Source organism: Conger conger, chromosome 1, assembly GCF_963514075.1.
Source record: "Conger conger chromosome 1, fConCon1.1, whole genome shotgun sequence".
Classification (NCBI taxonomy): Eukaryota; Metazoa; Chordata; class Actinopteri; order Anguilliformes; family Congridae; genus Conger; species Conger conger.
In genome coordinates, this window is record NC_083760.1 from 82,740,821 (window position 1) to 82,810,944 (window position 70,124).

Genomic DNA, 70,124 nt, shown 5'->3' on the forward strand with positions numbered 1-70,124 from the left:
GACAACAAGTACAAGTAAATGTACCCTGTTCATTTTATAATTTGGTCAACTGCACAAACCTATCACTTCTATCAAACTGTTAACTTTGTATGTTGCTCGTGTCAGACTGTAAACTGCAGGCTTCGCTGAGACCATAGTCATTATGAATATTATGAATTCACTGAATCTAAGTCAGCTCCAGAATATGGACTGCCTTTTTGCCTTCAGGATATTGTCATTGTGTGAATTTGTCTGATAAAAAAAAGAAATAAAAAGGTACTGTATATTCTTAATCAAGGCTTCACCAATTCTATTGAATAAATATGACAACAGAGACCACATACGTGTAAAATAATTCAACAAGCGGTGTTTTTGGTCACTGCTTTTTTAATTCAGGGAGTGTTTCTTTAGTTGAGTTCTCTGGGATTTTCTTTTTTAACTTGTGTGTGTTTGCTTTGTATTAGGAGTTTTTTCAGGAGCTCTGTGTCCTTGAAATTGAACACAGACCTGACTGATTTTCCATGCTGGAAAAAGGCTGGTGGATCACTTTTCAATCAGGCTGTAATTGACTGCAAAGGATTTGCAACCAAGTATTAAAAAGTGAAAGTTTGATTTATTTGTCCCATTACTTTTGGTCCCTTAAAAAGTGGGAGGCACATATATAAACTGTTTTAATTCCTACACCGTTCACCTGATTTGGATGTAAATACCCTCAAATTAAAGCTAAAAATCTGCAGTTAAAGCACATCTTGTTTGTTACATTTCAAATCCATTGTGGTGGTGTATAGAGCAAAAAAGATGAGAATTGTGTCGATGTCCCAATATTTATGGACCTGACTGTATATACAACTTGCATGCAACTTCTTTTCTCAATAGTAGGCAGGTAAGCTGTTTTGGGTACCTGTAGATATCTTACTTGCATGCCCAGAGATTCGAAAGGTCAAAAGTCAGATTGTGATCGGATCCAAAATGTACTGTAAACTTTGATGCTTTTTTTTTTTTTTTGTATTGTTGTATTCAGGGTATTCTAGCTGCCAACTGTGGTATGCTAGTTTGAAAGTTGATTGTACTCTTCAAGGGTTCTGATTATCTGTGTTTACACTAGGACTCGGAACTGTACTGTCCTCTCAGGTCCTCTTAGCAGTCATATTTGTGTTTGATTTGCACTTCATAGTACGTCGCTCTGGATAAGAGCGTCTGCTAAATACCATGTAATGTAATGTAATGCAATATCTATCACCCATCTATCAGATCAACCTGTAACTTAATGATCACTGCATCTGACAATGGTTATGTATTACATTTACTTTGAACCAAGCTGTAGTTCTAATGTTGGCATTGCATAATAGCATCCTTAATATTCCATATCCCTAATCCTTAATATTCCATATCCATGGGTTTTTGTTGAACTGTAGTTACATTCATTTAGGCCTTGAAATTAGTTTTAGCAGAATTAAGTGTATATAATATTTCAAGGGGTATAATGTATAATGACACCAATAATTAAGTAGTTAACAGACCACAATGCCAAAATGAAAACAGAATGCATTATTATAATGCATTCAATAGGATTTACAGTAAAGGGGAAATGTTCCGTATTGGTATGTGTAGTGTGATTCTGATGAAAGAAGAAGCAAACACAAATTTAGAACTGTTCCGGAAACTGTTCTCCATTTTCTCCTTTGTCCTCAGTGCACCGCCTCCTCCACCTCAGTCCTCCTTCGCTGCTAATGACATTGCAAATTTTTTCAATGAGAAGGTCACAGACATCTGTAGATCCTTTACAACCACCGCCGCCCTCTCTGTGCCCTTCCCCCCCTCTAGGCCCATCCCTTCCTTTTCTACTTTCTCCCCCCTTACAGACTCTGATGTTTCTCAACTCCTGCTCTCCCACCACCCTACAACCTGTACCCTTGACCCTATCGTCTCTTCTCTTCTCCAGACTATCACACCTGACATTCTCCTATTTGTCACCTCCCTTGTTAACTCCTCCCTGTCTCTGGCCCTCTCCTCTGTCCTCATTCTTCTAGATCTCTCTGCTGCCTTTGACGCTGTGGCTCTCTCCTCCTGTCCACCCTGTCAGCAACGGGTATATGTGGCACAGCCACAGGAGTTCCCCAGGGCTCAGTCCTAGGCCCGCTTCTTTTTTCTCTTTACACTCGTTCCCTTGGCACTGTGATCACTGCACTTGGGCTATCCTACCACTGCTATGCGGATGATACCCAACTCTTCATCTCGTTCCCACCATCTGATACACAGGTTTCTGCCCGTACCTCTGCTTGCCTGAGTGACATCCAGAGCTGGATGGACAACCAACCACTATCTAAAGCTCAACCCAGGCAAGACTGAAATGATATTCATCCCTGCTAATACCTCTCCCCACCTGGATCTCTCCATTTCCCTTGGGAATACCACACTCATGCCATCACCCAGTGCAAGGAAGCTCGGTGTGGTGATGGACAGCAGACTGTCCCTTTCCGAGAACATTGCGGCGGTGACCCGGTCATGCAGGTTCTTCCTATACAACATACGGAGAATCCGCCCCTTTCTCACCCCCTACTCGACCCAGCTCCTGGTCCAAGCGATGGTTCTGTCCCGCCTGGACTACTGCAATCCCCTCTTGGCTGGCCTCCCAGCGTCCGCCATCAGACCCCTCCGACTTATCCAGAATGCAGCAGCTCGTCTGGTCTTCAACCTTCCCAAATACTCACACGTCACCCCCCTGCTTACTTCCCTCCATTGGCTGCCTATCATGCCTCGCATCAAATTCAAAACATTGGTGCTAGCCTTCCAAGCAGTTAAGGGGTCTTCCCCAGCTTACCTACAAAAAAATCATCAGACCCTACACCCCTGCCAGACCTCTTCGTTCAGCCTCCACAGGCCGCTTGGCACCTCCCCCTCTCCGAACCTCCACCTCACGCAAACTGAAGACGCACCTCTTCAAGCAGCACCTCTCCCCATCCCTCCCTACCTCCCTGTGAACCTTAATTGTTGTCTTTGTGATTTACGTAGTGTTTTGGTATTTTTAGTTAGCTAGGTAAGCAGTATTTGGATAGTTAAGTTTGGTCACTTCTGCTTTGTTTGTTTATTTGTTGATTTAAAAAAAAAAAAAGAAAAAAAGAAAAAAGATTGGCCCTGGTCCTTATCTTTGTTGTACGGGTAGCAATTGAAGTTGTACTTCCCTCTAGGGTCTTTCAGCGCACTTACCCCTGGTTATGGGTATGCACTTTGTTGTATGTCGCTCTGGATAAGAGTGTCTGCCAAATGCCATTAATGTAAAAGAAGCAAATAACAATTTTGTGAGCTGAGAAACACTGCCACCTTGAGGCTAAAACCGACTATTATTTTAAACCAAATTATGTTTATCCATAAATGGCAGTTCTATTGAGTTACTACTAAGTTCTCTACTACTAAGTTAAACAACTCCCTTAATAGCAGAGAACCTTTGACCTGAAATGTTAGCAAACAAAGCCAGGCTTTCTGCAGGTTGATAGCAGATCCTTATCAGCTGGATGAACTTCGGTAGTGAACATGAAAGAGTGAGCAAGCTAAAGGAGCGATACGAGATGAAAGAAGTGAGTGAAAGTTGAGCTGTATCAGATTTAACATACAGCCTAGTTACAGCCTCTCATCATGAATTTACCTTACAGGATGTTCACTGACAGGCTTATTTTATGTTTGTTGCTAAAGGTCATTACAGACGTTCCGCGGAAACCTTACAGTAACGCCTTGACCCCTATGAGACATGGCAACCCCACCAATGCTAAGGAATGGGCAACTCCACTGCACGGCATGGCAACCCTACTGAGATTGCTCATTTTCCTCAGCTCCGTCATCTGGTCACTATACAGCATGTTAACATAATATAGCATCAGGTAATGAACTGGCCATTCAGCCCAGCAATGCTTGCCTTTTCCTACCCCGAAGTGTACCTAGTGCCTAGTTTGCCTAAAAGCTAAATAGAATGTAATGATATATTGAGCCAGGTCTAATGGTTAAATGTTAACTGGTTAAAGGTACAATAGGTAATCTCAGACTTCTAAAGGTCAAGAAGGGAAATGCAGCAACAAACAGGCTCAAACCTCAACACTATTTATCCCTCCCCTTCTCTGTGAACGCACTGACGTTGAAACGGCATTGGCTGTGGCAATTAGAACCAATTTTCAACCAATGAGCTTGAATGATTGTACAGCAATTCGATGTTTTGGCACAGGCTGCTGGCCCATCAACTGTATATTTTGAAATCCGAGTGTAAGGACTATAAACACAGGCAGGGAGTGACTCAACGTGTCAGTGAGCCTTTTTCAATGATAGGAAGGGATTCACAATGGTCTTGTAACAATGTTATTGTACCTTTAAATATGGAATGTGAGGGATGGACATGTGAGAATCAGGAACCTGGGTAATGTGTGTGTAGGGAGGAAGGAAGCTGGGACAATCTGTGTATGAGTGTGCAGAGTTTGGAATCTCCCCAATGGGTCTGAGTCGAAAATAAGTACAAGGCACATTTGGACAGCCCAGCTCTCACTGCTATTCTTAAATGTGTTTAAAAGCAGCTCTTCACAGCTCTGAGACAGCTTCACCACAGACACAGCTCTTCAGACATTCACACTTCTCGGCAGAGCTACGCTCAGTATAGCAGCAGTTCCATGTAACACCTGTATCATGATCTTCTCGCACTTCCATCTGGCACCTGATCTTTACACAAGCCTTCTATCGCATCCCTTATAATCATTTCTCACTTCTGTCTTAAGACTTAATTTAAGCTTAAGCAATAACTTTACAGATGTAGCCTCAAAATGTAGCCATAGTTTTACTGTGTGAACTAGACTTGCTGTTCGTGGCCATGGATGTGTTTGTATTTGTTAAAATATCCTTTATCCTTCCACTTATTGTACTATATGCTAGCTTCTGCTAAATTGTGTAATGCAGTGCTACGATACTGGTAATGTCCACTGTGATTGCTTCCTGGGTAGTGTATGCAGCAAAACAATTGTTTTATTCATGTAATAAGACTTTAAAAAAAAATGTTTCTCTCAAGTGGAAAATACTAGTTTGTTTTCAATTAATTTTTGCTTGTCAAGTTAAATTTTCTTACCCCATTGGGAAATCCTGAAATTAGTAAAACTATCTCACCTCATTGGCAATATTTTTCTTATTTAGCAAAAACCTGAAGTAAAATTTTAAGTGTAAATAAACATTGAACAAAAAGTTCGGAAATTTGTGTTTGGTAGATTTTTCTCTGTTGTAACAATGCTTCTTGGCAATACATTTTATACCGTAGAAAAGCCTGTTTATTTCCCTTTTAAATGGTGCCCCATTTGTAAGGAACATGCATTTGTGGGATGAGCAGCACAGCTGAGTAGGTGGGTAGCGCTCATGTAAAATTTGCCAAATCTTCTCTGCCAATGCCAAACAGCTTATTCTGCTGTTGCCATTGACTCTTGTTAGGCGTTGTTTGGGAGATTGGATGATTGAAGTCTATCAGTAACAAAGAAGAAACAAGTCATATTTGGCAATTTTACAATTTATTCATTGAACAAACAGTCAGGAGCCTCAGTAGTGTGTGGAAGAACTATACACAGCTGGTCACCAGCCTGGTCACACACTGCTGTGGGATGGTATTCCACTCCTCAACCAGGATTTGTCACAAGTCAGCCAACGTGGTTGTGTTGGTCACTAGCACAAACAGCACGCCCCAGCTGATCCCATGAGTGTTCAATCGGGTTGAGGTCAGGACTGTTCAGGTTCCAGTACAGGTGTTGCCGACACCAGCACAAACGGGCCTGACGCTGAAAGGCAGTCCTCCTGGCAGCCCTATGAGCCCAGAGATTGGCTGCATGCAGTCTGTTCCGGATTGCCGTGTGCCATATTGTCCTGCAAACCTTGACTGCAAATCTGCAAATCTCACTCCAAATGATGCCGTAACTTGCTTTTGTGGAACACCAGCTTGAAGTTGCCCTATCGCACAGCCCTATCGAGATCAGACAAACGTGGCATGCCAATTCTTGGAGCAGACACCAATTTACCAATTGACCACAGCCCATGCCCACAGGTGCTGCCAATCAGGCACCTGATTGTCAGCACCTGGGGGTACCGGAAGCTCAAAACAAGAGTCAATAGCAACAGCAGAATAAGCTGTTTGGCATTGGAAGAGACATTTTTCATGAGCGCAACCCACATACTCAGCTGTGCTGCTCATCCCACAAATGCATGTTCCTTACAAATGGGGCACCATTTAAAAGGGAAATAAACAGGCTTTCCAATAGTATAAAATGAATTGCCAAGAAGCATTGTTACAACAGAGAAATAACTACCAAACACAAATGTCTGAACTTTTTGTTTGATGTGTATAAGACTAAAATACCTGTTAAAGGCCCACTCAGTAATTCTGGTTGCTAAAAAAATGCTCATGGGTTACTACAAGCAAAAAGACGAAGATATGGTAGGATAGTTTAGAAATGTTGTACTGATAAAAATAACAGTAAAGATCCTCATAAAAAGCACATCAAAAGGAAAAATAATTCGTTCTGTGGAAATTACTGAGTGGGCCATTAAATACTTTTTTGTTTTTACAGTGTATGGTATAGGAATAACAAAGATTGTCAAACAAAGGTTGCAAGTTGCCATATAAATGTTATGGCCAGGAGAACAGAGGAACCAAAAGCAGACAGGGGTGCAGAAAAATGGCAGGTTTAATTGGCTGATGAAGGCACAGACAGAGCGTCCACAGGGGGTCAGTCCACATAGGCAAAAGTACAAAGGTTGATCCAAAAGCAGAGTCCAAAAAACAAAAACCAACCGGACAGAAGGGCAAGGGCTCGGGAAACAAGGGGACTAGAACCGGGGGAAGGAATTGGGGAATTAAGGGCTTGGGACTAAGGAACAGGACAAAATGAACTAGCAAGGTGCAAGTGAAAAGGACAGGTATAAATACACCGGCGAATGAGACAAACTAGGCGTGGCATGGGAGTGAGGGCGGTCTAACAAATAAACATCAGGTGAGACAGGTGTTAATACAATAACGAGGGGGAAACAAAAATGCGGCCTGGATTCACAAAGACACATCTAATACAAACGGACTTGCACAGAATCAGGAGATGCAGAGATACGGAGAGACAGATGCGAATACTTTGCTGAAACTAAGGGAGTAAGTGCGTTAGTAAGATGCGTTAGTAAGTTAGTTAAGTGATTTAAATTACAAATACCCAAAACTAGTGAATGTTAGTTTGTTAGTTTGACAAACATATTTGTGTGTCAGTATAATTAGTACTGTACAAATTATATGTTCGTTGGGATTAGTATATTAGTGCTATGTACAAACATGAAATGGAGAGAAAGCAGGAAGTAAGGAATGCAAAATTGGAAGGAAGGTTGAACTACCGTAAACACCCGAATAGTGGGGCATTCAGACAGGGGAGTGACTGGGTTTGTAACCATTCAGACTCAGACATCACAGGGGAAGACGAGTCATGAATATAAAAAATAATAAATTATAAGAATAATGATAATAAACAATGATAAACTAACAGACAGTACACAGGAACATAACAATAAATGGATATTGTATATATTTCTAAAAATCCAGCTATGTTCCGTACCTTGCATATAAGGCTGTTTGCAAAGCATATCGATGTAACATTCTATTACAAAAGAGGAAACAAGCTACTTACTCTGGGAAAGGTTAGATTCTTTTTACGATACCTATGTTAATTATATTTTACAATATTATTTCTCCTTTAATTTGTCTTGTTCAGTAAAAATAAAACCCCTTTCCATTAAAGCAATCTAACGAAGACAAAGGCTGAATATTCTTGTTCTCAACTTGACTATTTTTGTGTTCTTCTTGAGCGTTTGTCCTCTTATCAACGATAGGGACGGAGTGTTATGATCCTGATTTCTTCCTTTCTCCATTTCATGTTTGTAGATAGCACTAATATACTAATCCCAACTAACATAGAATTTGTACAGTACTAATTCTATTAAAACACTAATAGGTTTGTATAACTAACAAACAAACTAGTTTTGGGCATTTGTAATTTAATCACGTAACTAACTTACTAACGTATCTCCAGTTTCAATTCTGTTCTGTAACGCCTTCCTATTCTATCACTGATTACTTGCTTAGTTTCATGAAGTGTTCGCACCTGTCTCTCCCTTATCACTACGTTCCTTAATTCTGTGCAATTGTCTTCTCCCTAGTCCGGAGCCGTTTGTTTACATGTGTGTATCCAGTCCGCATTTTCGTTTCCCCCTCATTATTGTATTATTGCCCGTTCATGTGTCTCATCTGATGTTTATTTGTTAGACCGCCCTCACTCCCATGCCCTGCCTCGTTTGTCTCATTCCCCTGTGTATTTATACCTGTCCTTTTCGTTGCCCCTTGCCAGATCGTCTTGTCCTGTTTTTGTGTACCAAGCCCTTGAATTCCTTCTCCCTCGTTCTAGCCTCCTTGTTCCCAAGCCTTTGCCCTTGTAGCATTCTGTCCTGGTTTTTCTTGTTGGTTTTTGTTTTGTTTCTGGATTTCCTGTTTATGACCCCTGCCTGCTCTTTCGACTCTTCTTGTTGGATCACACTTTTGGACCTCTGCCTTATTTGGACTGACCTCCCAGTTTTAGAAGTTAGCCTCTTTTTGGTTTCAACATCCCAGTGTCTGCGCATGGTTTCTCCGCTCCACCGATCGGAGTTTGTGAATCAATCCTTTTTTAATTTAATTACGTTTCCTTCCTTCTAATAATGAGTGACTAATGTTATAAAGTGTCAATGCTTAGGTAAGGGATTACTCTACAAATGATTCCAGCAATTCATGGCAAAAGGACACATGCTATCGATGACATTCCTCGTCCGTTGATGACTGAGAGAATGGCTGAAGTTCCCTGAAGTCACACAGGCTGATGTGGTTGGAAAATATAATGTATGGAAAGACTTAAAGGAATGTTTCTTTTTAAACATCCTGTATCCGAAAATGGTGTCGCCTACTCTTTCCTAAAGAAAATGTATTTTAAAAATGCCTTTTTATAAATGTATTCAAAAGGGGGCTATCGCCATTTCAAAATGTTTAAATGGGATTTGCCTTCAACACACTGTAGGAACATAGCGTTGAACAAGTACCTTCATTCTTGGGTTCTTCCACTGTATAACCTGTGGGGGGATTTAACCACAGGTAAATCAACGGACATACTTGGTATGTATGTTCCGTCATACCAGTGAAAACGGTGTGGGTACGATTGTAACAAGAACAGAATCCCCTGAGAAGAAACTTATCAAATCACAACAAAACTGCTTCAATAATGTATATTTATGACATTATTATTTTATCTTAAAAATGTTAGATTATTAGATTGAATAATATTTGATTAAAACACATATTGTATTTTTTAACTTGGGGGAAAACAACGGAGATCTTTATATTTCTGGAAGAATATTAATAATCTTCTGGAAAAATGTATAGTGAAATAGAACCATTGACCTGATTTCTGGTAGACTTAAATGTGTGCATATGAAGCTGCGGTCTGGGTTGGTTTCTGTTTTTATTTATAATTCCGGCCACTGGTATATAGGACAAACTACCAGATAAATGGAACACCACAGTTAGTCAAAACTGGGGTGAGATTTCAAATGAATCATTATAGTCATCACTGGTACTTTATTGAAATTAGTTTGTAAAATATTTCATGGGGCAGTATTCTTTTTCAAATGTGTGCCCCTATGGTGTCCATGCATCCACTGTCCATGCATCTATAATATCTGTTAGTCTGTATTAGTATTAGGTCACTAATATCTGTTAGTCTGTATTTGTATTCGGTCACTAATATCTGTTAGTCTGTATTAGTATTAGGTCACTAATATCTGTTAGTCTGTATTAGTATTAGGTCACTAATATCTGTTAGTCTGTATTTGTATTCGGTCACTAATATCTGTTAGTCTGTATTAGTATTAGGTCACTAATATCTGTTAGCCTGTATTAGTATTAGGTCACTAATACCTGTTAGTCTGTATTAGTATTAGGTCACTAATATCTGTTAGCCTGTATTAGTATTAGGTCACTAATATCTGTTAGTCTGTATTAGTATTAGGTCACTAATATCTGTTAGTGAAACTGTAGGTGTGTTAAAGAATATATATATATATCATATATTATTATTTTCTTTATTTTTTTATTTTTAAGTGTAATTTGTACACAGCTCTGACTTGTGAAAAACAAACTGCTGAGCACCCATTTTAGTGTACAATGTTGAGAGAGAGAGAGAGAGAGAGAGAGAAAGAGAGAGAGAGAGAGAGAGAGAGAGAGAGAGAAAGAAAGAGAGAGAGAGAGAAAGAGAGAGAGATAGGGGGGGGCAGTGTGAAATTGAAACTCACATGCACACTTCCTCTGCAGTCTACCCTCTACCCTGGCAGGCATCAGAGCACAGCTGACCAGCGACCCTGACAGGAGCAGCTCTCTCTGCACTCCTCAGGAAGGTGTGGAAACCAACCCCCAGCCTGTCTCATCTCCTACAGAGGGAAGAAGAGCCTTCCACCTCCCTCTCTGCTCCCTCTCTCGCTTGTGTCGGCTGAAGGATGGGCAGGTCTCTGTGCATCACGACTCCATTTGCTGGGTTGTTTGGTGAGTACACAGCTCAGCTACATGGGACACTACAAGACGGTGTGTGTGTGTGTGTATGTGCATTGTGTATGGGCAGTTCTCTGGTTGTGCAAACATTTCTTAAACACATTCCATCCATGGCATTTTAACTGAAATACCACATTGTGCGTGTTCGGTTGTACTGTAAGATGAATATTGCTAAAAAGCTGTCAGTGTGGTGATGTCTGTTTTGAATTAAGCCTCTACCTGCATTTACATGGGCGCAGCTATGTTTTGCTATGATCCAATTGTCAAAACGTATTGTCAAGTCTACACGATGTTGGTCTACACTATAAGTTTTTGATGCTTTGAACCATGTTGACCTTTACCAATGCGCTCAGCCCACACCACTGCCACACTGCTCACCCATCCGTATACAGTATGTAGAAAATGCACTGCACTGGAATACCTGACATAAACATTCAGCAGTGAATGGGCCTGGAGTTCCCAAAAACAGCCTGTCATACATTAACACTACTGATTTGTGATGGCTCACATTCATTGTGTTCAAAAGGAGACACAGATATGCAAACTGCTACATTTCTCAAAGGAAAACATATTATCATGTGACTGCCATACACATTGCATGCATCTTCCATACATTTTCCAAAACCATTTGTATCATTAATATAAAAATTAAAGAACATTTTTAGTTTTAGTTTTAGTCATGTAGTTCTTATATTTTGAGCATACTCCACAAATTCTAAATCAGCAATGCATTTTACTTGTAGTTCCTTTTTTGCATGAAAGTTCCATGAGTGGCCAAGCCATTAGCACAAGTAGAGAAGTGATTCCTCTCCTTAGGGTGTGTGTGTGGCTGGAGTGGAGAAAGGAAATAACTAAAGGAGAAGTGAGTGATTTAGATGCTCGTGTGCATGACTTCTCCCTGGAACATCCAGTCATAAACACATTTGTACCACCACTCTACGTACATTTTCTAGGGCTAATAATCCTGGCAAAGCGGCTTCTCTGTAATCCGCCAACAGGCAAAACTGAGGACTGATGTCAAAACTCCAAAAAGGGTTGATGCGGATGCAGGTTTTTGTTTAAGCCCAGCAGTATGACACCTGATACAACTAAATAAGTCATCTTGGTCTTCATTGAAGACCTTGTTGAGCAGAATTGGGTGTCTTAGTGCTGGGCTAAAACAAAAACATGAGAAACCTGTGAGAGAGACAAACATCAGCTTTGTGCTCATATATTGTCGAAACAGAGAAAGTATTATTTCACCACATGGCCCACCCTGGTATTCCTTTTGTAAGTGGGGTAGAGCACTTGCCCGGGGTGAGATTTAAGATTTGCCAGTCAGCCCCTAGCTACGTGCAACGTCTTTATTTTGAAGCCGAATGTCGTCAAAGTAACCAGCTGCAAGGCTTTATGTGTAATAACAACTTTATTCTGTTTGGACGATTACATTTGCCTGATTTTGAAAGCCATCTTCATACTGCCTCTTTTCATCTTAAAATTTTACATAAAATATTTGTGTGTTCTGGGACCTGTTAATCACTCTGTGTGAACCTGAAGGAATGTGGTGTGCAACTACCTTGTGCTTGGTGCCAATTCCTCTTTCATTACAAAAATAAAGAGTGTAATTCGTGAAGGTTAATAACGTCTCTGCACCACATTACACAATACATTTAGGAACGAACACTGGATACGCTGTCTACATTTCATGAAGCAATACTAATCTATGCAACACTCGAAAATACATTATTTTTTCCAGGACAGACAACAAAAATCTGGGACAGTCCCGGAGAATCCAGGACGGGTGGCAACCCTACCGCCAGTAGATGGAGAGGAAGTTAAGTATGAGGTAGATTCGGAGGAACCAGAGAACCAGGGGAGATATGAAAATAAATGTCCTGTTAGTGTTTTATTTTGAGCATTTAATAACAACCTGTCGTAATCTGCAAGCTTGGCTCAACTCTTCTGAAGAGCAAATTCATCTTTGACATGTTCAGCACCCGCAGTCTTAGTACAGCAGTGTTATGGCGGCATTGGCAGGAAATGCACCGGACAAGCGTTTACAAGTAAAGCCGTCTCTGGTCCAAAGCATGCATTTCCTCAGGAACTAGTCCACAGCAGAGGCTGCTCTGCGGTCTGCCAGTTCATCCGGTCCCCATCTGGCCGTACTCGACAGTGACTTCCATCACGCTCAACGAGGCTGCTGTTGAGTTTCATTTTCCTTTCTCCACAGCAGGACCACCTTCTCTTCCACCAGGTTCCACGCTGAAATTCGTATTGTAATGTTTGTGAGAGAGTTTGCTCGTGGTGTTCTGGTTACAGTCAAATGAATGTTTGCTTTGTATTTATTTCCAATCTAAATGTTTCTTTTTCAGGTCCTGTGGTGGGGCAACAGGGTATGTATGCATTTTTCTTAAAATGATTATACAAATTGTACACTGTGGAAAATGCCTAAGGAAAGCAGCAGTGCTTTCAGACGCCTGTGCGTCTTCGCTCTCAAGCGGGGAATTCACGTAGCGACCCGGGTACTAAAGGCAGCCTGTCGTAGGTCTACTTCTTGCCATTTCATCTTTGAGAAGAAAATAAAATGTATTCAGATTCATAAAAGTCATCAGAGTCTGCTTCAGCACAGTGTAAAGGTACCTCCCACTAGCCAGCTTAATATATCATTATTTTGATTATTTAATTATTTCATTACAATTGATTATTTAACCCTTTGAAGCCTATTATTTTTTATTATTATTATTTTTTTAAAGATCATGCCATGACTGTCCTACTCCTATTGTAAGCCAAAATTGTTGTTACTTGCTACCAATTAATTTCAGAAAAAAAATAAATGAAATGATTGGATAGGAAAGATGGCCTGCTACCGAATGTGCGGGCAGTACTTAAAGTGAGTCAGAAAAGAAAATGAAATGGCAAATTACCTGTTGCTCATGGTGCCTTCAAACAAAGCAAAAAGAGGATGTTAGTGCATTAGTGCACACATAACATGACAGTGGAGTTGTAGTATTTTATTTATGGCTGGTTTTGTTCCCTTTCTTTCCGCATTGTTTCTGCAGACTGCCGGTCTTGCATACACCTGGAGATAGGCACTGTGGTGGGCATCATCGTGGCTGACATTGTCCTGACCCTCCTTATCGCCCTCTCTGTCTTTTTCTTTGTGTCCCGCCTGAAGAAGAGGACTCGGCTAGAAGCCCTGGAAAGTGGGTAACACCAAGTCCCCCCCCACACCCAATCACACAGGCACACACACACACACACACACCCACCCACACAGGCAAGCACATACACACACACCCACCCACACAGGCATGCACACACACACACACCCACACACACAGGCATGCACACACACCCAATCACAAGGCATGCACACACACACACACACACACACACACCCACTCCCACAGGCATGCACACACACCCACTCACACAACATGCACACACACACACACTCACACAACATGCACACACACAGACACTGGCACACATACAGCACACAGAATGACACACACGCACACGTACACACCCCCTAGAGCATAGGTCAACGAAAGTTTTCCATCTAACACTGTGTGTGTGTGTGTGTGTATGTGTGCATGTGTCTGGGCTCAGTCATTTGAAAATTTTTGTAAAAAAGAAATTGGAATGATTTATGGGAGATTTCTCCTGCATGTAGTAACGAGAAGACAAAAAGCATGTATTTGCAATGTGATTTGCTTTTCAATGTGATTTTGCATGAGCCTGTCCTTTGTGAAGATGAACCGGTTTTTATTGTGTATGACATGCAACTCCTGAACCAGAGAATATTTCCATGACCTCTCTTCTCTTCCCTCTACCAGTTAAAGAGAAAACACAGTCTAAAACACAGGCCAAAACACAGGCTATGTCTACGAGAAAGAAGCCAGAAGCAGAGTCTCCCTACCAGGTATATTCACCTCCCAGAAGACCTCACATCACAGATTGTATCATTAACTTCCAGCGTGTGTCTGCTTGGGGTGGATAAATCATGCACTTTGGCCACAAGCTCTCGGAATTAAAGTCCTACCTTTGTGACATGTGCGTGTGTGCATGTATATGTGTGTGTGCGCGTGTGTTTTATGTGTGTAAGCTTGTGTGCTGATATGCGCATGTGATTGGGCCCTCATAGGAGCTTCAGGGGGTGCAGGACGATGTGTACAGTGATCTCAGACAGTTCCAGAAACAAGGCCACTCCAGACCAAGCGTCAAAGGATCCTGAAGCTCTATTGGCCGCTCCTTCAGCTGGCGTGGCTGCTTTCAAAGCACACACACTCCAGCTGTGTGACACTGTCTGTCTGTCTCTCTGTCTGCAGCCTTTGCAAAGTATGAAAATACAAATGCCATGGTGAACCTGTGAGTATAAAGGCCATGTGGGGGGGGGGGGGATGTTCTCAGGCCAGATGTTTCATAAGCTCTTGTGAGGTCTGGTTTTAACCCTTTTGAGGTTTTTTTGGAATGATGTTTTCGTCAACATTCTAAATCAGTGTTCTAGAACGTGCTTCCTTTAATTCGTTTACTTTTATTTAAGCTCGGAGACGCACTGAGAGCAGGTGCCCTCTTTTGCAAGTATGCTGAATGTATGTATAAATACAATGACAATTTGAAAAAGAAATAGCAAGATTAACCGTCGTGATTGCTACACCAGAATTATTCACATATTCGGTCACCTTTCACCAACTGAAACTGTGATTACTGTTAACCACATCATACCATCATTTGTATCATGTCAAACCAAATACATTTTAATTGAACCCTTTGAGGTCATTTCCTAAGAGGAGAAGGCGCATCTGCACTCTCCTAAGAAAAACGTAATTTACATTTTCTTGTCTTGGATGACAAAAACATGAATGAAAAGGGTTAATTATGAAATCTCATTTTAATTGAATGTCCCATATATTAAGATAAGTACTGCATAGGGTTCAGGGAAGCCAAAATGTAATGCCCTTGTATGAGGACACAAGGCCTCAGGAGGTGAAATATCAGAGGAACATTTTATATATTTGATCATTATCATGAAAAGTACTCATTACAATCTTTATACTTTACATGTTCATATATGCTATTTGTTGAATTATGAAAAGTAACAATACCTTTTGAAAATTAAGTTTAATGGCTGTATAGTTTTTATATAAATGTTGTTTATTTATTGACTCTTCATCTGATTGTGCTGAATCAACTTGATGATCTAAAATAATAAAATATGTTTAAGAATCCATTTTTCATTGATGTGTTGATGCATTTGTCATTTTTAAGTCAGAGATGGTGAGATTTTGTGCTATTTCTTTCTGAGAAATAGGGCCTGATTTTCATGAATCGACTTATGAAGGGCCAGTCCAGGCTTGAGACATGCACAGGTGTGAACCCAACTATTCTGTCACAAAAACTTGTTGCTTAGTTACAAAAGTCCTCCATACCCTCTAAGGCAGGGGTGTCAAACTGAATCCCCAGGGGGCCTCAGTGTCTGCGGGTTTTTGTGGTTTCCTTTCAATCAGCTGCCAATTAAGGCCAATTAAGGCCTTGAGATACTTTAACCAATCAATGACTTGAATGAACCCAGAACACCCCAAAAACCAGCAGACACTACAGCCCTCCAGGACTTGAGTTTGACACCTGTGCACTAAGGTGTAGGATATACAGAACTAATCAGTGGAATTCAAATGCACTCACTCATGTGGCAGCAACTAAATGCATAAAAGCATGCAGACGTGGTCAAGAGGTTCAGCTGTTTCTCAGACCAAATGTCAGAATGGGGAAGAAATGTGACCAAAGTGACTTTGACCTTGGAATGATTGTTGGTGCCAGACAGGGTGGTTTGAGTATTGCAGAGACTGCTGATCTCCTGGAATTTTCACACACAACGGTAACAGAAATAACCACACATTACAACAGTGGTAGACAGAAGAGCGTCTCTGAACTCAATGTATCAAAAATCTAAGTAGATAGGCTACAGCAGCAGAAGACTTAATAATAAAGTAATGAATACCTAATAAAGTGTTCTCTGAGTTAATTTTTTTTATCATTTATCATTAAATTCAACACCATTGCAGTAGTACAGGACTTGAATGGGCTGGGTGGAAGAGATGATGAATGGTGGACTCATTAGCCATTGGAAGCACTTTCCACTGACCAGCACTCAGGTCCTGGGATTTGTCACCAAATTGGTAAGTGACACGAGTGGGCTTAGAAGCAAAGATATACACAAAGTCATCCCGGACCTGATATTATAAGGTGGAACAATGTAGGATATACCCCATTGCTCGACAGGCAATTATTTGGCAATTCAAATCATTACTATTGCATAACATTACTTGTTTGGTAAGTAGCATAGTTACGCCATAGAGCTTACCTCGTCTGGATGCCTGGCACCTCCCCCTCACCGCACCTGCACTTCTCGGTCATGACTGCTGTCTGTTCTGGCCCGACAGTGGTGGAATGACCTTCCTGTGGATGTGACAACAGTAGAGTCTTTGGCCATTTTCAAGCACAGACTGAAAACTCACCTGTTCAGGCCGCACTTTTCCCTCCCTATCTCACTGCTATAATTAGCCATGTAAGCCATGTGTATGTTATAGGTTATAAATTGCACTTATGTATAATTATTTTAGTATTTGGGGTATTCTAGCTGCCAACCATGGTATGCTACTTGGAAAGTTGATTTATTCTTCAAGGGTTCAAGTTTTATCTATCTGATCTCTCAGAACTGGAACTGTACTTCCCTCTCGCTGTCTTCAATGCACTTGTCCCTGTGTTCAATTTGCAGTTTATTGTACGTGGCTCTGGATAAGAGTGTCAGCTAAATAGTTGAAATGTAATGTAAAGAACGAGCCAGCTGAAAATAAAGAACAGAGAAGGCAGCAAGGACCAGCCCTGAGCAGCAGCCTTTGGACAGTTCTTAATTTTGCTTTAGTCATATACTGTACAGAACGTGCATGATTGCTGATTTTAAGTCTGTAATTTTGGCTTCTCACTGCGATTCAGATGCTGTGCCAGAGAATTTGCAATACTAGCAGTTGCGGGGGCAATAAAGCTAGTTCTCAAATGATGACAAACCTGTCATATTTCCATCTCAAAGTCAGGGGAAGCATCACTGGAAGGAATTTGGCAGCAGTTTGTTGATTGGAGCTTAGGTTGATGTATGGTTTGTGCACATAAAAAAGTTTTATCATATATAATCTGAAATGAAAAATTTAAAAACTCTATTTATTTTTTTATTTTCATTTGTGTTCATCGTTTGCGTTTTGTAGTTATTTTTAATGAATGTTATTCTTCTGATTCTACACCTTTTTCGGTTCGCCGAACTTTTTCGTTTTCTGTGTTTCCAATCTACTGTTTTTGCCCTTTTTTCTGATCATGGAATGATTCCAATGACAATAGAATGATTAGTCCTATTAAGGTGTGCTTTCTGTCCATACAGCTCATTCGCAATCACACAGAGTTGGTGATTATGAAAATGTGGGATACATTTGTTTGAACAAAGCAATATCATTTGCCTCCTCTGATCTAAAATGGAAATGTTTGCTGTAGGGAAACTGAGCGCTGTCTCTGAACATGTTTAAAAAGTATCATGCGACTTGAAAATCTATTTTATTAGCTTGTTGTTTATTTAAAGTCATCAGTTGAAATTCAAGTGTAAAAAACAAACTGATAATATACAGTATGTATCAGGTCCGTAGAACAAGTGACCCAGATGCGAGACCGAAGTGTAGATTTGAAAACAAAGTCTTTATTATAAAATAGGCAGGTCAGACAGGTGACGATCAAGAGCCAGCAAACAGATTCAGTGGGGATAAGGCAGTTTGTAGTACAGAGTCCAGACAATGGGCCAAAACTCCAGAAAACAGGTATAACATGGATAATCCAAATCATAGTCTTGGTCACAGGCAAAGGGTCGATAACAGACGGGCTAAGCAGACAAAGACAGAATCTGAAAAAACAAAAGTCGATATCTTGTTCTTCATTGTTTGGAAAGTAGCATAGTTACGCCATGGAGCTTACCTCGTCTGGATGCCTGGCACCTCCCCCTCACCGCACCTGCACTTCTCGGTTATGACTGCTGTCTGTTCTGGCCCGACAGTGGTGGAATGACCTTCCTGTGGACGTGACAATAGTAGAGTCTTTGGCCATTTTCTAGCGCAGACTGAAAACTCACCTGTTCAGGCTGCACTTTTCCCTCCCTACCTCACTGCTATAATTAGCCATGTAAGCCATGTGTATGTTATAGGTTATAAGTTGCACTTATGTATAATTATTTTATTATTTGGGGTATTCTAGCTGCCAACCATGGTATGCTACTTGGAAAGTTGATTTATTCTTCAAGGGTTCAAGTTTTATCTATCTGATCTCTCAGAACTGGAACTGTACTTTGCTCTCGCTGTCTTCAATGCACTTGTCCCTGTGTTCAATTTGCAGTTTATTGTACGTGGCTCTGGATAAGAGTGTCAGCTAAATAGTTGAAATGTAATGTAAAGAACGAGCCAGCTGAAAATAAAGAACAGAGAAGGCAGCAAGGACCAGCCCTGAGCAGCAGCCTTTGGACAGTTCTTAATTTTGCTTTAGTCAAATACTGTACAGAACGTGCATGATTGCTGATTTTAAGTCTGTAATTTTGGCTTCTCACTGTGATTCAGATGCTATGCCAGATAATTTGCAATACTGGCAGTTTGTGGGAGCAATAAAGCTAGTTCTCAAATGATGACAAACCTGTCATATTTCCATCTCAAAGTCAGGGGAAGCATCACTGGAAGGAATTTGGCAGCAGTTTGTTGATTGGAGCTTAGGTTGATGTATGGTTTGTGCACATAAAAAAGTTTTATCATATATAATCTGAAATGAAAAATGTAAAAACTCTATTTATTTTTTTATTTTCATTTGTGTTCATCGTTTGCGTTTTGTAGTTATTTTTAATGAATGTTATTCTGCTGATTCTACACCTTTTTCGGTTTGCTGAACTTTTTAGTTTTCTGTGTTTCCAATCTACTGTTTTTGCCCTTTTTTCTGATCATGGAATGATTCCAATGACGATAGAATAATTAGTCCTATTAAGGTGTACTTTCTGTCCATACAGCTCATTCGCAATCACACAGAGTTGGTGATTATGAAAATGTGGGATACATTTGTTTGAACAAAGCAATATCATTTGCCTCCTCTGATCTAAAATGGAAATGTTTGCTGTAGGGAAACTGAGCGCTGTCTCTGAACATGTTTAAAAAGTATCATGCGACTTGAAAATCTATTTTATTAGCTTGTTGTTTATTTAAAGTCATCAGTTGAAATTCAAGTGTAAAAAAACAAAAACTGATAATATACAGTGTGTATCAGGTCCGTAGAACAAGTGACCCAGATGCAACACCGAAGTGTAGATTTGAAAACAAAGTCTTTATTATAAAATAGGCAGGTCAGACAGGTGACGATCAAGAGCCAGCAAACAGATTCAGTGGGGATAAGGCAGTTTGTTCTACAGAGTCCAGACAATGGGCCAAAACTCCAGAAAACAGGTATAACATGGATAATCCAAATCATAGTCTTGGTCACAGGCAAAGGGTCGATAACAGACGGGCGAAGCAGACAAAGACAGAATCTGATAAAACAAAAGTCGATATCCAAAAACAGGTCAATAAACTACGGTTCAAAATCGAACAGATGGGAAAACCAAAACGTGGAAGTCGGGGACGAACCCGGTCCTAACAGAGATCAATCAGAAAACACTGGAGAGTATGATAAAGACACATAATAATCTGGCGCATAGAAGACATACAAACTGAGGGGTTTATATAAGACAGGGGGGGTCTTAGAGGGGTCCAGGAGTTTTCCTCGGGCCTGTACCCCTCCCACTCCACGAGGAATTGTCATCCCCAGCCTCGGGGGTGAACTCTCAGGATGCGGTGGACGGTGTAGGCAGGGCCACCTTCAGTGAGATGGAGGGTGGAGGGGGTTTGGCAGGAGGGCTGCCATGAAACATGGAACACTGGATGGATGCGGCGTAGGGGAGGTTGCAAAGTCTGACTGCAGAGGGAGTGAGAACACAGGTGATGGTGAATGGGCCAATGAACCTAGGGGTAAGCTTGGGGCAGGTGGAGCGGAGGGGAATGTCTCTGGATGATAACCAGAACTTCTGGCCGACAGTGTAGCGTGGGGCAGGGCGCTGGCGGCAGTTGGCGAACCTCCTCATTTCTGAGACGAGCTGAGACGCCGGCACCTCCACCTTCTTCTCCTCCTCAGATAACACAGGTGGTTGGTAGCCCAGGCAACAGGCAAATGGAGACAATCCAGTGGAGGAGACGGGCAACAAGTTGTAGGCATACTCGATCCAAAATAGGCTTTCCACCCAGGAGGCTGGAGATTTCTCCACCATGCTTACGAATGTCTTCTCCAGTTCCTGATTGAGATGCTCCATCTGCCTGTTGGTTTGGTGGAAGCTGGATGACAGTTGAGCCTTGGCGCTGATGAGCATGCAGAAGGCCTTCCAGGACTGACTGGAGAACTGAGGGCCTCGGTCCGAGGCTACCTCCAGGGGAAGGCCGTGCAAACGAAACACGTGGAGGACTAAGAGTTTGGCCGTCTCCTTAGATGATGGGAGCTTGGGTAAGGTGACGAAGTGGCCACATTTAGAAAACCGGTCTACCACAGTCAGGACAACGGATATTCCTGGGTAAATTTGACCGTATCAGGTTTGGCGGTTGGCCACCAGAAGTGGTGGCTCAGGAGAGCCAGCTTATGACTAACGGGGCAAGTCGGGACATGGTAAATGGTAAATGGCAGGCATTTATATAGCGCATTTATCCAAAGTGCTGTACAATTGATGCTTCTCCATTCACCCATTCATACACGCACTCACACACCTATGGCGATTGGCTGCCATGCAAGGCCCCGACCTGCTCGCCAGGAGCATTTGGGGGTTAGGTGTCTTGCTCAGGGACACGTCGACACCGCCCGGGCGGGGGATCGAACCGGCAACCCTCCGACTGCCAGACGACTGCTCTTACTGCCTGAGCCATGTCGCCCCTAAAATAAACATTGTTTGTGAGTTTGTTGTAGGCCTGTTCACACTAAGCATGCTCAGAAGGCCACATGGTGAGGGGAGGCAGGGCTGACCTGACTGAGCATGGCCTACATATGGGCCTACATATGGGCCTACATATGGGCCCACTCCAGGTATGGGGTCCATTGGGACAGGACAGCTCTGACTCCGGTGTCGGAGGCATCCACCTATAGGGTGAATTGCTTCTCCGGGTCAGGCATGGTTAGGACAGGAGCAGAGAAGTGCATCTTCAGTTCACTGAAGGTGGAGTCGGCAGCGGGTGTCCAGCAGAAGGTGACCTTGCTGGAGGTCAAGGCAGACAGGGGAATGGTGACGGGGCTGTAAAATTGGCGAACCCCAGGAAGCATTGGAATTCCTTGCGGTTGGTAGGAGGGGGCCAATTAGCTACACCAGAGGTCTTGTCGATATTCATTTCGAGCTTCCCCCTGGAGACGACAAAGCCGAGGAACTGGATTGAGGGTTGGTGGAATTCGCACTTCTCGGCTTTGAAGAAAAGACGGTTCTCCCGGAGGCGACGGAGCAATTGACAGACATGATTGATGTATTCCTCCAGGGTAGCAGAGAAGATGAGGATATTGTCCAGGGAAACAAATAAAAAGCGGTTGATCATGTCCCGGAGGACATTATTGATGAGGTTCTGGAAGATGGCTGGAGCATTGATGAGCCCAAACAGCATCACGAGGTACATCTCATAGTGGCCACTCATGGTATTGAAAGCCATCTTCCAGTCGTCACCCTTGCGGATGCGGACCAGGTGGTAAGCCTTGCGGAGATCCAATTTGGTGAAGAACTGGCACTTCTATCGTGACGAAATGGCAGAGGAGATGAGTGGGATGGGGTAGCGGTTCTTGATGGTTATGTCGTTGAGTCCACAGTAGTCAATGCAAGGTCGTAGGGACTTGTCTTTTTTCTCCACAAAAAGGAATCTGGCTCCGAGGATGAGAGATGGATCAGGCCAACAGCCAGGGAATCCCCAATGTACTTCTCCATGGACAGAGTCTCTGAGATGGAGAGGGAGAAGAGATAACCTTGTGGAGGAGTGGTGCCCGGGTGCAGTTCAATGGCACAATTGTAGGACCAGAGAGGAAGCAGGGAGCAGGCTTGGAACTTACCGAAGACCTGTCCAACGTCGCGGGAAGGAGGACCTGTGTGGAGCTCTTGGTGTGGAGAACCTGGGAGAGAGTGGATGTCAGAACTAGAGTGGGGCAGATCAGGTTGGCATCGGCTCCGGAGTCAATCAGAACTTGCACTTGGTGGCAAGCCCCCTCCCAGGAGATGTAAGCCATGATGGTGGACCTTGAGGTTGAGAGGGATGGATTCAGGGTAGCGCCCGTCAGGACCCACTCCTTCACTGACGGGCATTGTCTTTTAACATGCAGGACCGGATGCAGTGAACAGGTCCACCGCAGTGCAGGCAGAGGTGCTCCTTTAACTGTCTTCCTCTCCATTGTAGAGATGTGAGAGTTTCCCACCTGTATGGGTTTGGGTTCGGGTAATGGCCGCCTGGTACGGGAAACAGGTTGATCAGGTTTCTGGGCCCACCTAGCCATGCAACAATCCCTCAGTCGAGTGTCCACTCTGATAGCCAGGTCAATGAGGGTGTTGACGGAGTCCGGCAGGTCACAGGTGGTTAGCTGGTCCTGGATCTACTCCGACAGCCCATTCTTGAAAGCCCCCCATAACGTGGTGTGTCCACATCCCACTGAGGCTGCCAGAGTCCAGAATTCTATGGAATAATCTGAGACGGTATGACAGTATGAGCGGTTAGAATGCACTGGGGATGTGAACCAGAGGACTCAATTCCAGCTGGATCAGGCATTATAGAACAGAGGTGGAATATCCCAATCCTGGAAGTTTTTGTTACCCTGCCTAAAAGAGCCATTTGGCTGTATACACCAACACTGGTTCATTCATAAGATCACAGTAAAATGTTTCATATAGGGACACAAGAACAGTCTTCAGCTGTCATTCAAGCACTTACCAAGAAATTGAGCAAAAATTTCAGATGGCATAAATCTTAGGGCTAATTAAGTAATTCGGCCTTATATTTAATTAGGGCAGAGTAACACACATTTATGTTGTATTGTTATTTGTGTGAAATATTGTGAATAACACAATATTTGCAATACACTCATGCATTCAAGGGCCTGCCTAAACTGAGCATAGATTGTCATCATGCGAGCACATGCTTTATGCTAACTATCACTCAGCGCTTTCTACCTAAAGCAAACATTTAAATATGATGGTATACCTTGTAAGGGTAATTTACTTAATTGATTCTTAATTGACAATGTTTGTTAACATAAAGACAATCACGTGATTACAAATAACCTTTTAGTGATGATCCTTATTACTATTCGACCACTTTCTGAATTAAATGCTTACTATGAGTCTTTCTCTGTCTCTCTCCAGCCTTTGACCTTAATGTCTCTGCTTTTCAGCTAGCACATTCTGGTCTTACAGCAAGGTGAAGAAGGGGTATTCAGAAGACAAAATACTGATAAATGTTTGTGGCCAGCTTCATGTGTTTTTGTTTGGTAAAGCCCCCCCTTCAGGAAAAGTGTGTAAAAGAGTCTTACTGTGTCTGATTCAAATCAGAAAGCTGGTAAGCTTTCTCACTTTCTGTAATTTCTTTGCAAATTATACGAAAGTTAAACTGTAGAATAGCTATTGTTGTTTTTTACTGGATCTGTTTCATCAGACGATGCTCACCTGTGAAATGTTAAAAAGGAAATTTTCCCCTAACAACCTTTAAATGCAAATCGGTTCAGAGGGTGGAGATCCAAGCCCAAGGACAAAAACCTAAATGGCTCAGTTGAGTTTGATCAGATCTGCGCGTGAATACAATAGGACTAGCAGTCATAGAGACAGACATCTAAGATAGGTGGTGTTTTTCTGGAAGAGAAGGAAGGAACTAGGAGGGCAGGTAGGAGAGGTCTATACTTAGTTTGGGTATGGTTTGGTTTGGCCATAAGTATGTGCTCATCAAGATGCCTGATATCAAGCAATCATAGTCATTCTGGCCAGATACATTTGACATCTTCTCTTCTGACATCATACCCAATGACAAGAATTCACTCTTCTTCTTCTCATTTATTCATAGAAGATGGCAAACAGTACATGGATTTTTGTTCTTTTGGCAGTATTAGCCGGTAAGTAACAATATCCTATTTCACAATGCACATTTAGCTGTCAAAAAGATTGCTTGTAATGCACTGCTGTGATATCAAGATGTTCAGGGTTAAATAAATGTATTTGAATAGTAGTAGACATAAATTATTTATTATTAATTATATGCACAAGGAAATTAGCATCATATCCTATGTAATGTAAAATGCCCAGGAGAAGGATTCATAGTCAGTATAAAATGCTTTTCACAGAATGTGCATGGGTAAAAAAAAGATAAGCTAGTATTGGCCAGTCACTCAATTCTTACACATTTGTATGTACTTCAAACTTATTAAACTGTATTTGTTTTAAAATAACTTATGTTGTTTTCCAGGGACGTATGAATGTTCTCCCAAAGGTATGTTATCACACAAATTTAAGTCCTTATTGGTCAATCTGCAATCCATTCCTGAATTTAGAGAAATACAATTTAGGACTATTGTATTTGTCTTTATATGTCTGAATGCATGTGTAATTTATATATTGGAACAGCATTGGCATGCCAAATGCTTTTGCAACTGAAGACTTGTACTGCAATCTTCACCAATAGGATTACTTGCACATTGATGAGCCTACGAAGATACCTTACTGGGAATTGACAGAAGGATGTTGTTGTAGGTTATTCTTGAGGGTAGGGCACATCTGCACAAATTTCTAGGCCTGGATGTTAAATATAGTAAATTCCATATTGCAAAGTAGTGAAGACACTCTGTTATACTTTCACCTTCACTTTTTATTTTGTGCACAAATGTCATACACTCGACAGTTGGAAGACAGAATTCCTCTGGGAATTGAGACCCCGCCAAAATCTTACACTTAACACTTGTCTAGGCCAAGTGTTAGAGTTTGAGTTTATTGCCCCCTTTTCTGCACGCTTGCTCTCATTTTCTGTTCGTCCGCATGGTTTTCCCTGTCCTCCTCTGGGGTGTATCCCTTGTCTCTAGGGAATATTAGTGGTTATTCCACATCTGGTGGGTAACTTGTAGAACCCCTCTTGGTCGTGTTTGGTCCTCCGACTCCCTTACTGAGAAATTAGGAAAAGAAACAGTCAGAGACATAGGCCATTGTCTATTTCTTCTCAATTATGTTCCAAATAGTTTATTTTGGTAAGTATATTGTTTGTTGAATGTCTCCGACTGAATTTTATGCATTTCTCAGCCTCATGATTGCTTTGTTGACTGTCAATGGCACAACCTATTAGGTTGCCTCCTGTTGACAAAAGGCAAAAACACCAAAGGCAATAATCAAAAGCCTAGAATCGAAACTCAGTACTGACATCTTAGACCTTATACTGGCATATTTTTTATACATGCTCTACGGAAGAGATTGACTACACCTGTCTAATCAGAAACAGCTGAGAAGCCAACTCTCCAAATACTTTTGGTCCTCTAAAATAGAGGGACAATGTATAAAAGGGCTGTAATTCCTACACCAATCACCCGATATGGATAAAAATATCCTCAAATTCAGAGTGACAGTTTACATTTTTACCTCATTTTCATTTTTGCAAATTACTGAGCTTCTGTCACGCCCATGCAAAATGAGCCTAGAGGTAATAAGCAGCCAGCATAGAAGCGCACTGCTAGCGCATTTCATTTCTTCCAAAATAGAAATACTGGAAAAACTTAATGCAGTGTGTGCTATATGATCAACATACTATATAGGATCATGCCATTTGGATTTGTACCGTGGGCGGCCTGTAGCGTAGTGGTTAAGGTACATGCCTGGCACACGCAAGGTCCGCGGTTCAATCCCCAGTGTAGCCACAATAAGATCCACACGGCCGTTGGGCCCTTGAGCAAGGCCCTGCATTGCTCCAGGGGAGGATTGTCTCCTGCTTAGTCAAATCAACTGTATGTCGCTCCGGATAAGAGCGTCTGCCAAATGGCAGAAATATTCTAATAATGAACTATATTTCTGCTCATAGTGAACAGGACACAAGTGTAAGAAAGGCTTAAACAAAAAACACCTCTGAACACTCTTCCATAATTATTAAGTTATGATTCTTGACTTTTAATCTTGTTGTCTTCAAATATGTAATCTTCAAATATGGTAAATATTTCCAATCTAATCATTTGTCAGATGATAGCTACATCAGAGGATTCATTTCACCACTACATTTAGGTTTCTTCTATTACTTCTTCCCACTGGAGATTTTTCTTTTTTTTCACCTTATTACCTACCTTCAGGCTCCTCTTTCCCAAAATTTCAATATACAAAAATAGAGAATAATTATCTCTTAAAAAGGCCTTTTACGAATGAAACTGGACAGATTTGAACTGTCTTGATACAGAAATATAATTAATCAAAATAATGGCACCGATTGTTTTCAGTTCAGTTCAACAGATTCTTATTGTCCCTGAGAGACAAAGATACTGTAAAGATACAGGTGGTTTTGTTGGTACAGTTAATTGGATAGTTTCTTATGAAGTGCAAGAAAAACTGTAATTTCTAACTTTTTTATTTCAGAAAAATATCATTACACATACATAACAGTCTACATGTTCAATGGCAATGCAAAGGAGACGGCCAAGAACCAGCTCTACATCACATCCTATCTATCAGATACAAATGTACTTGTCACTGTCAACAACTCTCCATTCAAGAAAGAGCTGACTATGCAGGGTGGAGAGTCTGAAACAGTGGAAGTACCTTCTGACACGGAATTGAAAGGCACAGGCAAATATTCCAAAACGGTCATGATACAATCCAACAAGTTCATCACAATTGTGTCCTCCAATCAAAAGAAGAATTCAGTTGACACCTCACTGGTGTACCCAGTCAATAAACTAGGTCAGGAGTATTATGTCTTCACACCATCAGCTACAGGTTACCCGAAAGAGTTGGCTGTATTTGCCTTACAAGGCTCTACTTCAGTGACAGTAGAGTTGAAGTGTGCTGTCACTTTTGAAGGTAAAACGTATAACCCAAATGAAAAGCTTACTGCTGGCATTGTTGCATCTGAGGTCCTCTACCTGGAGTCCGATAACGACTGCACTGGGTCAAGAGTGGTGTCAAACAGGCCTGTAGGTGTCATCTCAGGACATGCTTGTGCTTGGAAGAACTCCAATTGCCAGCATGCCTTTGAACAGTTGTTACCTGTAGAGCAATGGGGTACATCCTACATTGTTCCACCTCTAGAATATCAGGTCCTGGATGACTTTGTGTATATCTTTGCTTCTAAGCCCACTCGTGTCACTTACCAATTTGGTGACAAATCTCAGGACACTGATCTGAGTGCTGGTCAGTGGAAAGAGATTCCAATGACTAGGAGTCCACCATTAGTCATCTCTTCCACCCAGCCCATTCAAGTCCTCTACTACTGCACTGGTGGCAAATTTAGTGATGGCTCTGTATTTGACCCCTTTATTATGAACATTGTACCCACTGATAAGTTCTGTGAATCCCACACGTTAGAGGGCATGGAGGACTTTACTAACTATGCCCTCATCGTTGCCAAGACCAAGGACATTAAAGAAGTACAATTTGATGACAAGCATCCATCTTTCAATTGGCAGCAAGTTCTTCTGACAGAATACTCGTGGGCTCATTACACCTATGATAAAGGAATAAGTCACCACACAGTGAAGAGTCCTTCTGCTCCCATTGGAGTTTATAGTGTTGGCACAGTGGACCAGAACAGCTACGGAGCTCCTGCAGCTTGTGGTCGTGAGTAGAAATAATTGTGTTGTCAAAAGATAGTGTATGACATTTACTTTCAACTTTGGTAGACAACTGGAGAAAGAAAGTTTGATATTTTAGTTGTCCTTGTTCCTTTTCAGTCCTGTCCTGTATCCACAATGGTCAGTATCATCCTCCTGGAAAGCCATTCTGGGATGATTCTGCTTGTACACAGCTCTGCGAGTGCAACCCTTCCACAGGTTTTGTCATCTGCCAGACATCTCAGTGCAAAGCTGAAGAACAGTGTAAAGTTGTGGACGGTGTGAGCAAATGTGTGGCAAAAACCGTTCCAGAACCACTATGTCCATCAAAAGGTAACTTAAAAACACCACAATAAAAAATGCTCTAACATTTTAAATGGCACAAATATTCTAATAATCAACTATGTTTGTGTTCATAGTGAACAGGACACAAATGTAACAAAGGCTGAAACAAAAAGCACCTCTGAGCCCTTTTTTCCATAAATATTAAGTTATGATTCAAGACTTTTAATCTTGTTGTACTTCATACAGGGTAAACGTTTCCAATCTAATCATTTGTCAGATAAAAGCAACATACAGAGGATTCACTTGACCGCTATATTTAGGTTTCTTCTATTATTTCTTTCCACTGGAGATTTTTTTTTTTCACCTACCTTCAGGCTCCTCTTACAGAGATACAAAGATATAATTCTTCAATATAATGACACCGATTGTTTTCAGTTCAGTTCATCAGATTCTTATTGTCCCTGAAAGACAAAGATACTGTAAAGATACAGGTGGTTTTGTTGATACAGTTAATTGGATAGTTTCTTATGAAGTGCAAGAAAAACTGTAATTTCTAACTTTTTTATTTCAGAAAAATATCATTACACATACATAACAGTCTACATGTTCAATGGCAATGCAAAGGAGACGGCCAAGAACCAGCTCTACATCACATCCTATCTATCAGATACAAATATACTTGTCACTGTCAACAAGTCTCCATTCAGGAAAGAGCTGACTATGCAGGGTGGAGAGTCTGAAACAGTGGACGTACCTTCTGACACGGAATTGAAAGGCACAGGCAAATATTCCAAAACGGTCATGATACAATCCAACAAGTTCATCACAATTGTGTCCTCCAATCAAAAGAAGAATTCAGTTGACACCTCACTGGTGTACCCAGTCAATAAACTGGGTCAAGAGTATTATGTCTTCACGCCATCAGCTACTGGTTACCCTAAAGAGTTGGCTGTTTTTGCCTTACAAGGCTCTACTTCAGTGACAGTAGAGTTGAAGTGTGCTGTCACTTTTGAAGGTAAAACGTATAACCCAAATGAAAAGCTTACTGCTGGCATTGTTGCATCTGAGGTCCTCTACCTGGAGTCCGATAACGACTGCACTGGGTCAAGAGTGGTGTCAAACAAGCCTGTAGGTGTCATCTCAGGACATGCTTGTGCTTGGAAGAACTCCAATTGCCAGCATGCCTTTGAACAGTTGTTACCTGTAGAGCAATGGGGTACATCCTACATTGTTCCACCTCTAGAATATCAGGTCCTGGATGACTCAGTGTATATCTTTGCTTCTAAGCCCACTCGTGTCACTTACCAATTTGGTGACAAATCTCAGGACACTGATCTGAGTGCTGGTCAGTGGAAAGAGATTCCAATGACTAGGAGTCCACCATTAGTCATCTCTTCCACCCAGCCCATTCAAGTCCTCTACTACTGCACTGGTGGCAAATTTAGTGATGGCTCTGTATTTGACCCCTTTATTATGAACATTGTACCCACTGATAAGTTCTGTGAATCCCACACGTTAGAGGGCATGGAGGACTTTACTAACTATGCCCTCATCGTTGCCAAGACCAAGGACATTAAAGAAATACAATTTGATGACAAGCATCCATCTTTCAATTGGCAGCAAGTTCTTCTGACAGAATACTCGTGGGCTCATTACACCTATGATAAAGGAATAAGTCACCACACAGTGAAGAGTCCTTCTGCTCCCATTGGAGTTTATAGTGTTGGCACAGTGGACCAGAACAGCTACGGAGCTCCTGCAGCTTGTGGTCGTGAGTAGAAATAATTGTGTTGTCAAAAGATAGTGTATGACATTTACTTTCAACTTTGGTAGACAACTGGAGAAAGAAAGTTTGATATTTTGGTTGTCCTTGTTCCTTTTCAGTCCTGTACTGTACCCACAATGGTCAGTATCATCCTCCTGGAAAGCCACTCTGGCATGATTCTGCTTGTACACAGCTCTGCGAGTGCAACCCTTGCACAGGTTTTGTCATCTGCCAGACATCTCAGTGCAAAGCTGAAGAACAGTGTAAAGTTGTGGACGGTGTGAGCAAATGTGTGGCAAAAACCGTTCCAGAACCACTATGTCCATCAAAAGGTAACTTATAAACACCACAATAAAAAGTCCTCTAACATTTTAAATGGCACAAATATTCTAATTATCAACTATGTTTGTGTTCCTAGTGAACAGGACACAAATGTAACAAAGGCTGAAACAAAAAGCACCTCTGAGCCCTTTTTTCCATAAATATTAAGTTATGATTCTAGACTTTTAATCTTGTTGTACTTCATACAGGGTAAACGTTTCCAATGTAATCATTTGTCAGATAAAAGCAACATACAGAGGATTCACTTCACCGCTATATTTAGGTTTCTTCTATTATTTCTTCCCACTGGAGATTTTTTATTTTTTTCACCTACCTTCAGGCTCCTCTTACAGAGATACAAAGATATGATTATTCAATATAATGACACCGATTGTTTTCAGTTCAGTTCAACAGATTCTTATTGTCCCTGAGAGACAAAGATACTGTAAAGATACAGGTAGTTTTGTTGATACAGTTAATTGGATAGTTTCTTATGAAGTGCAAGAAAAACTGTAATTTCTAACTTTTTTATTTCAGAAAAATATCATTACACATACATAACAGTCTACATGTTCAATGGCAATGCAAAGGAGACGGCCAAGAACCAGCTCTACATCACATCCTATCTATCAGATACAAATGTACTTGTCACTGTCAACAAGTCTCCATTCAAGAAAGAGCTGACTATGCAGGGTGGAGAGTCTGAAACAGTGGAAGTACCTTCTGACACGGAATTGAAAGGCACAGGCAAATATTCCAAAACGGTCATGATACAATCCAACAAGTTCATCACAATTGTGTCCTCCAATCAAAAGAAGAATTCAGTTGACACCTCACTGGTGTATCCAGTCAATAAACTGGGTCAAGAGTATTATGTCTTCACGCCATCAGCTACTGGTTACCCAAAAGAGTTGGCTGTTTTTGCCTTACAAGGCTCTACTTCAGTGACAGTAGAGTTGAAGTGTGCTGTCACTTTTGAAGGTAAAACGTATAACCCAAATGAAAAGCTTACTGCTGGCATTGTTGCATCTGAGGTCCTCTACCTGGAGTCCGATAACGACTGCACTGGGTCAAGAGTGGTGTCAAACAAGCCTGTAGGTGTCATCTCAGGACATGCTTGTGCTTGGAAGAACTCCAATTGCCAGCATGCCTTTGAACAGTTGTTACCTGTAGAGCAATGGGGTACATCCTACATTGTTCCACCTCTAGAATATCAGGTCCTGGATGACTCAGTGTATATCTTTGCTTCTAAGCCCACTCGTGTCACTTACCAATTTGGTGACAAATCTCAGGACACTGATCTGAGTGCTGGTCAGTGGAAAGAGATTCCAATGACTAGGAGTCCACCATTAGTCATCTCTTCCACCCAGCCCATTCAAGTCCTCTACTACTGCACTGGTGGCAAATTTAGTGATGGCTCTGTATTTGACCCCTTTATTATGAACATTGTACCCACTGATAAGTTCTGTGAATCCCACACGTTAGAGGGCATGGAGGACTTTACTAACTATGCCCTCATCGTTGCCAAGACCAAGGACATTAAAGAAATACAATTTGATGACAAGCATCCATCTTTCAATTGGCAGCAAGTTCTTCTGACAGAATACTCGTGGGCTCATTACACCTATGATAAAGGAATAAGTCACCACACAGTGAAGAGTCCTTCTGCTCCCATTGGAGTTTATAGTGTTGGCACAGTGGACCAGAACAGCTACGGAGCTCCTGCAGCTTGTGGTCGTGAGTAGAAATAATTGTGTTGTCAAAAGATAGTGTATGACATTTACTTTCAACTTTGGTAGACAACTGGAGAAAGAAAGTTTGATCTTTTGGTTGTCCTTGTTCCTTTTCAGTCCTGTACTGTACCCACAATGGTCAGTATCATCCTCCTGGAAAGCCACTCTGGCATGATTCTGCTTGTACACAGCTCTGCGAGTGCAACCCTTGCACAGGTTTTGTCATCTGCCAGACATCTCAGTGCAAAGCTGAAGAACAGTGTAAAGTTGTGGACGGTGTGAGCAAATGTGTGGCAAAAACCGTTCCAGAACCACTATGTCCATCAAAAGGTAACTTATAAACACCACAATAAAAAGTCCTCTAACATTTTAAATGGCACAAATATTCTAATTATCAACTATGTTTGTGTTCCTAGTGAACAGGACACAAATGTAACAAAGGCTGAAACAAAAAGCACCTCTGAGCCCTTTTTTCCATAAATATTAAGTTATGATTCTAGACTTTTAATCTTGTTGTACTTCATACAGGGTAAACGTTTCCAATGTAATCATTTGTCAGATAAAAGCAACATACAGAGGATTCACTTCACCGCTATATTTAGGTTTCTTCTATTATTTCTTCCCACTGGAGATTTTTTATTTTTTTCACCTACCTTCAGGCTCCTCTTACAGAGATACAAAGATATGATTATTCAATATAATGACACCGATTGTTTTCAGTTCAGTTCAACAGATTCTTATTGTCCCTGAGAGACAAAGATACTGTAAAGATACAGGTAGTTTTGTTGATACAGTTAATTGGATAGTTTCTTATGAAGTGCAAGAAAAACTGTAATTTCTAACTTTTTTATTTCAGAAAAATATCATTACACATACATAACAGTCTACATGTTCAATGGCAATGCAAAGGAGACGGCCAAGAACCAGCTCTACATCACATCCTATCTATCAGATACAAATGTACTTGTCACTGTCAACAAGTCTCCATTCAAGAAAGAGCTGACTATGCAGGGTGGAGAGTCTGAAACAGTGGAAGTACCTTCTGACACGGAATTGAAAGGCACAGGCAAATATTCCAAAACGGTCATGATACAATCCAACAAGTTCATCACAATTGTGTCCTCCAATCAAAAGAAGAATTCAGTTGACACCTCACTGGTGTATCCAGTCAATAAACTGGGTCAAGAGTATTATGTCTTCACGCCATCAGCTACTGGTTACCCAAAAGAGTTGGCTGTTTTTGCCTTACAAGGCTCTACTTCAGTGACAGTAGAGTTGAAGTGTGCTGTCACTTTTGAAGGTAAAACGTATAACCCAAATGAAAAGCTTACTGCTGGCATTGTTGCATCTGAGGTCCTCTACCTGGAGTCCGATAACGACTGCACTGGGTCAAGAGTGGTGTCAAACAAGCCTGTAGGTGTCATCTCAGGACATGCTTGTGCTTGGAAGAACTCCAATTGCCAGCATGCCTTTGAACAGTTGTTACCTGTAGAGCAATGGGGTACATCCTACATTGTTCCACCTCTAGAATATCAGGTCCTGGATGACTCAGTGTATATCTTTGCTTCTAAGCCCACTCGTGTCACTTACCAATTTGGTGACAAATCTCAGGACACTGATCTGAGTGCTGGTCAGTGGAAAGAGATTCCAATGACTAGGAGTCCACCATTAGTCATCTCTTCCACCCAGCCCATTCAAGTCCTCTACTACTGCACTGGTGGCAAATTTAGTGATGGCTCTGTATTTGACCCCTTTATTATGAACATTGTACCCACTGATAAGTTCTGTGAATCCCACACGTTAGAGGGCATGGAGGACTTTACTAACTATGCCCTCATCGTTGCCAAGACCAAGGACATTAAAGAAATACAATTTGATGACAAGCATCCATCTTTCAATTGGCAGCAAGTTCTTCTGACAGAATACTCGTGGGCTCATTACACCTATGATAAAGGAATAAGTCACCACACAGTGAAGAGTCCTTCTGCTCCCATTGGAGTTTATAGTGTTGGCACAGTGGACCAGAACAGCTACGGAGCTCCTGCAGCTTGTGGTCGTGAGTAGAAATAATTGTGTTGTCAAAAGATAGTGTATGACATTTACTTTCAACTTTGGTAGACAACTGGAGAAAGAAAGTTTGATCTTTTGGTGTTCCTTTTCAGTCCTGTACTGTACCCACAATGGTCAGTATCATCCTCCTGGAAAGCCACTCTGGCATGATTCTGCTTGTACACAGCTCTGCGAGTGCAACCCTTGCACAGGTTTTGTCATCTGCCGGACATCCCAGTGCAACCCTGAAGAAGATTGTAAAGTCATAGAGGGCATGAGCAAATGTGTGGCAAAAACCATCCCTGCACCTGTGAATCCACCCAAAGGTAAATCATAATCATCGTAATAAGGATTCTTCTGATGGAAACTCTATCGAGAAATCTTGAAATATCAGAAATGTTCACATTATCATTTTTTAATTCAGAGTATACATGATAAAAGTCCAATACAGACCCATGCCCATGTCATGGTTTCTCTAACAGCAGATCCTGGGTTTGTTTCTGTGCATGTTGCTGTCTTTCTTTTTCAACATTGACCTGTACCCACAAGGGTCAGTCCCATCCTCCTGGGAAACCCTTCTGGGATGATTCTGCCTGTACACAGCTTTGTGAGTGCAACTCATCCACAGGTTCAGTCAGCTGCCAGACTTCTCAGTGCAAACCTGAAGAAGAGTGTAAAGTTGTAGAGGGTGTGAGTCAGTGTCTGGATAAAACCGTTCCGCAACCAGTGATTCCACCAAAAGGTAACTGATAAACATCAAAATAAATTGGCATCTAAGAAAAGTCTCACGGAACACCTCATACGTTTGAAATGTCAGAAATGTCAGAAATACTCTACTGATATAGGGGCGAGATGGCTCAGGCAGTAAGAGCAGTCGTCTGGCAGTCGGAGGGTTGATGGTTCGATCCACCGCTCGGGCTGTGTCGAAGTGTCCCTGAGCAAGACACCTAACCCCCAAATGCTCCTGACGAGCTGGTCGGGGCCTTGCATGGTAGCCAATCGCCATCGGTGTGTGAGTGTGTGTATGAATGGGTGAATGGAGAAGCATCAATTGTACAGCACTTTGGATAAAGGCGCTATATAAATGCCTGCCATTTACCATTTACCATAAAACATTTTTCATGTTCACAGTGGACATGACGTAAGTGTCAGAAAAACGTCTGCAAAAACACCTGAGAACAGACACATTTTCATACACATTAAGCTCTGATTCAAAAGTTTTTTAACTTGCACTAGACATAGGGTAAATCTTAGTCACAAGACAGAAACATGATCAGGATCTTCCTCCTCTCTCTTAGTTTTCATACGAGTTTACCATGTCGGATTTAAGAAACTCACCGATTGTCACAGAACTGTCCTAAATTAAAGTGACCATTATAATACAGTATATATGGTAATGTACATGGGTTATGTCGGATAGATGGCCAATTGATTAACAAGAGCAAGAATTGACACCTGATTAGGTAGACTGTGTTTCATACATTTTTGGCAAAATACAATAATATGGTGGACCTTTGATAAACTTTAGTGTCTTAAATAGTCCACTAAAATATGTTTGTGAAAACATTTGTGATCAGAAATAAGTAATGTAGTTGCTGAATTGATTCATATTTGATCTGCAATGCATATTTTGAAAGTATAATCCGAATTCGGTGTGACAGGGGAGCTATGCTGACATGCACTGCAATCCTCTTGTTTTCATGACTTATACAACATGTCAGGACCAATCATAAATTTTGTTCCTCCCTAAGAATGCATTTTGAATTAGTCTTCTTAAATCACTTGTTTTAAGAGATTTAAGCGATTTAAGAAGAAATCTGTTCATACAAGTGGTTCTTGCATGAGGCCCATTGAGTGATGATAATACTTGAGTATCTCATTATAAAAATGAAAATTCTCTCATAATTTTAAATGGAAGATTTATCTATCACCAATTGGCACTCGAATAGCCATTTGTGATTCACCTGTGAATTTTTGTGTAATTTACTTTTCGATAATAAATGATCACCTAACAAATAAATCGTGCAAAATGACATGGCAGGGCAAAGTCCTGCTTGGAGAGCTTGCATTTGTCATCATGGGCGACTGAGTGCAGATTGATGGGCAAAATGTGAAATTTTCTCCATTTAAAATGATATCTACAACAAAATAAAGTGTGCAAACGTGAAGGAGTCTGAAAACTTTCTGAAGCCACTGTACAAGTAGACCTGTGTGCAGGCTACAATAGACATGTGCTCTATTTTCTCGTCAAGAGGGCTGCAAGTGAAGTCCTGGGTTCATGTTCACTGAATGAACTGCAGGGCTGATGCTAAATGCATTGTGCTGTCTTTTTTAACAGAACTGACATGCATCTATAAGGGCCAGTCCCATCCTCCAGGGAAACCCTTCTGGGATGATTCTGACTGCACACAGTTCTGCGAGTGCAACCCTTCCACAGGTTTAGTCAGCTGTCAGACATCTCAGTGCAAACCTGGAGAAGAGTGCACACAAATCAACGATGTGAGAACATGCATTGCAAAAGCTGCACTGCCAAAAAGTATGTATATGTAAATGTATATGTCTGTATGTTTTAATATTTTCATGCCACAATTAGATTACTTAAAACACATTGGTGGTTTTGCTACGGCATTTTCTTGAGTACAATTTATTATAAACCATGGCAAATTATATGTTTTATGTTACTTTTGTGTTCCAGCAAATTATCAATACACATACATTACAGTCTTCATGCTCAACACAAATGCAGAAGAGAAAGGGAAAAACCAGCTCTACATTACCTCTTATCTATCAGATACAAATGTACTTGTCACTGTCAACAACTCTTCATTCAAGAAAGAGCTGACTATGCAGGGTGGAAAGTCTGAAACAGTGGAAGTACCTTCTGACACGGAATTGAGAGGCACAGGCAAATATTCCAAAACGGTCATGATACAATCCAACAAGTTCATCACAATTGTGTCCTCCAATCAGAAGAAGAATTCAGTGGACACCTCACTGGTGTACCCAGTCACTGAACTGGGCCAAGAGTATTATATCTTCACGCCATCAGCTACAGGTTACCCAAAGGAGTTGGCTGTTTTTGCCTTACAAGGCTCTACTTCAGTGACAGTAGAGTTGAAGTGTGCTGTCACCTTTGAAGATATAACTTATAAGCCAAATGAAAAGCTTACCACTCAAATTTCTGCATCTGAGGTCCTCTACCTGGAATCCAATGAAGACTGCACTGGATCAAGAGTGGTGTCACGCAAGCCTGTAGGCGTTCTCTCTGGACATGCTTGTGCCGGGAAGGAATCCCGATGCCAGCACACCTTTGAACAGCTGTTACCTGTAGAGAATTGGGGCACATCCTTCATTGTTTCACCTCTAGAATTTCAGAGCTTGCAGGACTCTGTCTTTGTGTTTGCCTCTCAGTCCACCCGGTTCACATACCAGTTTGGTCCTAAATCTCAGATTTCTGTCCTCAAGGCTGGTCAGTGGAAAGAGATTCCAATAGGTAGGAATCCACCATTAGTCATCTCTTCAGACCAACCCATTCAAGTCCTCTTCTACTGCAATGGTGGAGACCTTAGTGATGGCTCTGAATTTGACCCATTTATCATGAATATTGTACCCACTGAGAAGTTCTGTGAATCCTATACCTTAGAGGGCTTCACTAACTATGCCCTTATCATTGCCAAGACAAAGGACATTAAAGAAGTGCAATTTGATGACAAGCATCCATCCTTCAATTGGCAGCAGGTTCATCAGACAGAATACTCCTGGGCTCATTACACCTACGAGAACGGTCACCACACATTGAAGAGTCCTTCTGCCCCCATTGGAGTTTATAGTGTTGGCACAGTGGACCAGAACAGCTACGGAACTCCGGCAGCTTGTGGTTGTGAGTAGAAAAAATGGTGTTGTTGTAACATAATGACTTGAATCACTTTCAATTTAAATAACTGTGGAAAGACAGTTCAGTCCTGTGATTGTCCTCTTTGTTTTTCAGCCCTGATCTGTACCCAGAATGGTCAGTATTATCCTCCCGGAAAGCCATTCTGGGATGATTCTGCCTGCACACAGCTCTGCGACTGCAACCCTTCCACAGGTTTTGTCATCTGCCAGACATCTCAGTGCAATGCTGAAGAAGAGTGTAAAGTCATAGACGGCATGAGCAAATGTGTGGCAAACACCATCCTTGTACCTATGAATCCACCAAAAGGTATCTTTACATTCATGACGCTAAATCTTCCTCACATCAATTCTTCATGATAAAAAGGACTTTTTTTTGCCATTGGTATGAATTAAATTACATTCAAGTTTATTTGTATAGGCTTTTTACAATACAATATTGTCACAAAGAACCCAGGCCTGTGGCCTCCTCAGAGCAAGCCTAGGGCGACAGTGGCAAGGAAAAACTCCCTGGCTAACAGGAAAAAACCGCAGAACAGAACCAAGCTCAGAGAGCCCATCTGCTTTTGGCCAGCAATGTGCAAACAGTGAGTTTAACAGTAGTGTTAAATGTAATAAATACATTACTTAAATGAGTAAATAAAATAAATAATTATGCAGATAATAAATTATGCAAATAAAGGATGGCAGAAGTAGCAGGTTAGCTGGAGCTGGGATCAGGTTGTGGTGTTTGAGCTACAGCTCCAGGCCGGAGCCCAGAGCAGGGGGAGGAGGGCAGAAACAAGACAATGATTAGTGTATGGTAAGTGATAAAATTGAAAAAGATAAGCAGGACAGCAGAAAAGGGGTATTAATATGATACCCATTTAACAAATGCCTTTGCCAAGACATCTCAGGGTAAAATATTTTTGCCAAAAAATAATTTTATAGAATTGACTACTTGTGGTGGTGAATAAATTAATGTTGATTAGTTTTGGCAATGAAATTACACGCCAGTGAATTCTACCTCAGGGTTTCCTCCAGGAAATAGTTAATGGATAGGAAACTGCTTCAGGGCGGAAAGCAGATACCAAAGCTCACATTTATTGAATGGTTCAACATAAGATTATTGAGATCAGTGAATCGGAGGATTAATAAAAATTGTATTTGATCGGTCAGATTTTATTTCCTGACACTTTAAAAAGGTCAATCCTACATTCATTCATATATGCAAATGCAATATTTCATAAATTGTCAATTTATAGAATGGTATTTTGTAGCAATACTGGTTATTATTGCTTGACAGCATTGTCGTCTCACAGCAAGGAGGTCCTTGGGTTTGAATCCCGGTCGGCCGGGGCCTCTCTGTTAGGCCTTTCACGCCGGTCTGGTTCCCAAACCTAATTTTGAACCAGCAGGCACGTTCAGACCAAAAAAAAAATGGTTCGGAACCTGAAAAGTTGGTGCTCAGCTGGAACAAAAAAAATGTAGTTTTTTCCTTGCGAACCGTGACGTCAGCAGTAGGTGTGTCATATTACGCCTGCCTTGTGCATTGAGCAACACCCTCCATTGATGATGGAGGGCGGTGGAACTTTGGTTCTGCTTAAACTGGTATGGATGTGGGCTGGTTCACCAGAAAGCACCAAGGTTCTGAGACTCCAGAACGGAACCAGAGCCAGAACCAGAACCGCTTCTGTCTGAAAGCATCTTGTGTGGAGTTTGCATATGGATCACTCCATCCTCCTGTCTGCCCTGTCAGCAACGGGCATCTGTGGCACAGCCCTGGACTGGATTGAGTCCTACCTCTCTGGTCGCTCCTTCCAGGTTGCCTGGGCTGGTTCGATATCGACACCTCGGCCCCTCGCCACAGGAGTTCCCCAGGGCTCAGTCCTTGGCCCGCTTCTTTTTTCTCTTTACACTCGCTCCCTTGGCCCTGTTATCACTGCACATGGGCTATCCTACCACTGCTACGCGGATGATACGCAACTCTTCGTCTCGTTCCCGCCATCTGATACGCAGGTTTCAGCCCGTATCTCTGCTTGCCTGAGGGACATCCAGAGCTGGATGGACAACCACCATCTAAAGCTCAACCCAGGCAAGACTGAAATGATATTCATCCCTGCTAATACCTCTCCCCATCTGGATCTCTCCATTTCCCTCGGGGATACCACACTCACGCCGTCACCCAGTGCAAGCAACCTCGGCGTGGTGATGGACAGCAGACTGTCCCTTTCCGAGAACATTGCGGCGGTGTTCCTATACAACATACAGAGAATCCGCCCCTTCCTCACCCCCTACTCGACCCAGCTCCTGGTCCAAGCAATGGTTCTGTCCCGCCTGGACTACTGCAATTCCCTCTTGGCTGGCCTCCCAGCGTCCGCCATCAGACCCCTCCAACTCATCCAGAATGCAGCAGCTCATCTGGTCTTCAACCTTCCCAAATACTCACACGTCACCCCCCAGCTTACTTCCCTCCACTGGCTGCCTGTCATGGCTCGCATCAAATTCAAAACATTGGCGCTAGCCTTCCAAGCAGTTAAAGGGTCTTCCCCAGCTTATCTACAAAAAATCATCAGACCCTACACCCCTGCCAGACCTCTTCATTCAACCTCCACAGGCCGCTTGGCACCTCCCCCTCTCCGAACCTCTATGGTGGTGGAACGAACTCCCCGTTGAGGTCAGAACTGTAGAATCTCTCCCCACCTTCAAGCGCAAGCTGAAGACACACCTCTTCAAGCAGCACCTCGCCCCATCCCTCCCTACCTCCCTGTGAACCTTAATTGTTGTCTCTGTGACTTGCTTTGTGTATCGGTATTTTTAGTTGGCTAGGTAAGCAGTGTTTGGATAGTTAACCTTGGTCACGTTTGCTCTGTTTGTTTGTTGGCCCTCGTCCTTATCTTTGTTGTACAGGTAGCAGTTGAAATTGTACTTCCCTCTAGGGTCTTTCAGCGAACTTATCCCTAGTTATGGGTATGCACTTTGTTGTACGTCGCTCTGGATAAGAGTGTCTGCCAAATGCCAATAATGTAATGTAATGTAATGTAATGCATGTTCTCCCCGTGTCTGCGTGGGTTTCCTCCGGGTACTCCGGTTTCCTCCCACAGTCCAAATATATGCAGGTTAGGCTGATTGGAGAGTCTAAATTGCCCATGGGTATGAGTGTGTGAGTGAATGGTGTGTGTGCCCTAGGGTGAACTGGCGACCTGTACAGGGTGTATTCCTGCCTTTCACCCAATGTATGCTGGGATAGACTCCAGCCCCCCTGCGACCCTGTTCAGGATAAGCAGGTTGAGATAATGGATGGAATGGATGGATGGCTTTGGATAAGAGTGTCAGCTAAATGATAATGGATGGATGGATGGATGGATGTTTTGTTCAGACAAAATGTAGACATTGATAAACCAGACAAACTGGAATTATTTCTTGAAAATAATTACAATCTAAGGGATAGCCAACATGGTTTTCATAAGGGTTGGTCATGCCTGACAAACCTTTTGGCATTCTTTGAGGAAGCTACCAAGTGTTTTGATGTTAGCAGTATAAGAATGCTATAGAGGCACTGAAAAAGATTCAGAGAAGGGCAACCAGATTTATTCAATGTATAAATGATACGAGTTATGAGGATAGACTTAAAATGCTTAATCTCTGTAAGCTCAGTAAAAGTGACTTAAAGATTGAGCTTTTTCAATTCATTAAAGGGATTAACAAAGTGAATGACAGGCAATTATTCAGGATGAGTCCAGTATGGCACAAATGGACATTGGCAAAGGATAAATTCCGCACAGACATTAGGAAGTATTTTTTCACATAGAGAGGGGTCAATGTGTGCCAGGACATGTAGTGGATGCTGGAAGACTCGTTTTTCAAGACTAGGCTTGATACAGTGCTCGATACTATTCTGCTTTTAGGCAAGCTAAGCAGTAGGTACACTTATTGGTGGGAAAAGGCAAGCATTGCTGGGATGAATCGCCAGTTCACGCCATTATGTTATGTCATGGTAGAAAACAGGACAAAAATGTGGCTGAGAGTATTTTTGACAATCTTTATACTCAAACAGCTACCCCCAAAAGAGAGAATGCTGGTGTAATTATCTTTGGTGAACTGTCTCAACTCAAAGATTCATGAAATAATTGGATGACTTAATAGAAGAAAAAGAACATGAAAGTAACAGTAAACATTTTGTGATGCATTATTGACGGAAATAGACAGCATCTAAAAAATCAACAGCATCTAGACAATCATTTGTTACTTCTGTGTTTCAGCAAAATATCCCTTTGTTTACATCACAGATTATATACCCAAAGCCAATGGAAAAGGGGAGAGCGAAAATGAACTCTACATAGTCTCCGATCAACCAAATACAAATGTGATTGTCACTATCAACAATTCTCCATTTAAGGAAGAGATGGATTTGGAAGGCCCAAAATCTGTGAAAGTGCAAGTGCCCCCTGAGACGGAAATGGAAGGTACTGGTAAATATTCAGAAATAACAGTTGTTCCTTCCAGCAAGGTCATCACCATTGTGTCCTCCAATCAGAATGATAATTCAATTGACACCTCACTGGTGTACCCAGTGAATAAATGGGGCCAAGAGTACTATGTCACTCCATCAGCAAAAGGATACCCAAAAGAGCTAGCCTTATTCAGTGGCCCAGATGCCACTTCAGTGACAGTAGAATTGAAGTGTGGTGTTACCTTACAAGGTAAAACGTATCAACCAGGTGACAAACTAACTGTAAGTCTTGGTGCATCTGAAATTGAATACCTGGAGTCCAATGAAGACTGCACTGGGTCAAGAGTGGTGTCAGACAAGCCTGTAGGTGTCATCTCAGGACATGCTTGTTCTTGGGAGAACTCCCAATGTCAGCCCGCCTTTGAACAGCTGTTACCTGTTGAGCAATGGGGTACATCCTACATTGTCACACCTCTAGAGTATCAGGTCCTGACAGACTCCGTGTATATCTTTGCTTCTAAGCCCACTCGTGTCACTTACCAATTTGGTGAGAAGTCTCAGGACATTGATCTCAGTGCTGGTCAGTGGAAAGAGATTCCAATGGGTAAGAGTCCACCATTAGTCATCTCTTCCACCCAGCCCATTCAAGTCCTGTATTACTGCAATGGTGGCAAATTTAGCGATAGCTCAGCATTTGACCCCTTTATCATGAATATTGTGCCCACTGACAAATTCTGCCAGGCCCACACTCTAGAAGGTATGGAGGGCTTCAACTACGCCCTTATCGTTGCCAAGACCAAGGACATGAAAGAAGTGCAATTTGATGACAAGCGTCCATCCTTCAAGTGGGAAGAAGTTCATGGGACAGAATACTCTTGGACTCATTACGCCTACAAGAAAGGAAGAGGTCACCATGTATTGATGCATCCCACTGCTCCCATCGGAGTTTACAGTGTGGGCACAGCAAATAAAAATGGTTATGGAGCTCCTGCTGCTTGTGCTCGTAAGTAGAAAAAAAGTTTTCTGTCACACTTAAAGGAAGCCATTGCTGACACAGGGAAGATTTGAATGAGTTAATTTTCGTGCTACACTCTTTTTCAGTTCTGACCTGCTCCCACAATGGTCAGTATCATCCTGCTGAAAAGCCATTCTGGGAGGACTCTGCCTGTACAAAGCAATGCAAGTGCAACCCTTCCACAGGTTTGGTCAACTGTAAGGAGTCCAGTTGTAAAGCAGGAGAGGAGTGTAAAGTCATAGAGGGCATGAGCGAATGTGTGGCAAGCACCAGTCCTGCACCCGTGAATCCACCAAAAGGTACCATTGTTTTTAGTACACTTGCCAATAAGTCTGTTAACATGTAATGAGACTAACCCAGTGTTCTCACAGTGAGCGACTTGGTGGGTCACTCAAGTGTGTCAGGCTGAGGGAGGGGCAAGAGCTTAAAATTCCTCTTAGTGGTGTTGTGTAGCTACATTTGTAAATAGATAAATAACAACATAACACAGTGTCAAATGCATATGCTCTTTCAGGGTTTTAATCACGCAACAGATCAAGGAGATAAGCTGTTGAAAGAGCTTGCTCATCTTCATTTGAGATGGAGGTCTGGCGGATTCTGGATTCTGGGGTGAAAATCATATCTCTGCTTTATCCTTAGTGGCTGGGGAAGCAAAGCAAAATGCAAATAGTGCCTTTTGTTTCTTTTGTTTTCTGTTGTGTACTGCTGTTATTTTCACATTTAAAGAGAAGTCAGCATTCAGAGCATGCAAATGTTGAATCTTAATATCTTAATCTTCTTCAATAATAAGAAATGCTTCAAAGTTTTACACATTCAGCAACATTACTTTTTATATTGATTTGTCTAATCAATAATATAATAATATATCTATGCATTTAAAAAAGTTTTAGCACATCTTTTCCTGAGGCCTGAACATTCTGAACGTTTTCATGTACAAAAGGGACTTCCCATCTAGCCCATTACAAATGTGACAAAAAGGGGGAAATATTTTTCTTGTGAAATTTTAATTAAACAAAAAAAAAGGTGCTGCTCTCTTCATGTGCTTGGGTTTTAGATTATATAGTTTCGGCTTTGGATGTGAGAACTGAAAAATGGCGGTGAAAAAGTCCAGGTACTGTAACAGAAGTCACCATTTCTTTACCCACATGAAATATTCACATATTGTACACATTTTCTAATGCGTGACACCCCTGACATGTAACAGTCTTCATTTAAAGCCTTCATTTAAAACCTTTTTTTACATTTTATGGAAATGTTTCTACAGTACAATCTTTACACTTTCAGCTATGTTAGAAAGAATAAAAGTGGATGTAATGAATGAATTACATGGCGTAAATATTCATTGCTGCACTGTTTTTTCAGGACCTTATCACGATTTCAGTTCTGAGGAAGGGTGCTCAATCAGCTCAAAGTAATCCCAGGACATCCCAGGGATAATTTATATTCGTCCCAGACATACAGTACTGTGCAAAAGTCGTAGGCACCTGTATAACATTCTGTACAGATAAGATATAAAAATAATCCTAAATAAATGTACTATACATTTTACATTACATTTAAAAACTGAATCAAATGAATATTTTTTGTGACCACCCTTCGGCGTTAAAACTGCATCACTTCTCTGAGATACAGAACTGCAGGACAGCGTTGGCTAAGGCAAGCAAGCTTGTTGGATAACTTGCCAGTTCTTCTGCAGGCTTTGGTTGGCTCCTTGCTTCTTGCTTGCTCTGTAAAATTAAATCTATTGAAAAATGAATATTTGGAAATCTCAAATGTGTTCTTTTATACTAACACACACACACACACACAAAATTATATACATACATATATATATATATATATATATATATATATATATATATACTGTGCCTAAGACTTCTGCACAGTACTGTACTTTTTATCAAAAATTTGATAAATAAAATTAGATAAGCAGCAAAGCCTGCACCCCACCCCTGCTACCACTCATGACAGAGGCACAGTAATAACATTGGCTGATTATGTGCTCAGTGCTGTAGCCCCCTGCAGCTATTTCTATTAGGTAGTTGGGGTGCACCAAATCAAGACTTTTTGTGGCCAATTCCATTTGCAGATTTTTACAGGAAAAATTTGCTGAATCCAATAGCCAATTATGAATGTTTTTTTTTTTTTAAAGCAACTGTTACAGCCCTGGGCAGGACTTTGTACCTTCTGCTCACTGTTACCTCTTTCCTCTCTTCTGCAGGGTTAATTTTTTTAAAGTTCTTTTTCAAATTACCTTTGTTTAATAAAATAACTCTATTTCAAATGTTACCTTGTTGTGTTGTCTCTCTTGTCACGTCCCGTGCCTCTGTTTCATATTTCATCTCCATGTATTTTCTAAGTTTGTGTTCCTTTTCCTGCTTTTATATTTGCCCTGAGTCTGTTTCCCAGTCATACCCACCCGCACCTGTTATGTGTCTTAATATGGAATCACCCTCACCTCGCCATACTCTCCAGAGGTTTTTCCTGTTACCTGCTCCTGTGTTCCCAGTTCCGAATCCCATCCTGTCTCCCGCCCTCAGCCTCCTCTCCTCCTCCCAGCTCCTTCCCCGTTCCTGCCCCATCGGACTGACTTCCTGGTTCTGACCCTCAGTCGCTCTGAACCACGTATTGCCTGCTCAGCATTGCCCAGTCTGCCCGGCTTCTGACCATCCCCTGGCCAATCACTATGAACCGCCTTGTCTGTATTGCTACTGTTTGAACCTGGACTGTACGACTTTGTTTAATGGATCTACCTATTCTGCCATTTGTGAGTCCGTGCTTAGTCGCCGATAATCTCCCCGTTACATTCCTTTTGTCACGGCTTGTACACAACTAAGAATACATAAGATTGTTTACTTTTCCCGGGTTAAACTCGCCTTTAAAATTCAACAAGAAATCTGTCACCTAATAAAATTATATAAAATCTCAATTTAAAATTTAAATTTAGAATAAAGAACTATATATTTAGCATAATGAGTCAAACATACTATAAGATGCTTGCCGCAATTCCATTTGTTTTCAATAGTGTCAGCATAATTAGAAGATTACAGAATGTTAAGCTATAACAGAAGCATTTCCTGTATTGTTGTTTGACTGTGTGGGGGAAAATATCGATCCCAGTACCTTTTAATTAATGGGGTAGTCCACCCAAAAATTACCCGGAGTAGAATCTGTCCATCCAGATAACATTAGTTTCACTGAAATTAGTTAGTTTCACTCGCTGCAGCTCATCAATAAAACGGACCCCACGGGTCTTTACTTTCGACACTGCGGTACGAGAAAAAAGAAGAAGAAATAAAATGTTAAAGGTACAATAAGTAATTTCGGACTTCTAACGGTCCAGTGAGGAATAGCAGCAACAAACACCTTCAAACCACAACACTGTTTATCCCACCCGTTCTCAGTAAACACGCTGACGTTGAAACGCCATTGGCTGTAGCAATTAGAACCCATTTTTAAACAATATGAGCTTGAATTACTGTGCGGTTATACAATGTTTTGGTAGTGCCGGCCCTTCAACTGCATCTTTTCAAACCAGAATTTAAGGACTATAAACACCGGGAGAGGGTGCGTCTGTTCAGCAACAAATTACATTTTTATCCAGAACATTTGGATTCCTTGAAGACTAGCCTAACGTGCTTGCGGTGGCCTACGCAAGTCTATTAGGCCTTCAAACAACATGAAAAACATGGTAATCCCCTTTCAGGTTATACACAGTTGGATAAACACGTTGTTATGGTATTTGGTAATATTTAATGCGCGTAGACTGCCAACCTGTATTAAAGAAATGAAAGGGAGAAGACGAGTCGTGATTAACCACCAACCTCACTCACAGACGGCAACTCAACAACGGTCAAACTTCCTGAAGCAACACGCCCTGTCTCACACTGCCCCCTACCGGTTACTACGGACGTACAGTACTGTGTAGAAGTCTTAGGCACCCTTTACATGAACATATTACTGTAAGCAATTGACTACTTTTTACATAAAAACTTGATCAAAGCTGTCTGAGATCAGAAGCGAGGAGTCAACCAAAGTCTGCAGAAGAACCTCCCTGCTGATTGTCTTATAGAACTGCAGTACAGTGTTGGCCATCTCAGAGAAGTGATGCAGTTTTAACGCCGAAGGGTGGTCACAAAACAATATTGATTTTTATTCCGTTTTTAACTATTCTGCCAAATTACTAAAATGTAATGTAAAATGTATAGTATGTTTATTTAGGACCTTTCATTGAATTATTTTTGAAAGAATCTTCTCTATACACAATGTTATACAGGTGCATAAGACTTTTGCACAGTACTGTATTTCAATATGCAATCCTTGAGGCTTTTAGTAATCCTCTAAACACAGTTTGACGATTAATGCTAAATCTGTCCATGAAAACAATGTTTCGGTATAATAAATGTATTATGTAAGCAATGTAATATCAATAAAAAAAATTTAAAAAGTGGTTCCCTATGCGCGGGGGATTACATGAAGTTGCATTTAGGTTGTAAGCACGAGGTAATATCACCGACGAGGATTCATAGCGTCGCCGGTGCAGTTTGCTGGAGCTGTGTCAAGTTTCTCTTGTCACAGACGGTCTGAGCAGGAAACGTGATGGAGCTAGTGGACAGCTTCAATACTTCCTCTCTCTTGATTTGGAACGATGTAAAGCCACTTCTGCTCTCCACGTCAGTCGCAGTCTACATTCGCGGACAACTATTTGGACCAGAGGGAAAAGTCAATTTAACGTGCCTTAAGCGTATCGCGAAGATGCATTGTCGTTCAACCTCAATTTGAAGGGATCTTCTAGACGGCTTCTCTGTTTCATCTATGCTTTATTCCCGAAAGCAAAAATGTTGAAAGCTGCGTTTGTGTTTAGCATTTTCTGCATGGCTTTGCCAGGTAAGTGTTTTATTTGGTTTATGACGGACTTGTTCCATTTGCTTGGGTTCCTCTTGTGATCCCTTTCAGAAGTCACCCAGACGTCCTTGCATTGCAGGCTTAGTTATTTATAATATATTGATTGGCTATTATTTGCAGGTATCAGCCAAATGACTAGTGTCCCCTGTTCTTCAGGCAGGATGTGTTACACAAACTGATCCTAGTTATCACTGGTATTTCTACTTGTGTTCTCAGCGGTTTTGGGAAATGTGTGGTCGGTGTCCTTTCCCACGAAAGAGTCATGCGTTTGGGCTGGAACAACAACTACGATACCCTGTAGGCACGAATATCCCGGTCGGTTCAGCATAAAGACAGTGATGTGGTTCCGCCTCACTGCGGATGGCAAAAGCGAAAATGTAATTCACACCGACCAGAACGTGGTGAGCCCCACCTACAAGGGCAGGGCCCGATACACCGGTAGCTACAAGACGTGCAATCTACAGATCACTAACATCAGGAGTACGGACAGCGGGCTGTACTGCTTTAGGTTTGAGACAGACCGGTGGCAAGGCAAATGGACCTCGGCCAATGCGGCGACCCTTTCTATTACAGGTAGAGTCTTTTTGTAGCATACTATGTAACGAATTGGGTTTATAATTCTAACGTTGCAGGTTTGATTCCTGGCTGTGGCACTGGCATCATACCCAAGATTTATGTAAATAAAAAATAAATGAAAGCTGTATAAATTGTTCTGGGTAAGAGTGTTAAATGTGTTGTTCTACATAGTAGTATGACTGTATGAGACCATTATATGATTAAAAAATATTGAATATTATAATAATACATTTTATTTGTATAACACTTCAATTGCAATTTTTTCCCCCCTTACATTTTTTTACATTGCCCGTGCATTTGTTGCAGAGCTCCAAGTGGACGTCCATCCAGCTAGAACCGAGAACAGGTTTGCGTCCGGAGAGACGGTCTATCTGAGGTGCACAGCTCGGGGGTGTGCGGCCCCAGGGAAGACGTTCGCCCTCTACAGGAACGGCCTGAACCTCGGGCCGGCCAATAACTGGTTCATGATCAATAACTTTGACCCACAACTTGCGGGCACATTCACCTGTCGTATTCCCTCTCAGAGGATACAGTCCCCGGGCATCACTCTGGCTGTTGGCCGTAAGTAAAGTCCGTTTTTAAATGTAGTTACAACAGTTACATTTACTGAAATACATTGAACCATAGTTTGTAGAAGCAGTGAGTTTGTGACTAAACGCAGATGACAGTTTTCATGTCAGTAATACAGATCCTCACTTTCCAGTAGGTTCACTGTGGGAAGGCAGACCGCTCTGACCTTTAATAAGTTCATTAATTAGCCTAATTACACACATACAGTAGCTCTGCACAGGAAATACGGACAGAGCTGACCTTTGGCTAATGAAGGACTTAGTAATGGAGCTTTATTTGTCGGGTTATTTCCTGAACTCTTCTCTGTCGCCATGCCAGATGCTCCGCGGTCGACCTCGGTCACGGTCAGCCAGGTCAAACAGGACGCAGGTACATACAGGTGACATTGAGCACTACGGGCTTGGACCTCTCGAAGCCCAGGGAGTTCCTGGCCACGCAGTGGTACAGGCCGAAGTCAGAGGGCCCGGCCTTCCACAGCCGGAGCTGGGGCTGGAAGCTGTGGGGAACACTGCCGCTCTCTCGGTCCTTAAACCAGGCGTAGCTCTCCACTGGAGGGTCAGCGCTGCTGCTGCAGGTCAGGGTGACCGAGCGGCCCGCCATAATCGCACCCGACTGGCTGACCGTGACCGAGGTCGACCGCGGAATGCAGAATTTAATAAGCTTATTAGCATTTTTGGTTTAATACGGTTGCATATCCTGACCGCATGCTCCAAGAGTCAGTCAACAAGGTCCCTGTGTTAGTCCAGGAGAGGGACCGGTTTGAAACAGGTCACAGGGCGAGGGAATCAAGTGAGCAGTCGTATTGATCAGCTGCTGAACGATTCTGTGAGAAACCATGTACCATCGTGGCTTAATGATATTGCCCGTGCCATATGTGTAATGTTTTCTCCATTTTACAGCATTATAAGATGCCATCGGACAACATTGCAAAAATAATTTTTAATTAAGCTCTGGATATAATTCCGGTCAGTCACTAAGTACAAATTCTTTCAAACATTTGAATGAGGAGCAGCCTTTAAGTTATATGGGCGACATTGGCTCAGGCGGTAAGAGCAGTCGTCTGGCAGTTGGAGCGTTGCCGGTTTCATCCCGCCCTGGGTGTGTCCCGACGAGCCGTTTGGTGCCTTGCATGGCTGCCAATTGTCATTGGTGAATGAGAAGCAGCAATTGTACAGCCTTTTGGATCAAGGTGCTATATACAGTGCATCCGGAAAGTATTCACAGCACTTCACTTTTCCCACATTTTGTTATGTTAAAGCCTTATTTCAAAATTGAATAAATTCATTTTTTTCCTGAAAATTCTACACACAACACCCCATAATGACAACATGAAAGAAGTTTTTTTGAAATTTTTGCAAATTTATTAAAAATAAAAAACTAAGAAATCACATGTACATAAGTATTCACAGCCTTTGCTCAATACTTTGATGCACCTTTGGCAGCAATTACAGCCTCAAGTCTTTTTGAACAAGCTCGGCACACCTATCTTTGGGCAGTTTCGCCCATTCCTCTTTGCAGCACCTCTCAAGCTCCATCAGGTTGGATGGGGAGCGTCGGTGCACAGCCATTTTCAGATCTCTCCAGAGATGTTCAATCGGATTCAAGTCTGGGCTCTGGCCGGGCCACTCAAGGACATTCACAGAGTTGTCCTGAAGCCACTCCTTTGATATCTTGGCTGTGTGCTTAGGGTCGTTGTCCTGCTGAAAGATGAACCGTTGCCCCAGTCTGAGGTCAAGAGCGCTCTGGAGCAGGTTGTCATCCAGGATGTCTCTGTACATTGCTGCATTCGTCTTTCCTTCAATCCTGACTAGTCTCCCAGTTCCTGCCGCTAAAAAACATCCCCACAGCATGATGCTGCCACAACCATGCTTCACTGTAGGGATGGTATTGGCCAGGTGATGAGCGGTGCCTGGTTTCCTCCAAACATGACGCCTGGCATTCACTCCAAAGAGTTCAATCTTCGTCTCATCAGACCAGAGAATTTTGTTTCTCATGGTCTGAGAGTCCTTCAGGTGCCTTTTAGCAAACTCCAGGCGGGCTGCCATGTGCCTTTTACTAAGGAATGGCTTCCGTCTGGCCACTCTACCATACAGGCCTGATTGGTGGATTGCTGCAGAGATGGTTGTCCTTCTGGAAGGTTCTCCTCTCTCCACAGAGGAACGCTGGAGCTCTGACAGGGTGACCATTGGGTTCTTGGTCACCTCCCTGACTAAGGCCCTTCTCCCCCGATTACTCAGTTTAGACGGGCGGCCAGCTCTAGGAAGAGTCCTAGTGGTTCCAAACTTCTTCCATTTACGGATGATGGAGGCCACTGTGCTCATTGGGACCTTCAAAGCAGCAGAAATTTTCCCCAGATTTGTGCCTCGAGACAATCCTGTCTCAGAGGTCTACAGACAATTCCTTTGACTTCATGCTTGGTTTGTGCTCCGACATGCACGGTCAACTGTGGGACCTTATATAGACAGGTGTGTGCCTTTCCAAATCATATCCAATCAACTGATTTTACCACAGGTGGACTCCAATTAAGCAAGAAGAAACATCTCAAGGTTGATCAGTGGAAACAGGATGCACCTGAGCTCAATTTTGAGCTTCATGGCAAACGCTGTGAATACTTATGTACATGTGATTTCTTAGTTTTTTATTTTTAATAAATTTGCCAAAATTAAAAAAAAACTTCTTTCATGTTGTCATTATGGGGTGTTGTGTGGAGAATTTTGAGGAAAAAAATGAATTTATTCCATTTTGGAATAAGGTTGTAACATAACAAAATGTGGGAAAAGTGAAGCGCTGTGAATACTTTCCAGATGCACTGTAAATGCCAACCATTTACCATAAATATTTTAAAACATGAATGTTCTCCTGGTTGACAGCCTGGTTGCAGTCAATGTTCAGGCTTCTGCGCTCTGCCAGTGGGCTCAGGCCGCTGCAATGCATAGTGTATCCACAAGGCGGCAGCAGAGGGCTATAGTTTTGTGCACACGTGGGGCGAATACGTCATTGTCTTTCGATTCAAAATCTTTACTGTGCCTAGTTGATGTTCCCTAGTGCAATTGAGCCGACAAAGAGGACCAGAGGGTGGGGTCTGCACTTTTTGAGAGTATTTAGTACATAGTTTCCAAGACACCAGGCAAGCTCACTAAAGCACAGAAAGGGATTTAAATCCAAAACAATTACGTATTTGACCCAGATTTACATTTACATTTTAGTCATTTGGCATACGCTTTTAATCCAAAGCGACTTACAAGTGCATAGGTTCTACCATAAGTCAAAGCATCACATCCAGAAACTAGCAAAATACACATGAAATGCTGTTCTAAACATAGTTGTCATCATAAGTGCATTTCTTTTTTTTTTTTCTTTTTTTTTGGGGGGGGGGGGGTTAGACAAGGATAGGGATATCAGAAAGGAGGGGCAGGGGAAATCAGAAGGGAGGACTAAGGTAGAGTTTGAAAAGGTGGGTTTTGAGTCTGCGTCGAAATAGGGGGAGGGATTCTGCTGTTCTGACAGTGGTAGGCAAGTCATTCCACCACTGAGGAACCAGAACGGAAAACAGGCGTGAACGTGCAGCTCGACCGCCAGGTGCACGTAGAGAGGGAACCGTAAGGCGATATGATATAATGTGGCAACTAATAACTTGGCCGTATAATGCTTGAGTTATAGCTTCTAATCTATCAAATCTATCAGAATGTGAGAAAATATTTCATGATTAGAACATGTAATTTACCCCCATCTTGCCTCAAACCACCTGCTCCTGCCAGAGATTCAGGAGATTGTTTCATTGTCATTTGAAATCACTGTTTCTGCTGAATATTGTTTCCATTCAGTTCAACAGGAAAAATTGTCAGGAGAAACATTTATTTTCGTATCTACTGCATACATGGCAGCAGCACAGTGGTTTGAGGCTCATTTGATACCTTACACCCTTGATGACTTAAAGCCATTTAGCCAACAAATGTGTTCTCTACTGTATCAGCATAATTTACAGATGAATCTAGTCCCACCCCCCAATTCCATTGAATGGGGAGATCCATTCAAATGCAATAATAATAATTAACAGGTAATTTAAACATTTTTTTGTAAAAATCTCAAATTGTGGAGTTCAAAGAGGCAAATAAAATACATGATGGGTTTTTGTCCCAAACATTATGGAGGGCACTGCATGTTACCCGAGACAGGGGGTTATCTCCTTCGCATCCTAATTACTTTTTCAGACTAACGGGCGTGTCTTGTTTCTGATTGACAGGCAGGCTGAAGGTGATCGCCCTGGCCTCTGCTGTGGGCATGTCCGCCAGCCTCATTACACTCACTGTGATGGTGATGATAAGGTAGGACACCGCCTTCCTGTGATGCTGTGTCACACTGACGGCGGTGCCTGTCACAGCATTCCCCAAACATCCAGTGAGCAGCAGGTCTGCGGGGAAAACGCATTGTTAATGAGAGAGGTCTTATCTCATTAACAATGCGCTCTTATCCCAAAAACAGCCTATCATACATTAACACTACTGATTTGTGATGGCTCACATTCATTGTGTTCAAAAGGAGACACAGATATGCAAACTGCTACATTTCTCAAAGGAAAACATATTATCATGTGACTGCCATACACATTGCATGCATCTTCCATATATTTTCCAAAACCATTTGTATCATTAATATAAAAATTAAAGAACATTTTTAGTTTTAGTCATGTAGTTCTTATATTTTGAGCATACTCCACAAATTCTAAATCAGTAATGCATTTTACTTGTAGTTATTTTTTTGCATGAAAGTTCCATGAGTGGGCAAGCTGTTAGCACAAGTAGAGAAGTGATACCTCTCCTTAGGGTGTGTGTGGTGGGAGTGGAGAAAGGAAATAACTAAAGGAGAAGTGAGTGATTTAGATGCTCGTGTGCATGACTTCTCCATGGAACATCCAGTCATAAACACATACATTTGGCAGGGGCCCAACATGTCCCCAAAGTGTGTGTAGGCCCCACTGGCCAAGGACCACACCCCCACCCCAAACCCTTGGTCCCCTTCCCTCTGTTTGTTTTGCCCGCCACTCTGCGTACATTTTCTAGGGCTAATAATCCTGGTAAAGCGGCTTCTCTGTAATCCACCAACAGGCAAAACTGATGTCCATGTCTAATCTTTTCCAAAAAGGGTTGATGCGGATGCAGGTTTTTGTTTAAGCCCAGCAGTATGACACCTGATACAACTAAATAAGTCATCTTGGTCTTCATTGAAGACCTTGTTGAGCAGAATCAGGTGTCTTAGTGCTGGGCTAAAACAAAAACATGAGAAACCTGTGAGAGAGACAAACATCAGCTTTATGCTCATATAGCGTTGAAACAGAGAAAGTATTATTTCACCACATGGCCCACCCTGGTATTCCTTATGTAAGTGGGGTAGAGCACTTGCCCGGGGTGAGATTTAACGATTTGCCAGTCTTGCCCCTAGCTAAGTGCAACGTCTTTATTTTTAACCCAAATGTCGTCAAAGCAACCAGCTGCAAGGCTTTAACTTTACTGCACCTTCCTGTGCTTACCTGTAAACCAGCTATGCTACTGTACATACAATGACATCAGATATATTATTACTTCAAGTTTATTTTGCCGGTGCCGACAGTTAGGGTTGCCACCTCAGTCCTGTAAAAAATCCTGGACACATACGAAGCTGGCAAACTGAGTAAGCGGGACTGTATGCAGAGTAAAACTCAGAACAGCTATTTCTTTTTACTTTAGTCTATGTTCCATATTTGAAGGGGTTCCAGTTTTTACTTGGTGCAGAAGTAAAGCCAAGTGAGTTAGCCAGCTTTGTAACTGGATAAATAGTCGTCAAAACAGTCAAAACAGGAAACGTATGACTGTATGGGCCATATTTTGTATCATAACAGCATAGCCTTGGCTGAAAATGATCAGACTCTGGCTGTGATATTACCACATAAAATAAAGTGATGTAGGCAACCGGTTATGTGTAATAACAACTTTATTCTGTTTTGACAATTACATAATACAGCACTATGGACCATCAGGTAATTAGCATTTTCCCTAGAGCATTTGCCTGATTTTGAAAGCCATCTTCATAATGCAATAATTATGGTCATAGCATGGCAAGTGGTCTGGCAAATACAGATAAAGCCATCTCTGGTCCAAAGCATGCATTTCCTCAGGAACTAGTCCACAGCAGAGGCTGCTCTGCGGTCTGCCAGTTCATCCGGTCCCCACCTGGCCGTACTCGACAGTGACTTCCATCACGCTCAACGAGGCTGCTGTTGAGTTTCATTTTCCTTTCTCCACAGCAGGACCACCTTCCCTTCCACCAGGTTCCACGCTGAAATTCGTATTGTAATGTTTGTGAGAGAGTTTGCTCGTGGTGTTCTGGTTACAGTCAAATTAATGTTTGCTTTGTATTTATTTCCAATCTAAATGTTTCTTTTTCAGGTCCTGTGGTGGGGCAACAGGGTATGTATGCATTTTTCTTAAAATGATTATACAAATTGTACACTATGTGGAAAATGCCTAAGGAAAGCAGCAGTGCTTTCAGACGCCTGTGCGTCTTCGCTCTCAAGCGGGGAATTCACGTAGCGACCCGGGTACTAAAGGCAGCCTGTCGTTGGTCTACTTCTTGCCATTTCATCTTTGAGAAGAAAATAAAATGTATTCAGATTCATAAAAGTCATCAAAGTCTGCTTCAGCACAGTGTAAAGGTACCTCCCACTAGCCAGCTTAATATATCATTATTTTGATGATTTAATTATTTAATTACAATTGATTATTTAACCCTTTGAAGCCTGGCTAGGTTTTTTGGAATGCTTTTTTTTTCCAGAATTCATTCAGTGTTCTTGAACTCCATTGCTTTCAATCACCAGTACTGATTATTGCATCCATATTATTATAGAATATTGAGTAAAGAACATTCTAATCACGTTTGTGGTCTCACACCATGAAGGGCTTAAAAGGCCATCTATTGTGTTTACACACACATACAGATTTCATTGGTATATCCTGTAACATACTACCATAGAGATAAGACAGGTGTGATGTCACTTAGCTGGCACAAAACAGAGACAATTTCCACCAATCACAGAGGAAATTGGTAACAACCAATAGAACAGTAGCAACAGTGATTGGTGGTTTGAACTGGCTGGATACACACAGGGCTTCAAAAAGTGTAGCCTATTAACCTATCACCACGGGTATAGTTCTATCAACGATTTTTTTAACAGTTTTCTTAAGATCTTGCCATGAGAGCCGTGGTGGCACAACAGGCTAAGACGCAGCAGACTTGCGGTTGCAGTCTGCTGTAGTTGCACACCGGGGACTGGGGTTTGATTCCCGGTCCTGCTAAAAAGCCAAGTTTGGCTGGCTCATGTGGAGCAGCAATAATTGGCTCGCTGCTCCAGAGGGAGGGACTTGGCAGGGTTAGTAGATCGCTGCACAATAAAGCACCTTGAACACCTCGAGTGCCTTGGAATCATGGTCACGACTTGTGTGTCACTCTCCTGCCGGCTGCCGAGGGATGGGGTGTGGGTGGTGTATCTAATAGTAGCTCTAATTGAATCAGACGGGGTCCAATTGGGAGAAAAAGGGAAAAGAAATTGAATTATTATTATTTATTTTTTTTAAAAGATCATGCCATGACTGTCCTCCTATTGTAAGCCAAAATAGTTGTTACTTGCTACCAATTAATTTCAGAAAAAAAAAATTTTTTTTATGATTGGATAAGAAAGATGGCCTAAGTTAGTCAGAAAAGAAAATGAAATGGCAAATTACCTGTTGCTCATGGTGCCTTCAAACAAAGCAAAAAGAGGATGTTAGTGCATTAGAGCACACATAACATGACAGTGGAGTTGTAGTATTTTATTTATGGCTGGTTTTGTTCCCTTTCTTTTGCATTGTTTCTACAGACTGCCGGTCTTGCATACACCTGGAAATAGGCACTGTGGTGGGCATCATCGTGGCTGACATTGTCCTGACCCTCCTTATCGCCCTCTCTGTCTTTTTCTTTGTGTCCCGCCTGAAGAAGAGGACTCGGCTAGAAGCCCTGGAAAGTGGGTAACACCAAGTCCCCCCACACACCCAATCACACAGGCACACACACACACACACACACACCCACCCACACAGGCAAGCACATACACACACACCCACCCACACAGGCATGCACACACACACACGCCCACACACACAGGCATGCACACACACCCAATCACAAGGCATGCACACACACACACACACACACACACCCACTCCCACAGGCATGCACACACACCCAATTGCACAGGTATGCACATAAAAACACACTCACACAACATGCACACACACAGACACACTCACACAACATGCACACACACAGACACTGGCACACATACAGCACACAGAATGACACACACGCACACGTACACACACCCTAGAGCATAGGTCAACAAAAGTTTTCCATCTAACACTGTGTGTGTGTGTGTGTGTGTGTACATGTGTGTGTCTGGGCTCAGTCATTTGAAAATTTTTGTAAAAAAGAAATTGGAATGATTTATGGGAGATTTCTCCTGCATGTAGTAACGAGAAGACAAAAAGCATGTATTTTCAATGTGATTTGCTTTTAAATGTGATTTTGCATGAGCCTGTCCTTTGTGAAGATGAACCGGTTTTTATAGTGTATGACATGCAACTCCTGAACCAGAGAATATTTCCATGACCTCTCTTCTCTTCCCTCTACCAGTTAAAGAGAAAACACAGTCTAAAACACAGGCCAAAACACAGGCACACATGTCTACGAGAAAGAAGCCAGAAGCAGAGTCTCTCTACCAGGTATATTCACCTCCCCGAAGACCTCACATCACAGATTGTATCATTAACTTCCAGCGTGTGTCTGCTTGGGGTGGATAAATCATGCACTTTGGCCACAAGCTCTCGGAATTAAAGTCCTACCTTTGTGACATGTGCGTGTGTGCATGTATATGTGTGTGTGCGCGTGTGTTTTATGTGTGTAAGCTTGTGTGCTGATATGCGCATGTGATTGGGCCCTCATAGGAGCTTCAGGGGGTGCAGGACGATGAGTACAGTGATCTCAGACAGTTCCAGAAACAAGGCCACTCCAGACCAAGCGTCAAAGGTGTGGCTGCTTTCAAAGCACACACACTCCAGCTGTGTGACACTGTCTGTCTGTCTCTCTGCCTGCAGCCGTTGCAAAGTATGAAAATACAAATGCCATGGTGAACCTGTGAGTATAAAGGCTATGTGGGGGGGGGGGATGTTCTCAGGCCAGATGTTTCATAAGCTCTCGTGAGGTCTGATTTTAACCCTTTTGAGGTTTTTTTGGAATGTTGTTTTCGTCAGCATTCTAAATCAGTGTTCTAGGACTTGCTTCCTTTCATTCGTTTACTTTTATTTAAGCTCGGAGACGCACTGAGAGCAGGTGCCCTCTTTTGCAAGTATGCTGAATGTATGTATAAATACAACGACAATTTGAAAAATAAATAGCAAGATTAACCGTAGTGATTGCTACACCAGAATTATTCACATATTTGGTCACCTTATGAAAACTGAAACTGTGATTACTGTTAACCACATCATACCATCATTTGTATCATGTCAAACCAAATACATTTTAATTGAACCCTTTGAGGTCATTTCCTAAGAGGAGAAGGCGCATCTGCACTCTCCTAAGAAAAACGTAATTTACATTTTCTTGAAAGTGTCTTGGATGACAAAAACATGAATGAAAAGGGTTAATTATGGAATCTCATTTTAATTGAATGTCCCATATATTAAGATAAGTACTGCATAGGGTTCAGGGAAGCCAAAATGTAATGCCCTTGTATGAGGACACAAGGCCTCAGGAGGTGAAATATCAGAGGAAAATTTTATATATTTGATCATTATCATGAAAAGTACTCATTACAATCTTTATACTTTACATGTTCATATATGCTATATGTTGAATTATGAAAAGTAACAATACCTTTTGAAAATTAAGTTTAATGGCTGTATAGTTTTTATATAAATGTTGTTTATTTATTGACTCTTCATCTGATTGTGCTGAATCAACTTGATGATCTAAAATAATAAAATATGTTTAAGAAATTTTTAATTGATGTATTGATGCATTTGTCATTTTTAAGTCAGAGATGGTGAGATTTTTGCTATTTCTTTCTGAGAAATAGGGCCTGATTTTCATGAATCGACTTATGAAGGGCCAATCCAGGCTTGAGACATGCACAGGTGTGAACCCAAGTATTCTGTCACAAGAACTTGTTGCTTAGTTATGAAAGTCCTCCATACCCTCTAAGGCAGGGGTGTCAAACTGAATCCCCAGGGGGCCTCAGTGTCTGCGGGTTTTTGTGGTTTCCTTTCAATCAGCTGCCAATTAAGGCCAATTAAGGCCTTGAGAACAAGGCGTGTGGATACTTTAACCAATCAATGACTTGAATGAACCCAGAACACCCCAAAAACCAGCAGACACTACAGCCCTCCAGGACTTGAGTTTAACACCTGTGCTCTAAGGTGTAGGATATACAGAACTAATCAGTGGAATTCAAATGCACTCACTCATGTGGCAGCAACTAAATGCATAAAAGCATGCAGACGTGGTCAAGAGGTTCAGCTGTTTCTCAGACCAAATGTCAGAATGGGGAAGAAATGTGACCAAAGTGACTTTGACCTTGGAATGATTGTTGGTGCCAGACAGGGTGGTTTGAGTATTGCAGAGACTGCTGATCTCCTGGAATTTTCACACACAACTAACCACACATTGCAACAGAGGTAGACAGAAGAGCGTCTCTGAACACACAATGTATCAAAAATCAAAGTAGATAGGCTACAGCAGCAGAAGACTTACTAAGTAAGTAATGAATACCTAATAAAGTGTTCTCTGAGTGAATTTTTTTTCTGAAATCATTTATCACTAAATTCGCCCACCATTGCAGTAATACAGGACTTGAATGGGCTCGGTGGAAGAGATGATGAATGGTGGACTCATTAGCCATTGGAAGCTCTTTCCACTGACCAGCACTCAGGTCCTGGGATTTGTCACCACATTGGTAAGTGACACGAGTGGGCTTAGAAGCAAAGATATACACAAAGTCATGATATTATAAGGTGGAACAATGTAGGATATACCCCATTGCTCGACAGGCAATTATTTGGCAATTCAAATCATTACTATAGCTTCATTGTTTGGTAAGTAGCATAGTTACGTCATATAGCTTACCTTGTCTAGATGCCTGGCACCTCCCCCTCACCACACCTGCACTTCTTGGTCATTACTGCTGTCTGTTCTGGCCCGACAGTGGTGGAATGACCTTCCTGTGGACGTGACAACAGTAGAGTCTTTGGCCATTTTCTAGGGCAGACTGAAAACTCACCTGTTCAGGCTGCACTTTTCCCTCCCTATCTCACTGCTATAATTAGCCATGTAAGCCATGTGTATGTTATAGGTTATAAATTGCACTTATGTATAACTATTTTAGTATTTGGAAAGTTGATTTATTCTTCAAGGGTTCAAGTTTTATTTATCGAATCTCTCAGAACTGGAACTGTACTTCCCTCTTCTAATCACTTGTCCCTGTGTTCAATTTGCATTTTATTGTACATGGCTCTGGATAGGCGGCACGGATGGTGCAGTGGGTAGCACTGCCGCCTCACAGCAAGGAGGTCCTGGGTTCGAATCCCCGTCAGCCGGGGCCTCTCTGTGCGGAGTTTGCATGTTCTCCCCGTGTCTGCGTGGGTTTCCTCCGGGAACTCCGGTTTCCTCCCACAGTCCAAAGACATGCAGGTTAGGCTGATTGGAGAGTCTAAATTGCCCATAGGTGTGAGTGTGTGAGTGAATGGTGTGTGTGCCCTGTGATGGACTGGCGACCTGTCCAGGGTGTATTCCTGCCTTTCGCCCAATGTATGCTGGGATAGGCTCCAGCCCCCCTGCGACCCTGTTCAGGATAAGCAGGTTGAGATAATGGATGGAATGGATGGACGGCTCTGGATAAGAGTGTCAGCTAAATAGTTGAAATGTAATGTAAAGAACGAGCCAGCTGAAAATAAAGAACAGAGAATGCAGCAAGGACCAGCCCTGGGCAGCAGCCTTTGGACAGTTCTTGATTTTGCTTTAGTCAAATACTGTACCGAACGTGCATGATTGCTGATTTTAAGTCTGTAATTTTGGCTTCTCACTGCGATTCAGATGCTATGCCAGAGAATTTGCAATACTGGCAGTTGCGGGAGCAATAAAGCTAGTTCTCAAATTATGAAAAACCTGTCATATTTGCATCTCAAAGTCAGGGGAAGTATCACTGGAAGGAATCAAGGAAGTTTGGCAGCAGTTTGTTGATTGGAGCTTAGGTTGATGTATGGTTTGTGCACATAAAAAAAAAAAAAACATATAATCTGAAACGAAAAATAAAAAACTCTCAGAGATGAGTGTGACTCTGACCCCCTGTGAATAGAAGGTTGACCTGAACATAAAGTCGCAAAAAATGGCTATATTTAGATAAAACCTGAGCTGTATTCGGGTTAATCTAATCCATTTATATGAAATATTTATATTTTCCCCCAAAATTTATATTATAAACATCTCAACCTATTACTATCGAATGTCAGAAAACCAAACACATCTATAATGAACACTTAAATTGTAAACTTGTAAAATAGCCAAATCAGAAATAAATCCAACAAGGCAACAGGTTTTCACACTCTAGTGCAGGGGTCGGCAACCCTGGTCCTGGAGAGCCGCAGGGTGTGCTGGCTTTCATTGTTACTTGGCATTAATTGATCAATGAAAGCCGTTGATTACACAGTTAACTCACCTCACCTGGTTTCTTGGGTCTGAATCGGTTGCTTATTTTAAGGTGGAGACGAAAGCCAGCACACCCTGCGGCTCTCCAGGACCAGGGTTGCCGACCCCTGCTCTAGTGGATGAACACCAATGTAACGAGAATCAGAGTCACTTACAATTTGTCCTGTTTCTTTTTGGAAAAAGTTGACGTCAAAACTGTATTTTTCTTATTAGGATTTTTAGTACCTGCCATTAAGCTCACTCCCCGGTCTATTTATTTATTTCTTTTCATTTGTGTTCATCGTTTGCGTTTTGTAGTTATTTTTAATGAATGTTATTCTTCTGATTCTACACCTTTTTCGGTTCGCCGAACTTTTTGGTTTTCTGTGTTTCCAATCTACTGTTTTTGCCCTTTTTTCTGATCATGGAATGATTCCAATGACAATGGAACGATTAGTCCTATTAAGGTGTGCTTTCTGTCCATACAGCTCATTCGCAAACACACAGAGTTGGTGATTATGAAAATGTGGGATACATTTGTTTGAACAAAGCAATATCATTTGCCTCCTCTGATCTAAAATGGAAATGTTTGCTGTAGGAAAACTGAGCGCTGTCTCTGAACATGTTTAAAAGGTCTATAAGTATCATGCGACTTGAAAATCTATTTTATTAGCTTGTTGTTTATTTAAAGTCATCAGTTGAAATTCAAGTGTAAAAAAACAAACTGATAATATACAGTATGTATCAGGTCCGTAGAACAAGTGACCCAGATGCGAGACCGAAGTGTAGATTTGAAAACAAAGTCTTTATTATAAAATAGGCAGGTCAGACAGGTGATGATCAAGAGCCAGCAAACAGATTCAGTGGGGATAAGGCAGTTTGTAGTACAGAGTCCAGACAATGGGCCAAAACTCCAGAAAACAGGTATAACATGGATAATCCAAATCATAGTCTTGGTCACAGGCAAAGGGTCGATAACAGACAGGCTAAGCAGACAAAGACAGAATCCGAAAAAACAAAAGTCGATATCGAAAAACAGGTCAATAAACTACGGTTCAAAATCGAACAGACGGGAAAACCAAAACACGGAAGTCGGGGACGAAACCGGTCCTAACAGAGATCAATCAGAAAACACTGGAGAGTATGATAAAGACACATAATAATCTGGCGCATACAAGACATACAAACTGAGGGGTTTATATAAGACAGGAGGGGTCTTATAGGGGTTTATACAGGAGGGGTTTATATAAGAGGGAAACAGCAATCCGGTGTGGGAAGTGAAACACAGGTGAAACAAATTAACTGAACTGACAGACAGACTCCAGAGTGCACAGAGGGTACTAAAACACAGAAACGCGACACACTTAGTTACAACTTAGTGGAAACACGAAAGCTGACAGAACCCCCTCCCCCCCTGTGGGTGGCGCCCCTAGTGTCTATTTCCGGGTCTATCCATTATCTTAACCTGCTTATCCTGAACAGGGTCTGGAGCCAATTCCAGCATACATTGGGCAAAAGGCAGGAATACACCCTGGATAGGCCACCAGACCATCGCAGGGCGCACACACCATTCACTCACTCACGCACTCATACCCACAGGCAATTTAGACTCTCCAATCAGCCTAACCTGCATGTCTTTGGACTGTGGGAGGAAACCGGAGTACCTGGAGGAAACCCACGCGAACACGGGGAGAACATGCAAACTCCACACAGAGAGGCCCCGGCTGACCGGGATTCGAACCCAGGACCTCCTTGCTGTGAGGTGGCAGTGCTACCCACTGCACCATCCGTGCCGCGCCCCCATTTCCGGGTGTTCTCAAAAAAGGTCTCTGATGAGGGAGGGGTCCAGGATATAGCGTTCGGTCACCCAGGAGGTTTCCTCGGGCCTGTACCCCTCCCACTCCACCAGGAATTGTCATCCCCAGCATCGGGGGTGAACTCTCAGGCCGCCTTCAGTGAGATGGAGGGTGGAGGGGGTTTGGCAGGAGGGCTGCCATGCTCCATCTGCCTGTTGGTTTGGTGGAAGCCGGATGACAGTTGGGCCTTGGCGCTGATGAGCATGCAGAAGGCCTCCAGGACTGACTGGAGAACTGAGGGCCTCGGTCCGAGGCTACCTCCAGGGGAAGGCCGTGCAAACGAAACACGTGGAGGACTAAGAGTTTGGCCGTCTCCTTAGATGATGGGAGCTTGGGTAAGGTGATGAAGTGGCCACATTTAGAAAGCCGGTCTACCTCAGGACAACGGATATTCCCAGGTAAATTTGACCGTATCAGGTTTGGCGGTTGGCCACCAGAAGTGGTGGCTCAGGAGAGCCAGCTTACGACTAACGGGGCAAGTCGGGACATGTGGGCCAACTCCAGGTCTTGGGTCCATTGGGACAGGACAGTTCTGACCCCAGTGTCGGAGGCATCCACCTCCAGGGTGAATTCCTTCTCCGGGTCAGGCGTGGAGATGACCTTGCTGGAGGTCAAGGCAGACAGGGGAATGGTGACGGGGCTGTGAAATTGGTGAACCCCAGGAAGCATTGGAGTTCCTTGCGGTTGGTAGGAGGGGGCCAATTAGCTACACCAGAGGTCTTGTCGATATCCATTTCGAGCTGCCCCCTGGATTGAGGGTTGGTGGAATTCGCACTTCTCGGCTTTGAAGAAAAGACGGTTCTCCCAGAGGCGACGGAGCAATTCACAGACATGATTGATGTGTTCCTCCAGGGTAGCAGAGAAGATGAGGATATTGTCCAGGGAAACAAATGCAAAGCAGTTGATCATGTCCTGGAGGACATCATTGATGAGGTTCTGGAAGATGGCTGGAGCATTGATGAGCCCAAACAGCATCACGAGGTACACCTCATAGTGGCCACTCATGGTATTGAAAGCCATCTTCCAGTCGTCACCCTTGCGGATGCGGACCAGGTGGTAAGCGTTGCGGAGATCCTATTTCGTGAAGAACTGGCACTTCTATCGTGACGAAATGGTGGAGGAGATGAGTGGGATGGGGTAGCCGTTCTTGATGGTTATGTCCTTGAGTCCACAGTAGTCAATGCAAGGTCGTAGGGAATTCTCTTTTTTCTCCACAAATCTGGCTCCGACCGGAGAGGATGAGAGATGGATCAGGCCAACAGCCAGGGAATCCCCAATGAACTTCTCCATGGAAAGGGTCTCTGGGATGGAGAGGGAGAAGAGATGACCTTGCAGAGGAGTGGTGCCGGGGTGCAGTTCAATGGCACAATTGTAGGACCAGAGAGGAGGCAGGGAGCAGGCTTGGGACTTACCGAAGACCTGTCCAACATCGCGGGAAGGAGGACAGGTCAAGTGGTGTCTCGGGTGTGTCTGGGATGGAGTTGAACTGGTTTCCGGTGGACTAGAGGCAGAACAGGTGACAGGAACATCCAGTCTGCGATGGTTCCCCGGACCCAGTTGATTGGGGATTATGCTGGAGTGGCCTGGCTGCCCATCACGACTTAGGTCCAGGGGAGACTCCTCCTGGTGGTTGCCTGAGATCTGCAGCCAAACTGGGGAGGTGATAGTGTCGACTGCAGTCAGGGGTGCGCCAATGATGGCGTTGGTGTGGAGAACCTGGGAGAGAGTGGATGTCAGAACTCCCAGGCGATGGACCAGAGTGGGGCAGATCAGGTTGGCATCGGCTCCGGAGTCAATCAGAACTCGCACTTGGTGGCGAGCCCCCTCCCAGGAGATGTAAGCCATGATGGTGGACCTTGAGGTTGAGAGGGATGGATTCAGGGTAGCGCCCGTCAGGACCCACTCCTTCACTGACGGGCGTTGTCTTTTAACGTGCAGGTCTGGATGCAGTGAACAGGTCCACCGCAGTACAGACAGAGGTGCTCCTTCAACTGTCTTCCTCTCCATTGTAGAGTGGTGAGAGTTCCCCACCTGTATGGGTTTGGGTTTGGGTAATGGACGCCTGATACGGGAAACGGGTTGATCAGGTTTCTGGGCCCGCCTAGCCATGCAACGATCCCTCAGTCAAGTGTCCACTCTAATAGCCAGGTCAATGAGGGTGTTGAGGGAGTCCGGCAGGTCACAGGTGGTTAGCTGGTCTTGGATCTACTCCGACAGCCCATTCTGGAAAGCCCCCTATAACGCGGTGTGTCCGCATCCCACTGAGGCTGCCAGAGTCCAGAATTTGATGGAATAATCTGAGACGGTATGACAGTATGAGCGGTTAGAATGCACTGGGGATGTGAACCAGAGGACTCAATTCCAGCTGGATCAGGCATTATAGAGTTACATTTTTGTTACCCTGCCTAAAATAGCCAATTGGCTGTATACACCAACACTGGTTCACTCATAAGATCACAGTAAAATGTTTCATATAGGGACACAAGAACAGTCTTCAGCTGTCATTCAAGCACTTACCAAGAAATTGAGCAAATATTTCAGATGGCATAAATCTTAGGGCTAATTAAGTAATTCAGGCCATGAAAACCAGACACAGACAAGGCCCTTGGTGCCCACCTTTGCATTATATTTAATTAGGGCAGAGTAACACACATTTATGTTGTATTGTTATTTGCGTGAAATATTGTGAATAACACAATATTTGCAATCCACTCATGCATTCAAGGGCCTGCCTAAACTGAGTATAGATTGTCATCATGCGAGCACATGCTTTATGCTCACTATCACATTTTTTCATTTACAGTTTAGTCATTTGGCAGACACTTTTAATCCAAAGCGATTTACAAGTGCATAGGTTCTTCCACAAGTCAAAGCATCACATCCGTAACTCGGAAAACACATAGGAAGTGCTGTTCTAAACATATAGTCATCATATAGTTTTTTTTTTTTTTGGGGGAGGTTCCTGGCAGTGGTAGGCAAGTCATTCCACCACTGAGGAACCAGAACGGAAAACAGGTGTGAACGTGCAGCTCGACCGCCAGGTGCTTGTAGTGAGGGAACAATAAGGCGACCAGAGCTGGCAGACCGGTCTAGTGGTCTAGCTGGGGAGTAGGGAGTGATCAAGGATTGTATGTAAGGTGGGGCAGTCCCCTTAGCAGCCTGAAATGCCAACACTAGGGCCTTGAATCGGATGCGTGAGGCAATAGGAAGCCAGTGGAGGCCAATGAAAAGCGGGGTGACATGAGCCGACGTGGGCTGACTGGTGATCAGGCGGGCTGCAGCATTCTGGACCAGCATGAGGGGCTAGGAGGGAGTTGCAGTAATCCAGGCGGGAAATGACGAGCGCCTGGACTAGGAGCTGGGTGGCGTTCTCCGTCAGGAGATGACGGATAAGACGTATATTGTACAGAAAGAACCTGCAGGTTCTGGCAGTGGAGGATACTTCTGGAGCCAGGGTGAGGCAGTTATCAAGAGTTACCCCAACATTCTTTGCCGTCCGGGAAGAGGAAACTACAAAGTCCTCAACAGTCAGTGAGAGGTCGATTGACGGAGAGGATTTAGCCGGGATGTAGAGAAGCTCAGTTTTGGCAAGGTTAAGCTTCAGATGGTGGGAAGTCATCCACGCAGAGATATCAGCCAAGCAGGCAGAGATCCGTGTGGTGATTTGGGTGTCGGGGGGGAAGGAAATAAAGAGTTGGGTATCATCGGCCTAAGAGTGATAAGAAAAGCAATGGGAAGAGATAACAGAACCAAGAGATATGGTGTATCACAAGAAGAGGAGAGGACCAAGAACTGAGCCCTGTGGGACTTCAATTTGTAGGGGGTGAGGGTCAGAGACTGAGCCCCTCGAAGTCACCTGGTAGGAGCGACCAGAGAGGTAGGAGGAAAACCAAGTGAGTGCAGATCCTGTGACACCCATCCCAGTCAGCGATGAGAGAAGAATCTCATGGTTGACTGTATCGAAGGCGGCCGACAGGTCGAGGAAGATGAGGACAGAGGAGAGGGATTTGGCTTCAGCAGAGTGGAGTGCCTCAGTGACCGTGAGCAGGGCGGTCTCAGTGGAGTGGCCACTCTTGAAGCCGGACTGGTTGGGGTCATGGAGATTGTTCTGAAGAAGAAAAGTGGACAGTTGGGAGCAGACCGCCCGTTCCAGAGTCTTGGCGAGAAAGGGAAGAAGAGAGACAGGCTGGTAGTTGCTCAGAGCAGAGGGGTCAAGAGTAGGTTTTTTGAGCAGGGGAGTGACTCTGGCCCTCTTCAGGGAAGAGGGCATGGTGCCGGAAGAGAGGGAGGTGTTGATTAGAGAGGAGAGAAAAGGGAGAATGTCATTAGATATAGATTGTAGAAGGGGAGAGGGGATGGGGTCAAGAGGACAGGTGGTCGGGCGGTGGGATGTAAGGAGTTTCAATGTGTTGGAGTCAGAGAGGGGAGAAAAGGAGGTTAGGGAGTTGGGGAAGGTAGGAGGGTCAGCAGGGGGAGAGGGTTGGGAGAAGGAATTGCGAATGGCGTCAACCTTCTTTTCAAAGAAGGAGACAAAGTCATCAGGTGTGAGTGATGAGGGAGGTGGGGGGGAGGGGGGGCCAGAAGAGAGGAGAAGGTTGAAAACAGTTTGCGGGGGTTAGAGGTGGCCGCGTTAATTTTCGAGTGAAAGAAGGAAGATTTAGCTAGATAGACAGAGGAGTGAAAAGATGATAGGAGGGCATGGAAGGAAGCTATATCACTGGGGAGACAGGACCTTTTGCATTTTCTCTCCGCTACCCGCAGTTGGGTTCGGACAGCTCGTAGAGCACCAGAAAGCTAAGGATTGGGGGGGAGGCCCGAGCTAATTTGGTGGTGAGGGGACACAGAGAGTCAAAGGAAGATGAGAGGGAGGACATGAGGGTTGTAGCAGCATCATCGGGAGACATTCGAGAGAAAGACTCCGGGATGGTAGGGAGGAGAGGATTATAGATGAGAGGGTGGAGGTAGACAAGTGGCGTAGGTTCTGCCGACAGGTGACAGTGGATGGTGGGAGAGATGGATGGGTGTTAGAGGAGAGTGGAAGAGAAAAAGAGATGAAGGAGTGGTCAGATATATGGAGTGGTGTTACAGAGAGGTTGGTTGTTGTGCAGCTCCTTGTGAATATCAGGTCAAGAAGGTTGCCTGCTTTGTGGGTGGGAGGGGAAAGAGTGAGGGTAAGATCAAAAGAAGAAAGGAGAGAGAGAAAGGTAGACTAGGTGGACTCTGAGTTGAGATTGAAGTCACCCAGGAGGATGAGGGAAGTGTCATTGACTGGTGAGGAGCTAAGGAGGATGTCCATCTCATCCAAGAAGCTCCTCAGAGGACCTGGGGGGCGATAAACAACAATAATAAACAGTTTGCACTGCAAAGTTACAGAAACCGCCTGAAATTCAAAAGAGGAGAAGGCGAAGGATGAGGAGAAGATCTCCATGAGGATGAGATTAGGAGACCTGTGCCACTTCCTCTGCCAGAGGTTCTGGGTGTGTGGGAAAAAGAGAAGGCAGAGGAAAGGGCAGCTGGGGTGGT

At 42.8% G+C, this 70,124-nt stretch overlaps 5 protein-coding genes across 10 annotated transcripts in view; all 5 read left to right on the forward strand.

Moving 5' to 3' along the window:
* Nucleotides 1–318, forward strand: part of hcst (hematopoietic cell signal transducer) — a 9,374-nt gene extending 9,056 nt beyond the window's left edge. For all 6 annotated transcript variants that reach the window (XM_061252950.1, XM_061252959.1, XM_061252913.1 and 3 more), the window contains exon 5: nt 1–318. This exon is cut by the window's left edge and continues 266 nt beyond it. The gene's annotated coding sequence lies outside the window, so the exon portion shown is untranslated.
* Nucleotides 319–10,368: 10,050 nt separating this feature from the next.
* Nucleotides 10,369–14,957, forward strand: tyrobp (transmembrane immune signaling adaptor TYROBP). Its single transcript, XM_061260343.1, has 5 exons — nt 10,369–10,585; nt 12,943–12,963; nt 13,630–13,773; nt 14,410–14,495; nt 14,718–14,957. The coding sequence occupies exons 1-5, from the start codon at nt 10,540–10,542 to the stop codon at nt 14,805–14,807; spliced, it is 387 nt and encodes a 128-aa protein (XP_061116327.1). The 5' UTR covers nt 10,369–10,539; the 3' UTR covers nt 14,808–14,957.
* A 14,939-nt stretch (nt 14,958–29,896) lies between these two features.
* On the forward strand, nt 29,897–34,946 carry LOC133136754 (uncharacterized). The gene is made up of 6 exons (XM_061254509.1): nt 29,897–30,512; nt 30,626–30,838; nt 31,365–32,564; nt 32,678–32,890; nt 33,417–34,616; nt 34,723–34,946. The coding sequence occupies exons 1-6, from the start codon at nt 30,107–30,109 to the stop codon at nt 34,944–34,946; spliced, it is 3,456 nt and encodes a 1,151-aa protein (XP_061110493.1). The 5' UTR covers nt 29,897–30,106.
* A 282-nt stretch (nt 34,947–35,228) lies between these two features.
* LOC133141238 (IgGFc-binding protein-like) lies at nt 35,229–46,236 on the forward strand. The gene is made up of 7 exons (XM_061261718.1): nt 35,229–35,351; nt 36,948–37,145; nt 37,305–38,489; nt 38,598–38,810; nt 42,769–43,935; nt 44,034–44,246; nt 44,462–46,236. The coding sequence occupies exons 3-7, from the start codon at nt 37,337–37,339 to the stop codon at nt 44,467–44,469; spliced, it is 2,754 nt and encodes a 917-aa protein (XP_061117702.1). The 5' UTR covers nt 35,229–35,351; nt 36,948–37,145; nt 37,305–37,336; the 3' UTR covers nt 44,470–46,236.
* Nucleotides 46,237–49,190: 2,954 nt separating this feature from the next.
* Nucleotides 49,191–59,092, forward strand: LOC133136827 (uncharacterized). Its single transcript, XM_061254638.1, has 7 exons — nt 49,191–49,425; nt 49,735–49,989; nt 54,242–54,323; nt 56,421–56,441; nt 57,887–58,030; nt 58,699–58,787; nt 59,010–59,092. Exons 1-5 carry the CDS (start codon nt 49,191–49,193, stop codon nt 57,942–57,944), a joined length of 651 nt encoding a protein of 216 aa, XP_061110622.1. The 3' UTR covers nt 57,945–58,030; nt 58,699–58,787; nt 59,010–59,092.
* The last annotated feature ends 11,032 nt before the right edge of the window (nt 59,093–70,124 follow it).

Bases quoted from the DNA above. Each gene is read 5' to 3' on its own strand.
- tyrobp (XM_061260343.1), top strand. From the start codon at position 10,540: ATGGGCAGGTCTCTGTGCATCACGACTCCATTTGCTGGGTTGTTTG. The intron at 10,586-12,942 runs GTGAGTACACAG...TTTCTTTTTCAG, and splicing joins TCCATTTGCTGGGTTGTTTG to GTCCTGTGGTGGGGCAACAG. The intron at 12,964-13,629 runs GTATGTATGCAT...TTGTTTCTGCAG, and splicing joins TCCTGTGGTGGGGCAACAGG to ACTGCCGGTCTTGCATACAC.
- LOC133136754 (XM_061254509.1), top strand. From the start codon at position 30,107: ATGACTAGGAGTCCACCATTAGTCATCTCTTCCACCCAGCCCATTCAA. The intron at 30,839-31,364 runs GTAACTTATAAA...TTTTTATTTCAG, and splicing joins ACCACTATGTCCATCAAAAG to AAAAATATCATTACACATAC. The intron at 34,617-34,722 runs GTGAGTAGAAAT...GTTCCTTTTCAG, and splicing joins AGCTCCTGCAGCTTGTGGTC to TCCTGTACTGTACCCACAAT.
- LOC133141238 (XM_061261718.1), top strand. From the start codon at position 37,337: ATGCTCAACACAAATGCAGAAGAGAAAGGGAAAAACCAGCTCTACATT. The intron at 38,811-42,768 runs GTATCTTTACAT...TTTACATCACAG, and splicing joins ACCTATGAATCCACCAAAAG to ATTATATACCCAAAGCCAAT. The intron at 43,936-44,033 runs GTAAGTAGAAAA...ACTCTTTTTCAG, and splicing joins AGCTCCTGCTGCTTGTGCTC to TTCTGACCTGCTCCCACAAT.
- LOC133136827 (XM_061254638.1), top strand. From the start codon at position 49,191: ATGTGGTTCCGCCTCACTGCGGATGGCAAAAGCGAAAATGTAATTCAC. The intron at 49,426-49,734 runs GTAGAGTCTTTT...CATTTGTTGCAG, and splicing joins GGCGACCCTTTCTATTACAG to AGCTCCAAGTGGACGTCCAT. The intron at 49,990-54,241 runs GTAAGTAAAGTC...TCTGATTGACAG, and splicing joins CATCACTCTGGCTGTTGGCC to GCAGGCTGAAGGTGATCGCC.